Source organism: Sciurus carolinensis, chromosome 1, assembly GCF_902686445.1.
Source record: "Sciurus carolinensis chromosome 1, mSciCar1.2, whole genome shotgun sequence".
Lineage (NCBI taxonomy): Eukaryota > Metazoa > Chordata > Mammalia > Rodentia > Sciuridae > Sciurus > Sciurus carolinensis.
The window spans coordinates 93,459,180-93,526,215 of NC_062213.1; the positions used below are offsets into that span (position 1 = coordinate 93,459,180).

The 67,036-nt window shown below is 49.6% G+C and overlaps 6 protein-coding genes across 14 annotated transcripts in view; 5 read left to right on the forward strand and 1 right to left on the reverse strand.

Annotated features, from left to right (window-relative positions):
- Positions 1 to 267, forward strand: part of Hdgf (heparin binding growth factor) — a 9,793-nt gene extending 9,526 nt beyond the window's left edge. The window contains exon 6 of the mRNA XM_047523433.1: positions 1 to 267. This exon is cut by the window's left edge and continues 1,006 nt beyond it. The gene's annotated coding sequence lies outside the window, so the exon portion shown is untranslated.
- Positions 268 to 2,029: 1,762 nt separating this feature from the next.
- Mrpl24 (mitochondrial ribosomal protein L24) lies at positions 2,030 to 6,500 on the forward strand. Of its 3 annotated transcripts, none has more exons than XM_047548501.1 (7): positions 2,056 to 2,188; positions 2,561 to 2,607; positions 5,008 to 5,251; positions 5,335 to 5,430; positions 5,639 to 5,742; positions 6,027 to 6,157; positions 6,270 to 6,500. In XM_047548501.1, exons 3-7 carry the CDS (start codon positions 5,069 to 5,071, stop codon positions 6,404 to 6,406), a joined length of 651 nt encoding a protein of 216 aa, XP_047404457.1. In that variant the 5' UTR covers positions 2,056 to 2,188; positions 2,561 to 2,607; positions 5,008 to 5,068; the 3' UTR covers positions 6,407 to 6,500. The 3 variants fall into 3 exon arrangements, with proteins under 3 accessions (XP_047404449.1, XP_047404457.1, XP_047404467.1); XM_047548511.1 differs by having other exon boundaries at positions 2,078 to 2,188; positions 2,567 to 2,607; XM_047548493.1 differs by lacking the exon at positions 2,561 to 2,607 and having other exon boundaries at positions 2,030 to 2,188.
- Positions 6,501 to 7,098: 598 nt separating this feature from the next.
- Mettl25b (methyltransferase like 25B) lies at positions 7,099 to 16,201 on the reverse strand. 2 transcript variants are annotated; one of them, XM_047548445.1, is made up of 8 exons: positions 15,764 to 16,201; positions 12,744 to 12,868; positions 12,385 to 12,577; positions 11,820 to 11,882; positions 11,479 to 11,616; positions 9,719 to 10,209; positions 7,706 to 7,890; positions 7,099 to 7,427 (listed from the first exon to the last, which is right to left on the reverse strand). In XM_047548445.1, the coding sequence occupies exons 1-8, from the start codon at positions 15,872 to 15,874 to the stop codon at positions 7,306 to 7,308; spliced, it is 1,428 nt and encodes a 475-aa protein (XP_047404401.1). In that variant the 5' UTR covers positions 15,875 to 16,201; the 3' UTR covers positions 7,099 to 7,305. The 2 variants fall into 2 exon arrangements, with proteins under 2 accessions (XP_047404401.1, XP_047404396.1); XM_047548440.1 differs by having other exon boundaries at positions 9,719 to 10,203; positions 11,473 to 11,616; positions 15,764 to 16,198.
- A 48-nt stretch (positions 16,202 to 16,249) lies between these two features.
- Isg20l2 (interferon stimulated exonuclease gene 20 like 2) lies at positions 16,250 to 22,832 on the forward strand. 4 transcript variants are annotated; one of them, XM_047548462.1, is made up of 5 exons: positions 16,250 to 16,572; positions 16,959 to 17,057; positions 17,230 to 18,120; positions 20,691 to 20,891; positions 21,816 to 22,832. In XM_047548462.1, the coding sequence occupies exons 3-5, from the start codon at positions 17,386 to 17,388 to the stop codon at positions 21,927 to 21,929; spliced, it is 1,050 nt and encodes a 349-aa protein (XP_047404418.1). In that variant the 5' UTR covers positions 16,250 to 16,572; positions 16,959 to 17,057; positions 17,230 to 17,385; the 3' UTR covers positions 21,930 to 22,832. The 4 variants fall into 4 exon arrangements, with proteins under 4 accessions (XP_047404418.1, XP_047404407.1, XP_047404435.1 ...); XM_047548471.1 differs by lacking the exon at positions 16,250 to 16,572 and adding an exon at positions 16,699 to 16,716; XM_047548451.1 differs by lacking the exon at positions 16,959 to 17,057.
- A 9,767-nt stretch (positions 22,833 to 32,599) lies between these two features.
- On the forward strand, positions 32,600 to 38,674 carry Crabp2 (cellular retinoic acid binding protein 2). Of its 2 annotated transcripts, none has more exons than XM_047518401.1 (5): positions 32,600 to 32,854; positions 33,066 to 33,216; positions 37,256 to 37,434; positions 37,645 to 37,761; positions 38,216 to 38,674. In XM_047518401.1, the coding sequence occupies exons 2-5, from the start codon at positions 33,147 to 33,149 to the stop codon at positions 38,264 to 38,266; spliced, it is 417 nt and encodes a 138-aa protein (XP_047374357.1). In that variant the 5' UTR covers positions 32,600 to 32,854; positions 33,066 to 33,146; the 3' UTR covers positions 38,267 to 38,674. The 2 variants fall into 2 exon arrangements, with proteins under 2 accessions (XP_047374357.1, XP_047374363.1); XM_047518407.1 differs by lacking the exon at positions 32,600 to 32,854 and adding an exon at positions 32,860 to 32,879.
- Positions 38,675 to 55,987: 17,313 nt separating this feature from the next.
- On the forward strand, positions 55,988 to 65,249 carry Nes (nestin). Of its 2 annotated transcripts, XM_047522862.1 has the most exons (5): positions 55,988 to 56,883; positions 57,892 to 58,016; positions 60,127 to 60,200; positions 60,440 to 61,676; positions 61,743 to 65,249. In XM_047522862.1, exons 1-5 carry the CDS (start codon positions 56,101 to 56,103, stop codon positions 64,753 to 64,755), a joined length of 5,232 nt encoding a protein of 1,743 aa, XP_047378818.1. In that variant the 5' UTR covers positions 55,988 to 56,100; the 3' UTR covers positions 64,756 to 65,249. The 2 variants fall into 2 exon arrangements, with proteins under 2 accessions (XP_047378818.1, XP_047378811.1); XM_047522855.1 differs by having other exon boundaries at positions 60,440 to 65,249.
- Positions 65,250 to 67,036: the final 1,787 nt, after the last annotated feature.

Sequence of the window (67,036 nt, forward strand, 5' to 3'; positions counted from 1 at the left end):
TGTTCCTTCTGGTGTCATTTCCCATCCAGTTCCCCTGACTTGGTCCCCTCAGTGTTGCCACCAGATCGATTTGTAACCCACTGAGAGGACAGGGACATGCCCTTTCCCAGCCTCTTACTAGTGGTCTCTGCCTCTTTTCGTCTCGTCTCTTCTCTTTGCCCCCTCCCTTGGGCTCTCATGAAAAATTGCTGACGGTAGCTTTGGAAGTTTAGCTCTGAGAACCGTAGACAATTTCAGTTTTAGGAAAATAAAACCCGTTGATTACTACATTGGATATTGACTGATTTCTTTTGGGGTGTATTGGTTAACTGAAGAAGGGGAGTGGGAGAAGGGAATGCAGATGATTTACAAACCACCTTTAGGGGGTATCAGCCTCCTGTATTCCCCAGCCATTAGAAACTCAGAATTCTAAAAGCTGGGTGTGGTATACACCTGTAATTCCAACGACTTGGGAGGCAGAGGCAGGAGGATGCCAAGTTCGAGGCCATCCTCAGCAACTTAGTGAGACCCTGTCTCAAAAGAAAAAATAAGGGTTGGGGAGATAGCTCAGTCGGTAGAGTGCTTGCCTTGCAAGCACAAGGCCCTGGGTTCGATCCCCAGCACTGCAAAAAGAAAAAATAAGAAGTGTTGGGTGTAACTCAGTGGTAGAACACCCCACAGTTCAATCTCTAGTCCTCTCACGGCCAAAAAAAAAGAATCCTGTATTCCACATGAGGACAGTAGTACAATAAAACACATTATCCATTCTACCGCTTCTGCCCAGTCACCGACTCAGCTTTCCTGGTGAGCATCTATCTAGGAGGGTTTAAAATAAAATTGTACAATAAATGGGGCATAGGAATGTGGCAGTATCAGCCACAGCCAACATGGTCATGGAACTGGATGCTTTAGGCTGGTTGTAGAAACAACTTTGACCCCAAGGGCAGGCCAAAGATAGGTGAAGAGAACCTTTCTTCCTGCTAATGCTACTGTTACTGGTCTTGGGCTGCTTGCCACATGACAGGCCAGTTAAAAGACAAGGTGTTGAGGCAAGGAATGCTACTATTTGAGAAGCCATTTGACCAAGAAGATGGAGGGCTTTTGTGCAAAGTCCATCTTGCTGGGAGGCTGCTTTGGGGCAGTTTACATAAGACGAGTGATCAGACTGGTGGGCGCCTTCTCTTAGGTGGAGGGAGGTTTGTGGCCCAATGACGCACATTTGATCCTAATCACCTAGTCAGGAGATGCTTTCTCAGTTCTGCACATCCAAGAACAAAGATCACTATTTCCTCGGGCTATTCTCGTCACTGATTTGTTTGTTCACTGCAGCTGCTGACACACAATGGACAGGCTAGAGGGGGTAGCTGCCCCAAGGCCCTCTTGCTGATCACCAAACTCCTGGTAATGAAAGAAAATATTTCACCTGATTATTGTGGAAGACAAGGGTCAAATCCAGTTAAATAGGTTGAAATCTGGTCTGCATGCATAATTTCCTTAGGAATGCTTGCCATCCATAATGGTCATGTGATGATAAGGGAGGAGGTTGACAAGGTCGAATCCTCTCAGTACTTTCCAAACTATGTGGACCCCCTGGATTAAATCATCTTGAGTTTCCTTCCATATCTGACATTTTGTGTATAGATCATCTAGCAGTGGAAGGGCCCATGTCTCATCCCTTACTCCAAAAATTCTATGATAGTTTTGGGGTCTGCCCTAACCTTCAGAAGAGAAGGGTGGGGGCAGAAATGATTAGTCTCGCCAGGAAAAAAAAAAAAAAAGTTATGCTTTGAACAGGAAGCCACAACCACCTAGAAAATGGAGCCATCCTCTCGAGAAACTACAATTCCCAGCGGCTTCCACACTGAGCATGCGCAGGAATGTAACAGTCGCGTCATCCTATCACTCTTCGCCTTCAATTCCCGACATGCTTCATGGTGTTCTTACCCTCTTAATTTCCTATCCTCGGTCAAGCTTCCTGTTTCCGCCTTATTTTGCTGCGACGGACTACAGCTCCCCTCGTGTTGAGAGGCTAGATTCTTTATTGAGCTTCCGTTCTGCAATTAGACTACAATTCCCAAAAGTCCGTTAGGCGAGGACGAGCGGGGCCGAGGCCCCATGTGCAGAGGTGATCTGTGGAGGCTCGGCGGTGCAGTGGGAAGGGAGGTGACCGCCGTTTAGCCTAGACGTGTTACAGTTCATCGGGAGGCAGGTGCGGGAAGGGCTTTCCTTTTCCCTGGCTGTGGCATAGTCACCCCCGAGGTTTTTTTGCACTGAAAGCTTGGAGCGGGCGGGTGCTGAAGAGTGCTGGGGCCTGATAATTTCTAGGGTCCGGGTCCGCACTGGGGATGAGGCTGGCGGGGAAGTCGTGACCTGAGAGGCAATCAAACGGTCAGCCCCACGAGCTTGCACTGTGCATCTAGAGCACGCATTGAAAGCCCCTCTGCGGAAGGGGCACCAATTTCTACAGATTGTGGAGGGAACAGAAGGGAAAGGTCTAAGGGGCGTGCTAGGTGCTGTGCTGGGCCAGCTCCGGGGATCTCCCAGAGCCTCAGAACTAGAATGACCGGCTTAACCCATTAAGTTCCAGGTTTCCAGTTCTGCGAATATTTCAACGAAATTGACACAGAGGTATTAAAAATAGGTTGGAAATCACAATCTAGAGCTTATATGTTATTATGTCAATTAATATTATAATTGTTGTATATTCTTCCTGATATCATTATATGTTATATGATTTTATTATATGTTGCATGTAAGTTTCTATACGTTTCCCACGTCTGGAGCTATGGAACAAAATGAGTTAAAGAATTCGGTGCAGCCCTCCATGCAAGTGACTTGAGTTTTATGATTGACCCTGCTCCTGTTAAGCTGTATGAACTAGGGCAAACCATTCCAGCTCGCAGGGCTTTGATTTCCTTGTCTATAAAAGGGACATATGGTACTTGGACCTGACAGTCTCTTTCCCTGGGCAATGTGAAGACCAAGTATGAGGAATATTGAAATTCCCAGCATTAGGCTTGTCCCATAGTACTGCTTTGTCATCATTTATTGAGTCCGAATAGTAATACTTGGGCCCTTAATTCACCTGGCATTAATTTATAATAACATTGGGCCTTTTAAAAGATTTTCTTACTGAGATGTATGTACTTTGTGTGTGTGTGTTGCCGGGGATTGAACCCAGAGCTTCACACATGCTAGGCACGCACTCTACCACTGAGTTACACCCTCATACCAAGATATATAAAGAAAAAAACAACAAATATTTCACTCTTCATTTAAGCTAGTTGATTTTTTAAAAAATGCACACGGTTAGAAAATGTAAATGTTATGGAAAGAAACAAAGTGGAAATTAACAGCCCTCTCAAATAGTTCTTCCCCAAAACCAGTTCTTTAGTTTCTTTCTTTCCCATAAATATTTAAGCCCACAGCAGAATATATATTACATAATAAGTATACTTACATGTATTATATATGTGTAGTATAAAATGTATTACATATGTGTAATATGTATTATATATATTATATATATATGATTAATTTATCCAAAAGGGATACTAGTCACATTATCCTGCACCTTGCTTTGTTAAAATATTAAAAATAAATGACACCAAGAGCCTTGTAAATTTTTTATGGATGGTGAAACAGGCTCAGAAGTTTTTTTTGTCTAGGATCACAGCAAAAGAACAGACTCTGGAACCCAGATGACATTAAGGAGTCAAATGGTCTGACTCCCCAGTCCAGGGCTCTTTATGCCATTATAGTGCATTTTATTAATATTTGGAAGGTAGGTTCATCCTTATCTACAAGACAAGATTAATGTAACTTCTTTTTTTTTTTTTTTTTTGGGGTGCTGGGGATCGAACCCAGGGCCTTGTGCTTGCACTGCAAGCACTCTACCAACTGAGCTATCTCCCCAGCCCTAATGTAACTTCTTTATCACTTCTCCTTTGGTTTAAATCATGATACAGCAAAGCACCTAGCATGGTACATAGAAATAGCTAGTGGTCAGTAAACTGAGGAGTTTGACTGATTTTTTGCAGTACTGGGGATTAAACCCAGGACCTTATACAAGCTAAGTATGTACTCTACCACTGAACTACATCCCCAGCCCTTATTTTATTTTTTTCATTTTGGTATTGGGAATTGAACTCAGGGATCCTTTACCACTGAGCTACAACCTCAGCTCTTTCTACTTTTTTGAGAGAGGTTTCGCCAAGTTGCTTAGAGCTTACTGAATTGCTGAGGCTGTCCTTGAACTTGGGATCTTCCAGCCTCAGCTTCTGGAGTTGCTGGGATTATAGCATACACAACTGTACCTGGCTACTCCTTATTATTTTTGCCAGTTCTTTTACTAACCCACTAATTTAGTCCACCACCCAAACTTGGAAGGCTTATAACATACTTAATTGGGAAATTTGTGCCCCACCAACCTTAAAAGAGTCTAGACCCCACTAGCTTGCACAATATATCCAGAACGTTCAGTGGAAACCCCACGGTGGGTCTTTTTCCCTTAGAAAAGAAGTCATCTTGGGGAGTAGTTATTTCCAGTCTTGAGGATAGAGATGGAAGTGGGATAGGGACATTTTTGCTCCAATTTTTCTCTCTGCTACCTCTTTGTTCATTGTCTTATAACTGCCTGCCTTTGAACCTTATGCCAGTAGTTTATTCCATTACCTATTTTCTTCCTATCCTGTGTTCCATGTATTTTACTTAATAATTCTTTTGTGTACCTACTATGTGCCAAGATCTACTTGGATCTGCTGGATGTAGAAGTGGGGTAGATATCAGGGTCCTTGGCCTCAATGAATTTTTTATTTTTAACTTCAAAGTCAGATATGTGTGGGTTTGAATGATTTCCTCACACTTTAGCTTTGTGACCACTGGCAAGTTAATCTCTCTGTTCTTATTTGTAAAGTGAAGATAAGTATCATCTTATGAGAATTCAATGAGATGAGATATAATGAGCAATTTAGTGCTTTAAAGATGTTCCTTTCCTTGCTTCTCTGTCCTCTTTTATCCCCTTCCCAGAGTTAACAAAGAAAGTTTCTGAATCTTTCACTGGCAAGGGGATTTCTCACAGCTTCTAGCTATGCGTCTGTCTGTACTGCTGGCTTTGGCGTCCAAGGTCACTCTGCCCCCTCACTACCGCTATGGGATGAGCCGCCCAGGCTCCCTGGCAGACAAGAGGAAGAACCCCCCATGGACCAGGAGGCGCCCTGTGGTTGTGGAACCCATCTCTGATGAAGACTGGCATCTGTTCTGTGGGGACATGGTGAGCGCCTCAGACAGGGGAGAGAGTGATGGGGAAGCTCCTGGGCAAGGATCCCCCTCCCTGATCCTCATGCCTTCCCACAGGTGGAGATCCTAGAAGGCAAGGATGCTGGGAAGCAAGGCAGAGTGGTTCAAGTTATCCGGCAGCGAAATTGGGTAGTCCTAGAGGGACTGAACACAGTAAGTAGAGAGGATGAGGACACTCAGGAAGTCTGTCCCATCTGTCCCTCTTCATTAAGAGCAGCACAGGGTGAAGAGATTGGCTTGAGGGAATAGGTGTGAAACTGAACCTTTTACTTTTTAGTGTGGGCTAAATATGCTGAGCAGCAGTGGGTAAGTCCCTTTGACACTCCATGCTTCCTGACACAGCTACCCCTCTCTTGGACAGCATTTCCGCTACATTGGCAAGACGAAGGATTCTCGGGGAACCATGATCCCTAGTGAAGCCCCTTTGCTCCACCACCAGGTCAAACTTGTGGATCCTGTGGACAGGCAAGCACATGGTCTCTGGTTAGATAACTCCTTACCCTCAAGTCCATGAAGGTGTTGACCATAGCTAGGGATGGGTAGCCCATTTATCCAAAGGGAATGGTAGGTTGGATGCTCTAGATGTTAAGGGGTCCATCACCTAGCCACAGTTCCCTGTGGGTGACCCCAGTAGAGATAGAGAAACAGGGTGAAAGCCTTTGTGTTTTCAACCACTGACTCCACTTTTGGGTTAGAGTGTGGCCAGAGAACCTGGCTTCCAGGTCACACTCATTTTTTCTATTTACCAGGAAACCAACTGAAATTGAGTGGAGATTTACTGAGGCAGGAGAGCGGGTACGGGTCTCCACAAGATCAGGAAGAATTATCCCCAAACCTGAGTTTCCCAGAGCTGATGGCATTGTTCCTGAAACATGGATTGGTGAGACTGGGTGAGGGGCAAGGAGAGGATGGGGGCAGTAGGAATGAGAGTAAAGGATGTTTAGACAAGTTGGCAACCCCCACCCCCCATTTCCTTTCCTCTGACTCAACAGATGGCCCCAAAGACACATCAGTGGAAGATGCTCTAGAAAGAACTTACGTGCCTCGTCTAAAGACACTGGAGGAAGAGGTGATGGAGGCAATGGGGATCCAGGAGACCCGGAAACACAAGAAAGTCTATTGGTATTGAGTCTAGGGAAAGCAGCTTCTCCTGCTTTTATCTTAGCCTTGAAGGCCAAGGCACTATTCTCAGACACCAATAAAGTGCCATTAGTCTTCCGACATGCAGCTGCTGTCTGTGCTAGAGTGATACCCTAGCTCACAGGCCACATCCAGGGCCTCCAGGAAGGAGCCTCTGTCCTCCTTTTGGCATGGAACATGGCTAAAAGGTAGCCAACCTGAAGGAAGCCCTCCCAGAGGACAGGGCCTGCATACTCTGGAGTGGAAACCAAAAGAAGAGAAAGGTTTCAACAAAGATCTCTGAGCAACAAAAGCTGAGCAACAGAGGATGCTACCCAGGCCACCTGCTACGGAGGGCACGTATGTTCTTTATAAAAATAGAAAAGCTGAACACCATAGCACACACCTGTAATTTTAGTGACTTTGGAAGCTGCAGCAGGATGGTGGCAATTTTGAGGCCAGCTTGGCCAATTCAGTGAAATCCTGTCTTAAAATAAAAGGAAGGGTTGGGGAATGTAGCTCAGTGGCCAAGTGCCCGTGTTCAATCCCCAGTATCACCCCCCACCTCCAAAAGGATGGAAGTAAAATCTTCCAGGTTTTTTTATTGTTGTTTTTTTAAATGTTATCATTTACTTATTTTTTGCAGTGCCAGGGATAATTCCCAGGGCCTTCCACATACTAGGCAAGTGCTCTGCCACTGAACCACCTCCCAAGCCCAGTTTTTAATAAATTAAAAATAGAACTTCACACAACATTACATAACACATGGAGGGAGAGAGAATATGAAATAGAAATTGGTAGAGAGCTAGGATCCCAGGGAGGATGCAGGATGCTGGTGCTCTGGTGAGGAGATACACTCTGCCACACTGGCACCCTTGTGGTTACAGAAGTGGTCTTCCTTGTGGTATGTCAGCAGTCTTCAGTCTCCAGAGCAGAGAAAGCCTGACCCAGGGGCATCTTGGTGGCCACCAGAACCAGGTTTCTAGGAGAGAGTTCAGGACTGAAGATGGGCAGGATCTCAGCGTGGAAGCCTAGAAGAAAGGCAGGGCTAATCAAAAGTCTCAAGACATGTGCCAAATCCTTATCCATCCCCTTTTCCCTAAGGAGAAATAGACCCAAACAGACCCTGTTTTTAAATTCTCAGTGCTGGGATTCTTGCTTAAAATTTGTTCCAGGAAGGTACCACCGGAGGCTAATTTAGTAGGAATTTCCATTCTTTAACGACTCCACCCCACCCCACCCCACCCCACCAGTGATGACCCAGGAGCCTGGGACTAGAAGGACCAACCCCAGAACTCCAGCCCCTCACCCTGCTCCTGAAGGTAGAGCAGCCGGTCCAGCAGAATCAATGTCTCTACCAGTGGGGCCAGAAGGAGTGCCAGACTGAAGAAGGCTACCACGCGGTTCTCCTGGGCCTGGTGGGCCCGAAGTGCAGTCAGATTAAGCGGCAGTTGGGGATCCAGCCCGACTCGCTCTAACCCCCGCTGCACGTATCTGTGGAATCAGCCCAAAATGGCACTCAGTTTGGTTTTAGGAACCTTCACTTCCCACTTAAACTTTTCCTGTCCCTGATTTTTTTTTTCAGGGGGTGGGTATCAGGGATTGAACTCAGGGACACTTGATCACTGTGCCACATTTCCAGCCCTGTTTTATATTTTATTTAGAGACAGGGCCTCACTGAGTTGCTTAGGGCCTTGCTTTTTGCTAAGGCTGGCTTTGAACTCCCAATCCTCCTGCCTCAGTCTCCCAAGCAGCTGGGATTACAGGTGTGCACTACCATGCCTGACACCTGTCCCTAACATGCATTTTTAAATTGTATTTTTTTGGGGGGGGCGGACAGGGGCAGTGCTGGGGAGGACTGAACCCAGGGGTGCCTTACCACTGAGCTTCATCCCCAGCCCCTTTGTATTTTGAGACACGGTCTTGCTAACTTGTCCAGGCTGGCCTGGAACTTGTGATCCTCCTGTCTCAGCCTCTCAAGTTGCTAGGATTACAAGTGTGAGCTACCATATCCAGCCTTATCTATTTTTTTTTTTTTTTTTTTTTTTTTTTTTTTAAAGAGGTGAGTTCTTACTAAATTGCTCAGGCTGGCTCTAAACTCAGACTCGAGAGATCCTCCTGCCTTAGCCTCTTGAGTGGCTGGAACTAAAGACATTCACCATAGTGCCTGATCTAATAGGTGTAGATTTTTTGTTTTTCTTTATTTCTTTTTTTTGGTGGTACTAGGGATTGAACCCAGGGCCTCACACGTACTAGGCAGGTGCCCTACCACTGAGCTACATCCTCAGCCTTAATATATATTTTTAAATGTTTCTCTGGCTGTGAACTGATCTAATAGCAAATTGATCCAAAAACTTATTTTTTAGACAGTTTTGTCCAAATTAGCCATATTTTTAGCATTTGAAAAATAATGAAAGTTGGCCCCAGCTGTGCACACCTGTAATCTGGACACTCAAAAGACTGAGGCAGGAAGATCACAAGTTCAAAGCTAGCCTTGACAATTTAGTGAGATGCTGTCTCAAAATTTAAGTTTTTATTATTTTTCAAATTTTAAAAAAATTTAAAGGGCTGGAAATGTAGCACAGTGGCACTTGCCACTACCAGTGAGGCCCTGGATTCAATCACTTGTACCACCAAAAAAAAAAAAAAAATACAACTTTACATTTGACTGGAGTATAGCTTGGTGGTGTTTGCCTAGTAAAGCCCTGGGTTCAATTACCAGTGCTGCAAAACAAATTTTATGAACTAAGTGTGGTGGTGCATACCTATAATCCCAGCTCCTTGGGAGGCTGAGGCAGGAGGATCATGAGTTCAAAACCAGCCTCAGCAACTTATGGAGGCCATAAGCAACTTGGTGAGGCCCTGTCTCTAAATAAAAAATAAAAAGAGCTGGCTCAGTGGTTGAACACTCCTGGGTTCAATCTCCAGTACCAAAAAAAAAATTATTTTGTCTTTTTTTTCTTTTCCTTTCATTTTGGGTGGTAATGGGAATTGAAGCTAGAGGTGCTCTACCACTGAGCTACATACCCCACCCCTTTTGACTTTTCATTTTAAGACACAGTCTTGCTAAATTTTCCAGGCTGGCCTTGAATTTGTGATCCTCTTGCCTGAACCTCCTGAGGAGCCGGGGTTATAAGGGTGTGCCACTGCACCCAGCAAATGAACAACTTCTTTCAAAGAAATTTGGAGAAGTTGCCCCAGTCAGAAAACTGAACATCACTCCTCTGGGCAGAGATTTTCTTTGGATGTGCTGACAAATGGGGATCAGTTGGGAATCAGGTCTCTAGTTAGTGACCCCCCCAGCCCCCCACCGCAACCTCACTCTTCAATCTTGAGCTCATGGACCCTGGGGATCCCCTGCACCCCAGGCCGACGGAGCTCAGGCCGGGCATGTCGGATGACCATCTCCAGTGCTGCTCGGTAGCAGTGGGTTCGGAGGCCAGGGCCAGCTTTGTGTAGCCGCTCAGCATATTCCTCCAGGGCATGGCAGGCCCCCTCCCGGAGCCTGTAGGGCAGTTCATAGCCAGGCAGCCCAGCCACCCACTGACTCAGTGGGTAGCCTCCAGGATCGCTAAGCTTCATATAGCAGCAGCCCACTGAGGCCAGGGCCACCACCTGAGGGCAGCAGCAGAAGTGTCTCAGCAAGGCCACACTCAGATCCCCACAGGCATGGAGTCCTGTCAGCAGTAATCGGGCAGTGCCATGCTGTGAGTTGTCCAGTGGAAGCAGAAGCTCCTCACACAGGGCTGTGGGGTCCACCCACTGAACCACGTGGTAGGGACAGTAGCGAGGGCTGGTTTGGGCCACCTGTGGAGGCGAGACAGGACAAAGCCAGATGGAAACTTTCTTGTCCCCAGACCACTTCAGGCCACAGGAAGAGATGTGCCCCATTGTTACTTCCCTAGGAGGAATGTGGGAAACTGGACCACAGGAGAGGGCTGGACCATGAATCAAGAGACAGGATTATTAATTTTGTAAATCTTCATCTCAGACTCAGTTTTTCTTTTTTCTTCTTCTTCTTATTTGGCTGTGCTAACGATCAAACCCAGAGCCTTGTACATGCTAGATCAGGACTCTACTACTGAGATAGACCCTTAGCCTCCTCAGTTTTTGTTTTGCAATACTGGTGAGTGAACCGAGGGGCACCAGTGTAGACACTGAACTGCATCTCCAGCCCTTTCATTTATATTGAGACAGGGTCTAAGTTGCTCAGGCTGACCTTGAACTTTTGATACTCCTGCCTCAGGTTCCTGAATGTGCCACTGTACCCAGCTCTAACTGATAATAGGTTTAGTATCTGATAGGACTGGGGATGTAGCTCAGTGGTCGAGTGCTTGCCTGGCATAAACAAGACCCAGGTTTGATTCCCAGCACCACAAAAGTAGTAATAACTGACTGGCCACATCATAGGCTGTTGTGAGAAGAACATATTGGTGTGGAAAGTATTTTATTGTTTTGGGTACTAGGAACTGATTCCAGAGGTGCTTTACCACTGAGTTACAACCCTTGCTCTTTTTATTTTTTTTTGTTCTGGGGATTGAAACTAGGTGCTTTACTACTGAGCTACATTCTTAGCCCTTTTTATTTATTTTTTTAAATATACATATATATTTATATTTTAGTTGTAGCTGGGCACAAAACCTTTATTTTATTTATTTATTCTTATGTGGTGCTGAGGATCAAACCCAGTGCCTTGCACATGCTAGGCAAATGCTCTACCACTGAGCCAAAACCCAAGCCCCTTTTTTATTTTTTGAGACAATGTCTTGAAGTTGCTTAAATCCTCGCTAAGTTGCTGAGGTTTGCCCCTAACTTCCAACCCTACTGCCTCAGCCTCCCAAGTTGCTGAGGTTATAGGCATGTGCTATCACAACCAGTATGGAAAGCACTTTGTAATTATAAAGTGCCTTTGAGATGTGGGGAGGCTTTGGGGAAGGGAAAAAGAAAGCAGAAATAGGGACATTATCACCTCAAGCCTAGAAACTTAAAAGTGGGGATTCAATCTCCATGCCCAATTCTAGCCAAGTGAACTCGACTCTACTCCTGCAGTCCAGGCTGCAGTAAGGGGTAATCTACCTGTGGGTTCCTCTTCTCCTCTTTTTCTAGAGACTGAAGGAGTTCCTGGTCCAGGCGCTGGGCTCTCTCCACCAGTCTCTGATCCCCTTCAATGCTCTTCACCATCAGTCCCAGCCCCAGAGACATGAAGCGGGAGAGGTGGCCCTGAAGTCATGAAAGGGGGAGGACAGAGACAGCCCTGTTCAATGCCTTATCCACTGTTATCCTCAGTGGTCCGGACACCCATATTCCAGGCCCCACAGAAGGCTTAGATTCTGCCCTGCCTGGTGTACGGTTTCTCATCACCTAGGCTGAGGTCTGATTACCTGCCTTCTAGATGTTCTGTCCTCATGATTCATTTGTCTCACCTGGCCTGAACCCACGTCCACAACCTGGGTGCATCCTGTGAGATCACTCAGCTTCTTTACCAACTGAAAAAGGAGGAAACAAAGGTCTCCTGGCCATTGGCTCTTGACTCCCAGAGCAAACACCAGGGTAGAGTGTTTGGGTATGAGGGTAGAGGAGTCAAAGATAGAAATGGAAGGTGGATAGAGGGTGCCATGAAAGATATGAGATGGAAAACAGTAAAAGATGAGGGTCGTTCCCATCCCAGGTTTTGGCCATTTTGCTTGCCCTTCAGGTCAGTGACTCAATCTCCTCCACAGAACAAGAGCCCTGTGGTAAAGCCAAAAACAGACTGTGGAGTTGCAAAAACTGGGAATAAGAGTGATTCAGATATAGCCTGTCAACCAGTCCAGCAAAAGGATGGAGAAAAACCCCACCCAGCATGGAGATAAATATTATATCTGCTGAGGAAGGGAATTTTTAGGACTTCCAGTGCTGCATCTGAGATAAAGGGCACACACTTTTGTAACCCAGGGATTTATGAAGTACCTGGGTTCCCAAATACCATCTATATTATAGCCATCTCACCTCTCCCAGTCTTCGGATCTCATGCTGTTTCTTGGGCCTGACATGTTTCCGGAAGGGGGCTGTCAGTCGGGAGCTCTGGCTGGGGTTCTCCAGGAACTCTGAAGGGGTTTGAAAGCCAGGCGTCCGGGTAAAGGCCAGGGCATATGCTGTGGACTTCAGGGCCAGCAGGGTGAGTGGCCAAACCGACCTGTACCTGAGACAGTCCAGCCCAGGTCACCAGTGAATCACCCTATCACATTCCCAGGGCAGCAGTTTACAACCCAGGGACCCAGGAAGAGCTTTTGAGACTCTCTGAGCAATAGCCTGTTGCTGGACCCAGTGCCTTGGGTTCTCCAGCACAGGACCCCTTTAGCCCATACCTGACCACCTCCCCTTCCCCAGGCCTCCCCAGTAGCAGTGTGGCCAGCTGTGGTGGGTTCAATCCATCCAGTGCTTCCTGCCATGAGCAAGGGAGTGTGCCCCATAGGTTGTCTGTGAAAAATTCCTGCAGGAAAAGGGAAAAAGCAATCAGCAAGATAGTACACTGCTATCATTCCCATTCTCCCCTGCTCTCCTCTCCCCAGCAATAACCTGTTGTTGTATGTGCTGAACATTTGTGTATTTTTGCTCATTGATTTATTCACCATAAATTCTAGGGCTAAGTGGGGGTGCTGGCTCATACCTACAATCCCAGTAACTTGGGTGGCTGAGGCAGGAGAATCACAAGTTTGGGGCCAGCCTCAGCAGCTTAGTGAGACCCTGCCTCAAAATTAAAAAAAGGGCTGGGGATGTAGCTCAATGGTAGAGTACTATAATCACAAATCTCACCATTATGTACAACCATAATGCATCAATTTAAAAATGGAAAAACTAACATTTCATTTTAAAAGATGGTAGAGTACACTTGGGTTCAATCCCTAGTTACCACAAAATTAAGTAATTAATTCTGGGGCTTTGGGTCATGTACCAAGTTCCTAATCTAAGCTTAGAAAATACAATAGTAAAGCACAGACTGCTTCATATGGCCACTGGCTACAACCAGCAAATACCTCCTACTCTTTGGAATCAGCTCTTTCCTCAAGCCTGCTCCAGTCCCCCCAACTCCCAAGTGGTTGACATGGGCGCAGCAGCAAACACCTGTAATTCTAGCAATGTGGGAGGCGGAGGCAGAAGGATTGCAAGTTCAAGGCCAGCCTCAGCAACTTTGTGAGAACCTCAGCAACTTGGACTCTCTCAAAATAAAAAGTAAAAAGGACTGGGGGTGTAGCTTAGTGGCAAAGCACTCTCCAGTGCCAAAAGAAAAAAAACAAAACCTTTTTTAAAAAGGGAAAATTGACTCCATGATATAGTTTTTTTGTTGTCGTTGTTTTTCCTTTTTGATACTGGGGATTGAACCCAATGGTGCTACAATCTCAGGCCTCCCCACCTTTTATCTTGAGACAGGGTCTTGCTAAATTTCTTTAAGACCTCGCTAAGTTGCTGAGGCTGACCTTGAACTTGGAATCCTCCTGCCTCAGCCTCTCATGAGTATTATAGGTGTGGGCCACTTCTGGGCTTAAGGTAGATGCTATTTTAACACCCATTCTACGGATGTGGAAACTGATGTACAGCAATTAAAATTAGCCCAAATCAGAAAGCTAGTAAGTTGTGGGCTGGAGTTGTGGCTAAGTGGTAGAGCACTAGTCTGCCATGTGTGAGACCCTGGGTTTAATCCTCTGAACTATATATATATATATATATATATATATATATATATATATATACACACATAAATATAAAAAGATTTATTAACAACTAAAATATATATATGTGTGTGTATATATATACATATGTATATATAATATATATATATATATATATATTTTTTTTTTTTTTTTAAAGCTAGTAAATAGCAGAGTCAGGACTTAAAACCAATTTTACTCTTGAGTTCTTGATCTTAACCAGCCTGCTCTATTGCCTTTCTCTGGAGGAAAAACATTCCAGGCAGATCAATAACTGCAAACTGCAAAGGCCCAGATGCCTTTGTGGAACAGAAATCAGGCCAATTTGCAGTACAACAGAGTGAATGTAAGAAGAGAATGAAATCTGATGAGGATGAAGAGACAACAGGCCAGATCATATATGGCTTTTTTTTTTTTTTTGGTACCAGGGATTGAACCCAGGGGCACTAAACACTGAACCACATCCCCAGTCTTTTTTATATTTTACTTTGAGACAAGAGTCTCGCCAAGTTGCTCAAGACCTTGCTAAGTTGAACTCATGGTTCGCCTGCCTCAGCCTCCCAAGATGCTGAGATTACAGGTGTGCACCACTAACCCCAGCCATATATGACTTTATAGATAATAAAATTATTTCATCAAAGGACCTAGGAAGCAAGAAATGTCATGATACAATTTACATTTGAAAGGGAAATCTGGCTGCTTCAGTGAAGAGTTGGTTATAGAGGAGCAGAAGTAAATACAGAGAGATGTGAAGAAGTAGTTCAGGGGAGAGATGGTGGCTTTCAGGGTGATAGAAATGGATATGGAAAGAAGGAATTTAGAGTCTATTCTGAAGGTAGAGAACTTGAAGGATTAGATTGTGAATCAAGTAACTAGCTGAATAAAGGCTGGCTTTTGGATCTGGGGTCTCCTTAATTCAATGGATGCTAATGCTGTTTACATGTTATCTCATCTATTCTTCACAATGATCCTTCAGGTACAGATCCACTTTATGGTTGAAACTGGGGGTAAGAGTAAAAAAGAAGAGGAGGAGGAGGAGAAGAAAAGCCTAAGGTTAACATAGTAGAGGAGGGAAGATTCTAGTCCTAGTCTATCTGAAACCCAAGTTGAACTATCCATAAAACAAGGAATTTATTCAAAGCGTGAATGAATGAACCCATGTGTTCTTGGAACACCTCTTATATTTCTAGGAGAGTTCAACGCACCTGCGGCACTGCTCAAATGTCCATGTATTTTATTTTTATTTTTTTTGGCGGTGCTGGGGATCGAACTCAGGGACTTGTGCTTGCAGTGGAAGCACTCTACCGACTGAGCTATCTCCCCAGCCCTGTCCATGTATTTTATTGCCTTGGATTTTGAAAAGGTTAAAAAAAAACCTTAAGTATTAGAAAAAAGGGGGGAATCACTCCAGTTTTTTTTTAAATTTGTAAATGGACACAATACCTTTACTTTTTTAATTTTTATGTGCTGCTGAGGATGGGACCAGTGCCTCACACGTGCTAGGAAAGCGCTCCACCACAAAGCTACAACCCCAGCACTGAATCACTCAAATTTTAAGCTTTTCTTGTACAAAGACAAACTCATAGATCAAAAGCGAATTCTCCGAATTTTCTCCCTGTAGTGGGCACCTAGCCAACCACACGACCAGACGCACCCCGCCCACACCCCTGTGGCCTCACGATGATGTAGGCATCCAGGATGGAACGGTAGAGTGCCAGGACACGGGTGAGGTTCACAGCTAGCTGCCTCCTCTCCTCCTGAGAGAGGTCCCGGGCGGAGACACCCGGCATTCCAGGATACAGTCGGTGGCGCAGTGGGCGAGAACACGCAGTAAGGTGGGAACCAGGGTCAGAACCACGCTGGCCCAGGACCCGGGCTGGGTTCAGCTCCGAAGGCCGAACGGGAAGAGTTTCGAACTCGGTCTCGGACGCAGTTTTTCCAGGAAACCATACTGGAGTTGAAAATATGAGGTTCACCGCCCTACCGCCGACGTCACAAGTAAAGACGTCTCACTGCGCTGTGTCCGCGTCGGAGACTTGTAGGACAGGGTGACAGCACAGTGACGCCACAGACGCTTGCAGCCACCCTACGCTCACGAAGTGGGAGGGCGAAGCTCAAGGTCCCGCCCTTTCCCGTACAAGGCCCTCCCCTCCCGGAAGTGGGGCCTTGGGTTCCCGGCGCGCTGCAGTTCGGGCTTGTAGCGGCTTCTCCTTACCTTCGAGTTGTACCTCCACGGGGCTAGAGGGGCCGGGGAGCGAATCCCGCCCCCGCCCCCACCCACACCACCCCCGCCGCCACCGCCGCTGCCGCTCCTTACACACTCGGAATCATTGGCTTCGCTACCGGAAGCGGGGGCGCTGCGGGCGCGCGCGCGCCGTCCCCCAGCGCGCTCCAACCCGCGCGCCTGCCGTCCTGGGGCTCGTCGGCGCGCGCCGGTTTCCGCCTCCGGCTCGGGACGCTTCCGTTCCTAGTGTGGCCCATCTTGGAGGTAGGTATATGGGTTTGTGGGGACGATCCCCACCGGGAGGACAGTCAAAATGGGCTTACTGAGGTGGGCTCCCTCGATTGTTAATTCCCTGCCACTCAGCACCTCTGTCCTGTGGTGTCGAAGGTCTCTGCCTGGAGGACTCGGGTAAGATACGTGTGGAGATTACCTTCCCCCAAGTAGATCCGAGGGAAAAAGGTGCCTGAATTTGTGTGTCTGTTCGTGGGCCCAGGACTCAGATGCCGCCTGTGCCATACTCTTGTATCATACTCCTCGCTTGAGCATATTAGACATTGTTTTTCTAGTCGGATTACAGAACTCGCCTATTCTGGCTTCCCGGACCTCAAGCTTCGAACTCGATGGACTCTTTGGGTCCTTCTTTTCTTTAGTGCTGGGGATGGAACCCAGGCCTTCCGTCATGCTAAGCACTGCACTCTACCATTGAGTCCAGTCCTTCGTTTTCACAAATGAGAAGGAGACCTAAAAAGGTGAATGACATTCCTAAAACCGTGCGGTTGTGAGTTGTGGGGCTTCCTGGTCACACCAGTACTCCTTTCATCCTTTCATGTTACAGTTTCATTTCCCCTCTGATAAGTTGTTTTGATGTCTTCCCTCTCTTACATCTCACAGAGACTGGTCTTATCTCATTTCTTCCCCTAGGCCTATGGGTGCAGCTACCAGGATCGCTTTCTTCCCCAGGGTTTTCTGCAGCCCTTCTCATGTTGGACAATGTGATTCATCAGAGAGAGAGACCCTCCTCCTCTTCCTATCCATGAGCCACTCTTCCCAACTGCTCTCCCATCATCCACTGCCCTCATGTCTACCATACTCCTGAATCTGGATTTTGGGGGATCTCCACCCAAAAAGGCATTAGAAGGGAATGCCAAGCATCGAAAGTTTGTTAAGAAGCGCCGGCTCTTGGAACAGAAGGGCTTTCTCAATAAAAAGAAGCAGACCCCTAGCAAGGTGTCTAAGTTGCACTCAGAACCTCCAAAGAAAGGGGAAAATGTGAGAGTGGATGGCACTTGGAAGATTCCTCCCCTTTCAAGAAAGAAGACACCTGCACCCAGCACTGGGTCAGGATTGTCCCTGGATAAGAAAACTGCAGTGCCTTGGCTGACCCCTGCACCTTCAAAGAAGGTTAATTCTGTTGCAGCTAAAGTAGATTTGCTGGGGGAGTTCCAGAGTGCCCTTCCAAAGATTAAGAGCCACCCAACTCGCTCCCAGAAGAAGGCCCCCCAGAAGAAGAACCCTCCTCAGAACAATGCCACACAGAATTCCACCAGAAATCACTTAGAAAATAAGTGCTCTGGAGCATCCCAGAAATTGCCAGGGAAGATGGTGGCAATTGACTGTGAGATGGTGGGCACAGGACCCAAAGGGCATGTTAGTTCCTTGGCTCGATGTAGCATTGTCAACTATGATGGAGATGTGCTTTATGATGAGTACATCCTTCCCCCCTGCCACATTGTGGACTACCGAACCAAATGGAGCGGAATCTGCAAGAAGCACATGGTGAATGCTACACCCTTTAAGATTGCTCGGAGCCAGGTGAGAGGCATGGGTCTTGATGGTGACAACGAGGTGGGTGGGGAGAGTCAGACATTTTTTTCCCCATGGTACTGGGGGTATGAACCCAGGGGGTACTGTACTACTGATCTACATCCCCAACCCTTTTTGTGTTTTATTTTGAGACAAGTCCTTGTTGAATTGCCCAGTATGGCCTTGAACTTGTGATCCTCTTGGCTCAGCCTCCTTGAGTAGCCGGGATGACAGGTGTGTGCCACCACGCCTGGCTGTCCAAAATCTTCAGGAAACACTATTACTAGGAAAATGTTAAAGGACTGTGGAGGGAGAGAGAAAAGTATCAGATGGTTTAGAAAGCTCATATTGGTGTAAGGAGGGTGGGAAGTAATGTACGATTAGGTAGTAAAACAGATTTCACTATCAAGACCTATTTTAGTTATCCAGAGGGATTGACCTGGTGACTGGAGTATGCTTAGAGAAGTAACAGCTGGTGATGAAACTGAGCAGAGCAGCAGGCATGAGGGTCAGGAAAGAGTGCTATTGGGGAATGCCTTATAGAATTGGAGTCTAGATTGAGAGAAGAGAAGCATAGAGGGCTTCCCAAGCAAAAAGTAGCCTGGGAGCCGGGTGCAGTGACACATGCCTTTGATTCCAGTTAATTCTGGTGACTGAGGCAGAGGGATCCCAAGTTTGAGCCAGCCTGGGCAATAGTGGTAGAGCGTTTGCCTAGCATAAGTGAAGCCTTGGGTTCAATCCCGAGTATCACGAAAAGAAAAGAAAAAAAAAAGTAGCCTGGAACAGTGTGTAAAGTGTTGGTAGGGGAGGGCAGAAAGCCGTTAAAAGAGTCAAAGCTTAGGTGTATAAAAGAGACAGGTGGCCTGTGCTGAAAGGCATGAAAGACACACAGTCAGTACACAGGTGTTTTCATCTCACTCATTCAGCCAACTTATTCATTCTAGTGCTTTGATGGATTTTGAGAGCACAATAAGAAACAAAAAAGGAGACTGAGCTGGGAAAGGTGAAGGAAAAAAAAGAGTGAAAGATTCACTTGTGCTGGGCCCAGTGGCGCACGCCTGTGATCCCCGTGGCTTTTAGGCTGAGACAGGACAGTGAGTTCAGAGCCAGCCTCAGCAATGGCGAAGCGCTAAGTAACTCAGTGAGACCCTGTCTCTAAATAAAATACAAAATAGGGCTTGGGTTGTGGCTCAGTGGTTGAGTGCCCCTCGGTTCAATCCCTATCCCCCCCACCCTCCCTCACCGTCCCCGCCAAAAAACAAAACAGATTCAGCTGCTTGGGAGTCCACCAGAGGGTGCCCTTGGTCCATTTTGCAGTTTTAGGTTCCTGCTTTGTTACAATAATTCCTTAAATGCCAGAGGAGTTGTTGGAGGAGGTTCATCAGAGGTCAAGCAGCCGGTTATTAGACAAGACTTGGGAGAAGGAGTTGAAGGACATCCTCTTCACAGGGGCATAGCTGAGCAAAGGCTTTGGAGAGGGAGAAGATGGATCTTAGACAAAAAATTGTCTCAACTTTAATGAGGTCTAATGTTGAAGTATATATGAAATAAAGGTGGTAAACAGGAAGCTGCCAAGAGCACCAAATACTCAGTTAATTGGACTGCCTCTGGTTTTCATCATAAAGCACTTCCCTGGTGACCAGGCTGGGGTTACAAAACTAAGGTATGTTCGTTGAGTGTGGCTTCTTTGAGGGAATCTTCTTGGAAGGCCCCGCAGCACTGTTGCTTTTGTTCACAGTCTGTGTGGAACCCCATTTGGGAATGACCTTCAGAGCCCACAGCATATTCATTGATTGTTGGTAGTGTGTCTTCGTGCTTTAAGATCCTGAAATGGTGAGAAGTTATTTGATTCCAAGACTAGTGTAAGTAAGGTTTTCTCTGCAGCTGTAGTTTATGGTGGTTTTGTTTGTTTGTTTGAAGCCAAGGATGCTTTACCACTTAGCTACAATCCCCATCCCTTTTTATTTTTTTATTTTGAGACAGGGGTCTCACTAAGTTGCCTAGGCTGACCTGGAATTTGTGATCTTCCTGCTTCAGCCTCCTAAGTTGTTAGTATTATAGGGGTGCACCACTGTGCTTGGCAATTCTTAAATCTTTTATAGAGGTAGTTCTTTTTTTTTTTTAAGAGGTAGTTCTTTGAGAGTGATGGAAACCAGACTGTCTTCTCCCCAAAGCAACCATACTTATCTATTTGCCTTTACTCTGGGGGCTTCTGTGACCTCTCTGGAGCCCATCTTTGGTTTCATGGGTCTCATTCATGTGTATTTCAGGAGAAAGAAAATCTGTAGGAGAGAGCATTTAAGGATGGGGCAGATGGGCCATAGTAAAAAGAAACCAGAGGGAGTTGGGCACAGTGGTGCATGCCTGTAATCTTAGCAATTTGGGGAGGCTGAGGCAGGAGGATCCCAAGTTTGAGCCAACATGGGCAACTTAGCAAGACCCCATCTCAAAATAGAAAAGAAAAAGGTCTGGGGAATGTAACTAAGAAACCAGAGGAACCAGTGGTCATGTTGGACTTCCTGGGTATAGGACTCCAGCTGAGTCTTCTTTCTTCCCATCCCCTTTCACTCCTATTCCAGATCTTGAAGATAATCTTGGGAAAGATTGTGGTGGGGCATGCCATCCACAATGACTTCAAAGCCCTGCAGTACTTTCACCCCAAGTCCCTCACCCGAGACACCTCTCAAATACCCCTCCTCAACCGGAAAGCCAATTGCCCGGAGAATGCCACCATGTCTCTGAAGCGCCTCACCAAGCAGCTGCTACATCGGGACATACAGGTAGCCTCTCCCTTGGTGCCACCCCTTCACACATATCTTGGGTGCACTGCAGGCTGTGACCACAGAAGTGCTCAGGCTGCAGAGCTCCAAATGGCTTCTCTGATGGGGGGAGCTTTGGGGTAAGGGGCCCAGTAGTCTCTCCCATCTGTACATAGAGATAGTAATTCCTGTGGATAATAACTCCTACTTCATGGAATGTTCCAGATGGTACTTTGGAAAAGGAAAAAATGTTCAAAGTGGCTATAAAACCCTAAACAAAAGGAAGAAAGCAGGTAGTGGTCTAAAAGAATAAGGAGCTGGGTGTGATGGCACACAGTGTAATCCCATCTCCTGGGAGGCTGAGGGAGGAGGAACACAAGTTCAAGGCCAGCTTCTGCAATTAAGCAAGACCCTGTCTAATTAAAAAAAAAAAAAAAAGGGGAGTGCTGGAGGTGCTGCTCAGTGTGCTCAGTGGTAGACATCCCTGGGTTCAGTCCCCAGTACCAAAAAAACAAAAGAACATGAAGCTAAGGACTACTCAGATATTTTACATGCTCAGCATTCAGGGAGGGATGGTCACCCAGAAGGCGACTGTGGACATATGTCATATAGAGAGCAGTTAAGGAACTAGGGAAGGTAGAAGACCTATCTTTGGTCTGGTATGACTCCTCTATAGAACTTAGAGTAATATGGCATACACATGCTGCCATATTACTCTAAGTTCTATAGAAGGTAATGCCTTTGTAGAGGTAGACAGTAGCAAGAATTTCCTGGGAGTTGAATCCCTGAAATTAGATAAAGAGAAGGGACCCTCCAGAGTTGTGTCTTTGCAGCCCACTAACTGTAGAAGAAACGGCATGGAGTGGCAGGGCAAGGGGCAGAATCCACTAGGAAGTAAAGAAACTATTCTTGTGGCCTCATTCTCTTCTCTTTCTCCCTGTTTAGATCGGGAAAGGTGGACATTCCTCTGTGGAAGATGCCCAGGCCACCATGGAGCTGTACAAGTTGGTTGAAGTTGAGTGGGAACAACACCTGGCCCAAAATCCCCCAAAAAACTAGCAACTGTGGGGAGACAGAGGCAACATCCAGGAGAAACAGGGCCGCAGACCAACACCTGCCTCTTCTAGCTTCACATCTGCAGAAGCTAGACCTGTTGGGGAGAGACACTGTACCCCAGGCTTAATACCCATTGAAATTTCAACTCAGCTCTTGTGTCCTGTATCTGGTTAAGTGTCCCATGGAAGTGGGAAACCTTCATGTCAGATTCCAGCCCGAGACTGCTTACTTTAAATGGTGCTAACCACGGGTCCCAGGATTCTTTGTGCCAGTCAGACTTTTTGATTTCCAGGACAGGGCATACTGGGGAATGTAGTTTCCTACATTGCCTTATCACTAGGTAGCCATATGTCTCTTGTATTTTGGAGATGGGTTGGGGGATTGCCCAGGTTGGCCTCCAACTCCTGGGCTCAAGCAGTCCTCCTACTTCAGCTTCCTGAGTAACTGGGAGTGTAGACCTGTGCTACCATGCCCAGCATTTTTTATCCTCACATAATTAACAGCATCCCTTTTACTTTCAAAAGTATCCTAATTGGATACTGGAGTGTATGGTCACGTTACATATCCAAGACTCTGCTCTGGTTCAGAGTCTGCATCCAGCCTGCCAGGATATCACCTGCCAACTTCAAGAAGAGTCACTATTAGTGATGTTTTGTTCTTAAGGTTAGAAGGCAATGAGGTAAGAGTATAACTTAGAAATCAACTTTTCTGATTTAGGAAAAGGAGTCTCTTACCTAAAATAGTAGAGGATTTATTTAATTTAGGTTCTACTTGGAAGATTGAAAATGGATTTACGTGGTTTTAATGTTTTCAGTTTTTGTTTTGTTTTTTGTTTTTAGTCTTTTACCTTACTAAACCAAACCTCTAAAATTCAGATGATCTCTTTGATAAATTTTTACAATGGAAAACAAATGTGTGGTCATTTCATTTCTTTCCACTTTTCCAGTGCTGGGGATTAAACCCAGGGCCTTGTGCTTAAAAGACAAGCAAGCACTTTACCAACTGAGCTATATTCTCAGCCCTCTTTCCCCCATTTTTGTGGTGCTAGAAATTGAACTGTGCCTCACAGGTGCTGGGCAAACACTATACAAACTGAGCTACATCCCCAGCCTGGTGGGTTTTTTTGTTGTTTGTTTTTTACTTCACGTTACATGTCATTGTCATAGGTACTATGGCATTGTATAGTTCTTTGAGGGGTCCCAGGGTCTTTGTGGGTGACACTGAGGCCTTTGTCTGCTGGAAGTCATGGAGAAGTCTTGACCAAGCCTTAGTGTGTAACCCAAGTGATACACATGGTACCTTGTCCTCATCACTACCACAAATCAACCAGCACACCTAAAATGACACCTCACCCATGTGAACATCCTGACATGGAGGGTGCATGACCAGGAGAGAGGTAGTGAATGATTCAGTGGGCATGAGTGGGGGGGACGGAGTGGGGGAGGAAGGATGCTTGGTGACGCCAGCCTGGTCGCTGCTGGCAGCTCTTCCTGGTGATACACACCCTCATCTTGGGAAGGTGAGTCACGGGTCTGACCTCGTGTCCGGGATTACTGTCTGCATTCTGTCTTGAGAGAATGCAAGACTCCACATTAGACAACCAGGACTTGTGCCTTCTTGAGAAGCTGGTCTGATTCCAGGGGCCAGAGATACAGTCAGGACTCCCTGTAGAAGGGAACTTGCTGCAACCAAACTAGACCCAAGATAGTCTGGTTCTTGTGTCCTGCACTAACAGGATCCACTTGCACAGGCAGCAGTAGGATCTGAGCAAGTTGGTTCCCGTGAGGCCTAACATGTAATGTCCATAACTTCACAGAGGGATGCCAGGCACCATTTACACAGCTCTAAGTGGGAATGATCCAGGAAGGCCACACCAAAACCTAGAACACACATGGTGGTCAGCAAACTGGGAGTCTTAACATTAGTCTTCAAGATTCTTGTCAGCTGAAACAAAACTGGCTTTGTTTGTGTCATGGTAAAGTAGTAACCATCTTTTATGCCCCACCCACCACCCACCCCATGTGTAGAAAGGCATCTGGTTTCTTACGCGTACCCTGTTGGAAAGAGTTTAATCTACTTGTGCTCACCAAGAACCTGGGAGACCAGACACCTCATAGAATTTAATTGTTCATCCTCAGCAAACTCTGGTCAGAGTCCACTTTACCTTGTGAGGGCGCCTGGGAATCTACTATATTTTAGTCCCCTTCCTTTTCTGTCACTCTGCCCAGGGTCATGACTTCATCCAGGCCCTATTGTGGATTGCTGTCTGAATGTCAATCTGCAAGTCCTGTCTGCCTTATGCTGTCAGAGGACGGAATATTCAGGACAAATCCAAGCTCTCAGTAACAGCATGATTAATTTCCATAATATAATAAGGTTTTTTTTTTTTTTTTTCCAATACTGGGATTGAACCCAGCAGTGTTTTACAACTGACCTACATCCCCAGCACTTTATATTTTTTATTTTGGCACAGGGTCTTGCTAAGTTGCCAAGGTTGCCTCCAACTTGTGAACCTCTTGCCTCAGCTTGCTGAGTAGAATGACAGGCTGGGATGATAGGTGTGTGCACCACTTCTGGCCTATATGAGGTTTTCTAGTGCTCAAAGAGTCTTTGTTACAAATGAGAGTGGGAAAAGAGTGTGAGAGTCATATCACACATATTTGCTAAACTCCATTTAACAAATTGGTTCTCAAAAGGGTAAAGGGACAAGTGTTTGGGATGGCCTTACCCAATCCTCTACCTGAAGAACCTCTGATCTATCAGCAAAGGCTCCAAGGAGAAATCATTTGATCCAAGTTTAACAGATGATTAGAGCTGACAATGGGAAAGAGCAACGGTACTGTAATTAGGATCTTGCCTCAAGGCACATTAGTCCAAGTTCAAATTCAGAGACAAATGTGTGAATGCAGTGTGCCAGGTGTACATATGAATGCCTATATATAGTAGGTAGTACAATATCCTTTTATATTTCACAAAGCACTTAACTTACCCTATACTACAGTACAAGTCCACCAGCTAGGCATGGTGGCACACCTGGAATCCCAGTGGCTCAGGAGGCTGAGACAGGAGGATCTTGAGTTTAAACCCAGTCTCAGCAACTTAGCTATGCCCTAAGCAACTCAGTGAGACACAGTCTAAAGAAAGAAAGGGCTGGGGATGTGGCTCAGCTCAGTGGTTTGCCCCTGGGTTCAATCCCTGGTACGTGGTACAAAAACAAAGTCCACCAAACCACATAGCTTAACAGCAGGGTGTGTTGCACGAATACTGGTCTCCAAGTTTGATTTTGCCACTTAATAAGCTTGTTTTATGGAGGAGGTATGGTATTGTGGATTCAATTCAGGGGCACTTTGTCATTGAAACACATCTCCAGTCCTTTTTTAATTTTTTAGAATTTTATTTTATGGATAAAGAGTTAGCATGTTCTCTTTCATTGAGAAGCTATCCTGGTCCTTTTGGAAACAGGGCCTTGTTAAGCTACCCGGGAAAGCCTTGCACTTATAATCCTCCTGCTGGGATTACAGACCTGTGCCATTGCACCCAGCAGCTGCACTGGTTTTTGTGGTATTGCCCTTTTGCTCTTTCATCACTTAGCTGTGGGGACTTCCTGGTTTTCTCTCTCTCTTTTTCTTTACCTTCTAGTCTTATTCGGGGCACCATCAACTCTATGCTTTCTTCGAAAGGATGTATATATGGGCTGAAGCTTGGTGGTAGGGCACTTGCCTAGTATACACGAGGCTCTGAGTTCAATCCCTAGCACCACACACACATAAAGATTTATATAATACACAGAATTTTGAGAGGTGGGGGAGGGTGTTGGGAGAAAGAAGGTACTTTTAAGAATCTGGCATGGAAAGACAAGCACACCTTAATCCTCTTTAAAGCTCAACCAAATTCCATTCTGAAGTGTTTAAGAACAATGTTTTGGAATCCGACAGACCCAGGACAGCACATGGAAAGCTTTTGCACAGTGGAGGACACTGAATAAGTGCCACTCTCCCAGGCCAGTGCCTATGACCAACCCTGCCCTGACCTGTCAGAGCACCCAGCAGCTTTAGCAATGTACATCCTCTGGCACCCCTAGGCACAGCAGCTCCTCAAAAGCCAGGCCCTTCACTCTCTTCTACCCTGTGGAATCCTGCTTGGTCGCTTCTTTGGAAGGATTCCATGATTAGGATCCAAATCATAACCAAAGGAGGAAGAAGGCAAATGACTGCCTGTGCCCTGGGAGCTGGGGAGGGAGAGGGAGCCCACACCCAGGACCCACAGAAGCCAGAGGCAGATAATCCAGCCTGGCAGCTCTAGACACGGGCTGGGCTGGCAGAGTGGGTATTTCTTGGGAAGGTTTTCTGAAGGGTGAAAGGGTGGATCTGGGGGACAGAAATTGAGCTATGACTGGGGAAAGGGCTTGCTCTTGGACTAGGTTCATGTACGTGTGTACACACACACACACACACACATACACACAAACACACACACACACACAAACACACACACACACACTCCAAGGCAGGAGCTGCCTTCTCCCAGCTGGAATCAACTTCCTTGTGTTCCTGGGAACCTAGCATCTGGAGGGTCAGGGAGTATATGAGACTTAGCCCATGGGGACCACAAGTGCCCAAAAGCAACAAGAAAGTTGCCCCACTGAATGTCCTGTCCCCAGAATGGCTTTGTTTGTAGGCCAGTTAGTGTGGCTCTAAGGGAAGACTGACTAACAAATTTGTTAGATCATCTGGAAACCTGGCACTCACAGTCCCTGAGCTCTGGGATTTGGGAGGTGTGAGACCATGGCAGTGAGGCTGGCAGCTATGAAATCCAGGAATTGCTGGCTTCACTGAAACCTCAGGAATAAGTCCTGTGGATCCTCAAGTTCCAAAGTTCCGGAGTACACAGCTTGCTCCAGGTTGGTGGAGTCACAGGTGGTGGAGAATGGGGGTCTTGGGGGTCTTGGGGAATCAGTGCAGCGTGCTCCTAAGCCTGGCTAACTGAAATCCACAGGCCTCAGGCTCAGAGCCCTCTGGGAATCTGGGCCGCCTGGAGCCCTGGTGGATGGGATGGGGTAGGAGTACTGGGTAGGGGGAGCCAGGGATACTGTTCCATCTCTTTTCCTTTGACAGCTGACATTTTCCAGAGCTGGCACCGGCAGGGGAAAGGAAATCAGAGCTTCCCACCTCACACATCTTTTTCCCATTTTGTTTGAGCTGCCCAGAGAAAGCCATTAGGTCTAGGTCAGTCTGGGCCTCCCCTGCCTGCCCATCTCTCTAGCTTTGCTAGAAGGAGGGGTGGGTGGGGGTCAGGGGAAGGACAAGGCCCTAGCCTGGCTAAGAGGCCAGACCCTGAACTCTTGTATCCCTTCTTTTCCCTGCCTCTTAAAGATGGTAGGGTCTGGGCAGGGAATAGGAATCTGGGCCCCTGGGGTGCCCTCCCTTATTCTGCTTAAATCCTCTGTACTTCAGACTGCTTCTGGGGAGTCTTGCCCTCTGACCCTAAGATAAAGGCCTATGAGCAGCTAGGCCTGGGTCTGCTCTGCAGCAGGAAGGGCCTGGGGGTTAGGGATACTGCCCTTATTACCCAACTCCTGGGAATTCATTCTCCTTCCAGAAACCACCAGCCAGTCTGGTTGGGGAATAAGTTGCTGGGTCCCCTTGTCTGCAGAAAACTGCATTTGGAGACTTGAGAGAAGCAAGAAGTAGGAGCCCTAAGGAACCCTAGAGAAGAGTTCTACCCAAGCTGGCTGACCTCCCTCTAGAGGCTGACCTGTCACCCCTTCCTACCCTGTCCCCAGGGACAGTGACTCCAATATCCTTTTTCTGTTCCCCATCCAGAATTTCAAAATCCAGAGCTTGACCCCCACTTAGTCCTCTTCCCTGGAAGGACTTTGCCCATCTCCCTTCCTTCTGTCTCTTTGCTCTTTAATTCCAGAATCTGGGCCCTATGCCCACCAGCCTTCATCCCCTCCCCCATCTCTTCTTCCTCAATTCCACATCATCTCAGTGCTGCACGGGATGGGAGCGTCCCCAGATCCTCGATCTTTCTCCATTTCCCATCCTCAGAGGATGGAAGCATCTTGGGCAGAAATGGCAGCTGGGCTGCAGGCTGTGCATCTTTTTCATGGCTGGCTGCTTTTCCCAGGTGCCATGAAAACTCCAGTGTTCAGGCTGCCAAACTTGCCATGGTTCCAAACTTGACCCTCTTGCCCTGGGCTTCCAGGGGTTAAGGGGCAGAGGTTGGGAGTGGCAAAACGGGTCTGGCCCTAGAAACTGGATCTTAAAGTCAAGCAGAGTTTAACTGCAGGTCACACTCTCCATCCAGGGGACTGAGTCTCAGTCCAGACATGTCCTTACCCAGTGCATCCCCACCTCCTCCCTCTCTCTTCCCTAGGCTTAGCCAGCCCAGCCCAGCCCCGAGGAGAGCGTTGGCAGCTGGGGCTGGGAAAGAAGTACCAGAGCCAAGAACAACAGAGGCTCCGCCTGGGTGCTGCGCAGACCCTCTCCTGGTTGCACTGCAATCCCTCCTTAGTACAGTCAAGCTTTCTCCTCCCAGTCTATGATGCTGACCCTACTAAGCCACACTTGCGTCTCTTTGTCAAGTTCCAGGCTGGCCCTGAGGTCACCGGCATCCCCTGTCTTTGGGTTGAGCTTTCTCTTTCCTCGGGTCACTCATGATTTTCTGCCTTCACCCTCCCTAGTTCACAGGATCTGTCTTCTGTACCGAAATGTTTCTAGGAAATGAGTTGCCTCCTTTCTAGGTCTCTGACCCTGTCTTCCAGCTTACACTTCCTGTCACTAGAGACTTTTTTGGTCTAACTCCCATCCATTCTGCTTTGACGGCAGTTTCCTCTAGGGGAAAAATCATAGCCTGAATTCACATTTGAAAGAGCTGGGTTCCTGAACCCAAATGTGACACAGGGCATGGTGGCATATGCCTGTAATTCCAGTGACCTAAGGAGGCTGAGGCAGGAGGATCATGAGTTCAGACCCAGTCTCAGTAAAAGAGAGGGACTAAGCAACTCAATGAGACTCTGTCTGTAAATAAATACAAAATAGGGCTGGGGATGTGACTCAGTGGTCGAGTGCCCCTGAGTTCAATCCCTGGTACCAAAAATAAATAAATAAAAATAAAATTTTAAAAAAATTAAAAGGGGTATGGGCATGTGGATGCAGCTCAGTGATAGAGAGCCCCTGGATTCAATCGCCAGAATTAAAAGAGAGAGAGAGAGAGAAAGAAAGAGAGAGAGAGAGAGAAAGAGGGCAACACTCCCCTCTTACAAAGGGCCAGAGCAGACTGGGCAACAGAATGCTAGAGTCTGTGCTCAGGCTGAGTGGAAGCCTCAGGACTCAGGGGGCCAGGAGACAGCAACCATCTTGTCCCAGCGGCTCCCAGACTTCCCTATCTTCTGTAAAAGTTCTGCTTTCTTTGCTGGCCCTCTTGGCTGAGTGGCAAAACCCCAGGTGTCCAGCCCCACCTAAGTTTGATTTCTACCTGAGTCTCAGCCAGCAAACCCTCTGACCCAGCAGATGCAGTAACACTGCTGGGGTGAGGCTCTCTGCAAGTGCTGACTTTGGCCAGAGAATCTCCTCCGTCCTGGTTGGGGGTGTGGGTGGGGGCTTCATGACTCTCCCACTCTTCCCATCTGCAGTTCACCCTTCCCTTCCTAGTGCTGAGCTGGGTGGTCCCTCTCCTCCCACCCAGACTCAAGGGAGCGCTGGAGAGGGGTGGGGGCAGCTCCTTTTAGAAGCTATGTACCCCTCAATCTTATACACATCTACCCCTACACACACACTCCTCACCCTGTCCATTGCCATTCCTGCTGGTCGGTGCAAAACTGGCAAAACTTTCTTCCTAGCCACATTACAATGGAACAAAGCTCCAGAATGTCCCTTTCCTAACCCTCTCAAGCTTGTTCTGTTTCCTCGCCACTCCACTCCCATCCTGCCTCTGCTACCCCAGCTTTTCTCATCAACTTTGTACCCTTCCCCCAACTTGAGTTTCCAAATTCCTGGGGGAGCCCCAACAGGGGTATGATCAAGGCTCCTAGAAAGGGGGAAGGGTCGCCTGGGGCAGATCTGCAGCAGATTTGGTCTTAATTAAAAGGCCAGCGACACTGGGAAATTCCTTCTCCTTATTGATCCCAGCGGGAAATTAAAACCAGTTGCTTGTGACTGAGTGGCTGATGCTGGTCACCATTCCTCCCCATCGCCTGGTTCCAAGCCCCTGCCCCTTGCCCCTGGACTCACCCATCCATCTCTGTTAGCTTCCTCTCCCAGTCCCCCCACCTCTTTCATCACCCATTCCTCAATATCCCCCAATCCCCTTCCCCAGCATCTGCCCTAAATACCTTCCCATGCCTCCTGCTCCCCTGGGGGTGACAGGGCTGCTAGAGGCTGAGACCTCCAACTAGTCAGCACCCTGCGCTGGACCTTCTACCCTCCTCCCTCAGTCAGGGTTGGGGTGCTGGGGCTGGAGCTCAAGCCCAGAGCTGCCAAACCGCAAACACTCACATCTGGAAAGAATTCCCCTCCCAGCCCGACTTCTCTTTGTCTCACTTCTGTCTCTTTGGAAATCCTGGCCAGTTGGCTGGTTGCGGGGAGAGGGGAAGTGAAGGGAGGGGAGTGGGCCCAGGCCTCCCTGCCCCCACCTCAGAGCCCCTCCTCTGACTCCAGCCTCCCCAGTATTCTCAGCCAAGCCATCATGTCTGTGCTCCCCTGTGCTAGAGTGAAGGGACCAGAGGATATACCTGCAAGGGTTAGCCATCCTTGGGGTGAGGTTTTGGTTGTTTGTCTTTGCCATACTGGAGATGGAACCTATGGACCCCAGCATGCTAGGCAAGGGCTCTACCACTGAACTACATCCCCAGCCCTGGGGTGAGGTTTCAACATCCTCAGTCACAAGGCTTGCTGCCCGTGCGCAGAAGGCTAGACTCTTCCAGCTGGGGACTTAAGGTGGCTATAGTGGTCGGGAGTGCAGTGGAGATGAACAGAATGACCTTGGGAGAGACGGAGAGGAGTGAGGGGAAAGGAGGGGCAGCAGGAGTCTGGTTTCGCCATGTTCCCTCCTCCACTCTGTCCTCATCCCTTTGGCTAGGAGCCTGATTTCACTGTCAGAACCTAATCCCCCTCCCTCCCTTTACCTACAGCGACGCTGAGCAGGGAGGATGGGGGAGGAACTCGGTTCTGCCTGCAACCCCAGCCCTAAGCCCTCCCCAAGGCCCCCTTCCTTCCACCACCTCTGCTTTGTCTGTCTTTTCAGAAGCCCAGACACCACCTCACCCCTGAATCAGCTCTCCCAAACAGAACCGGGACCCCTAAAACCAGGCTGAAGAGACCCCTCCTTCAAATCTGCGGGTTGATTGGCTACTGCGGGGGCGGGGGGGCCCGCCAGCTAGAAGTCCTTTCCGCACTGAAACCTCCATCCCTCCCACTGCAGGCAGCCCGGTTGCCTTAGTTTTCAACACACCTTATAGTGACAGAGATCCTTCTATCCCAGAGGCCTGATCCCCAGAACATTGAAAGACCAAACTAAATCTTTCAGCCCCTCTCCTCTGGTTCCATTTCTCCCATCTCCTCCCCAGCCCCCGCCAAAGCCCCCTGGTCCCTAAGACTGTTCCTGGGTCCTATGGGTAAGGACTGCGAGTTCTGACAGCCTTCCTGCTCCACCCTTGGCCACGCTGGCAAGGAGGGGCCAGTCAGGGACCTAGGGCTGTGACCGTTTGTGGGGTTTTTCGTCCCGCCTTAGAGCTGGAGAGCAAGTCCTGGAAAAGTGGGGTGTGTGGGGAGCGGGGTGCAAGCAGTCGGGCAACGAGCGCCGCAGGGCCCTTGGGCGATGGAGGAGGGGAAGGTTCTTCCCGCTCTGGGGACTGCACCGGGTCCCGCTCAGCTCCTCTGCGGTTTCCGGTCTCGGGTCTCGCTGCCAGTCTCCGAGGCTCCGCGTCTGATCTGCAGTTCTGTTTCTCTGTCTTGCGGCGCTCTCCAGGGGTCTCGCCCACTACCACGAGGGTCTCCGCGGGAAGCTGTGCCCCACACCCCACCTTTGATCTCCCACTTCAAAGTCGTTCACCAAGGGGCCGCCTCTCCTTCCGCCAGTTTTACAGCTCAGAATGGTGACACCTGAGACCCTACTCCGCCCCCTTCCTGGGCACCCAGGTTTTTTCTCCAACATAGGTGGCAGCGCGATTCTCCCGGGCTCTGCGCCTCTGTCTGGGTCCCCCCTTCCCTGCCCCCCACCGAGACCCTCTCCGGGCAGGGGCAGCGCAACCACACAGAAAGAGCCTTAATAAAGAGCTCGTGTCAAGTGATTGGTTGTGACCTCTGCCCTCCCCAGCCCGAGCCCGGGCTCCTGCCTTAACCCTTGGATGTCCGCCCAGTGCACTAGGAGAGAACCTCCTTTTGCCCACTTCTGGGGTCCCCAATCACTACCCCAAACCAAAGCCGAATCTCGGGGTGGGGAGACCGTGCAACCCCCTCCGAGCCCCTTCGAGTCGTTCCAGCAGGGGGCGCCGTTGCCTCGCACAGATGCCTGACCACGGAACCCCAGGGTTGTACTGATCCCCCAGGGCTCCCCACCTCCTCTTGGAGTGCGAAACTATCCCAAATGAATCAGTTCAGGGTCCATTGGAGGCAGAGTTCGGTTGCCCATTTCCTTCCCCAGCTCCAGCTCGAAAACTGGGGTTTACTATCTGGTGGGGTCGACGTATGTCAGGCGCGAAGGAGTTCAGTGCACTAAGTCAAGCTGGGGACCGGTACGGAACAGGCGAGACTTGACCCTACGGATTGTTCTGCAGGACGTGAGATTCGAGCTTCTGGAGACCCCTCCTCTCGCCCGAGATCGCCAATTCAAGTGCTCGCCTTTCATTCGCCTCTCCATCCACCTACTGGCGGAGGAGGCTATCTGAGCCCCCAGAGAACTCACCCACCGTACTAGAAAAAGATTGGGTGTGTGTTGGGGGTGCGAAACAAGGTTGGCAGAGGGGGCGCAGGGCCCCCCAGGTGGGGTGGGAGGGCGGAGCGGGGGGCGGGGCCACCTAATTCCTGGGCAGGGGCGGGCCTCACGCAGGGTATAAAAGCTGCCCGCGCGGGAGCCCAGGCCAGCTTTGGGGTTGCCCTCGGACGTGTCTTGGTTATAGAGTTTTACCATCCTTCAAAGGCGGCGGCGACGTCTATTTCGATTAAAAAAGACTCAGCGTCCTGTGCTCTACTCGAGGGGATCACCATCCACACCACCACCATGCCCAACTTCTCTGGCAACTGGAAGATCATCCGATCGGAAAACTTCGAGGATTTGCTCAAAGCCCTGGGTAAGGAGTTTTTGAGCGCCCGGGAGAGGCCCGGGGGACGCTGGGGTCCTCTGAGGTGGAGAGGTAAGGACGGGAAAGAAAAGGAGGCCGGAGTCAGGGCTTTGAGAGCCTTGGCGTCTGCATCCCAAGAAAAAAAGGGGCAAGCCCGTCGCCTGGGTCCCGGGGCGCTGGGCCCGGACACCTAAATCCTGCTTTCTCCGGGAGGCGCCCACCCGTGCCAGCTCCAGCGGTGACTCAGCCTGTGAATCAAGTAGAAACCAGAAACACGAGGTTGGTCTCGAGAGGCGGTTAGCTAGCCCGGCTCCTTGACCCATTCATTGACCAGCACTCCTGGCTCTCGAAAGTTTAGAAACTGCCGGCTTGGAGCATGGAGAATCCTGCATCCAGGGAGAGAGCCTGGGTCCTTACCCAGACGAGCCCCTCCGAGACATTCCAGCTTTTCCCCACGGCCCCGCCAGTAACCCAATCCTCGGGGCAGGTTCGCTACCCTCTGTGCGGGGCTCAGCCCACCAGGTGATCCACCGCCCCAGCGCTTCCCATCCCCCTCCTTCCCCCTTTTGCTCTCAACACCCCCCCCCCCATCTGTGAGACAAATATTTTCCTACAGCAAGCAGTCCAGAGTCCTAAAATCGCTCTGGATAATTATCACTTTCTTGGATTTCAACAAATGGCTTCGTGTGAAACCCCAATCTCCCATTTCTGAAAATCCGGTTCCCGCCTCCCTGGCTTACCAGAGACCAACTGCAGCCCAGGCGGGTGTGGTGGTCAAAGGTGGGGAAAGCTGAAGCACCCAAAGGGATCTTCCAATTTTCCAGGTCATCTTCTGCATATCCTCTGGGTTGGGACTGGGCCAGAGGGTCTGGGGAAGGGGAGAGAGTCAGAACTTGACTCCTCCTGGAGAGCTACATCTGGGAAGAGATGGAACTTAATTAAGGGCCCCAGAAAGTGGGAAGAGAGCCAGAAGCTCTGGAGCCTAAGGGTAAGAATGCCTTTCATTTCTGGACTGAATAGAGACCCTGGTTGGGTGGGTTGGGGAAGAGGGCATTCTGTGAAGAGCTGGGGTCTGTGGGAGTGAGTCTAGACCTCAAGATTGCCATGAGGAGAGCAGGGATTTCTATCTCTTCTTACTGTCAGTTCTTCCTGCTATCTAACTCTAACTGCAATATTCTTTTTTTCAGTGCTAGGAATTGAACCCAGGAAGGCTCTACCAGAGTTTCATCTCAGCCCATTTTGAATTAATTAATTTATATATATATACACTTTTTTTTTTTTTTTTTTTTTTTTTAATTTTGAGGCAGGGTCTAAGTTGCCCAGACTGGCCGTGAACTTTCGATCTTCCTGCCTCAGCCTCCCAAATTGCTGGGAGGCATGTGCCACCTTGCCCAGCTTAACCACAATACTTCTTATATTCACATCAATCTTCCTGTTCTACCCTTGATAAGATTAAAGACCAAAGCATAGGAGTTTTCCCTTTGGAAAACTTAAATGCCACTCCCTCCTGTCTGCTTTGGATTCTGGCCCCTCTCCCTAGTGGATGAGGTGGTGGCTGGGCACACTCCTAGACCCCACTGGGAGAGTAAGATTCAAAGCCCAATCCCGAAGGCCATATAGCACATCTTGTAGAGTGCCAGGCTCTCATGCTGGCAGCCCGGGTTCCAGTCCCCAGCACTCTGGGTTTCTGGAAATAACAAACAAACGAAACCAAAGCCCAATCCTGCTGTCTCTTCAATCTGTTTGTTCTCCCCACAGGGTCTCTTAAAGCCACGTGCTCTCCTCAGACCTCCTTAGGGGGCAGATTGAAAACAGACCCGTTAGACAAACATTGTCCTGAGTCAGCCAAGGTCGGCTGGGCCAGGCCCAGCTCCATAGGCACCAGGGGCTGGCTGAAGTGCTGCTTCCTCTGAACCCAGCCTTGCCTCTGCAGGCTTCTATGTCCCTTTTCCATTTACTGGTGAGGAATGCTCAGGTATTTGGGGGATATTTGTCCAGACTATCCAGTATGCTGGTCAAGACCTGCATTGCCAATTTGGTTACTCTAGCAGTAAAGATGGATGTTAGATATCAGGGTGAACTTCCTAGATAGCAAAGTGACTTCTTTGTCTAAGAAGATGGGATGGGGTGTGTCTGCTCTACAAAGTCAATTGGACCTGGAAATGTACCAAAAGTGTGGCTCTGGGGATCCTGAGGCACTTCCTTCCTCTCCCTCTGTTTGGAATAGGATGAGTCTGCTTTGATGCTGGGAGAAAGCGAAGTTGCTTCTCTAGGAGCCCAGATCTGGAGGAGGGCCAGGGAGTTGGCCCTCTTGTTCCCTACTGCATCCTTAAAGGATTCTTCTCCACCTGGTCAGGTGCAGTGGGATGTAAGGCTTAGACCTGGACCTGCCCTGTCCAGAGGTGCTCCTAGCCTGCTTGTCTTCTTGTTGAAGGGGTGCTTTCTCCTGTCTCCCCATCCCTCTTCATAACTGGGGAGCAGAGAGAAAAGGTCCAACCTGGGAAAGGATATGGGGGCACAAAGATACTCTGAATCTATAGGGGTTGAGGAAGAAGCCCTGATCCCAAGGGGGCATGGGGGATCCTGGGGCAGGGGACACATCAGGATAGAGGTCCCTTTTTTCTTTACTCAGGCAAGCTTTCCTGAGGGCTAAGGGGCATGGGGACCTTCCAGGAGGGCCAATGAACAGAGAGGGAGTCTAATGCAGGGAACGTTGAGCCCAAGATCTGGCTTTTTTTGGAAGGAGACTTTCTTTTATTAGAAAAAAATAATACATAACAGTAATGATAGTTATCGCTTCCTGAAAAAGATTTTTTTTTTTTTGGTGGTACTCAGGATTGAACCCAGGGGTACTCTACCATCTACTACTGAGCTACATCCCCAGTCCTTTTTATTTTTGAGAGACAGGGTCCAGCTGATTTACCCAGGTTGGCTGTGAACTTGCAATCCTCCTGCCTCATCCTCCTGAGTAACGAATTGCAGGCATATGCCACTGCACTTGTCTTCATTTCCTGAAAACTTAAAGTGTGCCTGACACTATTTAAACTAGAACCTATACATGCTTTTTTTTTCTTTTTTCTTTTTTTCTTTCTTTTTTTTTTTTTGGTACCAGGGATTGAACCCAGAGGTGTTTAACCACTGAACCACATCTCCACCCTTTTTGTGTTTTATTTTGAAGCAGGGTCTCATTGAGTTGCTTAGCACTGAGTTGCTGAGGCTGGCTCTGAACTTGTGATCCTCCTGCCTCAGTCTCCTGAACTGCTGGAATTATAGGCATGCTCCACTGCACCTGGCTACACATGTATCATTCTACTTGATAAATTTGATGAAGATTGTTTTCCAATTTACAGTTAGAGAATCTAAAGTTCAGAGAGGTTAAACCAAGGATCACCCAGCCTAAAAGGGGACTGAGTCAGGAGAAAATCACAGCCTAATGAATCTTACTCCAGAGCCTCTGGCTTCCCAAGCTGTTAGTAGGCCATTCTATAGAGAGAGATAGCTCCTCCATCTCTTCCTGTGCTGAGAATCCCTGCTCCTCATTTTTTGTGGGGAGGAAGGGCAGAGATTGGGCAAAAAAAGACCTACCTAGCTCCAGCTAGGGTGGGTAGTTAGGGCAGCAAGGGAAGTGGCCCCTACTTCCAGGGTCTGCCCTGCACTTGGGCATGGTAGGGAAAGGGGCAAGGGATACCCAGTGACTCTGAGGAGCCCACCCCAACAGAAGGTGTTAAGCCAAGGTGAATGAAAGGCCAGAGTGAGGTAAACAGAGCCTGTAGCAGGATGTTTGCTGGGTGGGAGCATAGAGTAAGCTGTCCCTGAAGATTCTGGGGTGAAGAGCTGGGAAGTCCCATTTAGTCCTGCATACTCAGCAAGGTGTGGTCACAGCTAGGAGCAGGACTGGGGCAGGGCACTACCTCTCTGCCCCTCCTCCCTAAACTTATCCTCTTTCACCACCAGCATCTCCTGTAAGTTACCTCCCCCACAGTAAGTCACAGGTCTCTATTCCAGCCGTCTCAGGGGGTGACTGTTGCTCCCTTCCCTCACCCTGCAGGGGTGAACGTGATGCTGAGGAAGATCGCAGTGGCTGCAGCATCCAAGCCGGCAGTGGAGATCAAACAGGAAGGAGACACTTTCTACATCAAAACCTCGACCACTGTGCGCACCACGGAGATCAACTTCAAGATCGGGGAGGAGTTTGAGGAGCAGACTGTGGATGGGAGACCCTGTAAGGTGAGTGCCAGGAAGGGCGCCTCCAGGCCATGGCGTCTTTCACCCTGCTTCTCAACATGGCACTGCCTAAGATTTCCCAGACTCTCCTCTCTGTTCCCCATGGAGAACTTCTAAGAAACAGTGGGGGCAGGAAAGGGGTCTGTCCCTTATTCCTCTCACTGCATGGCGCCTGCCACAGGTCCAACTCACTTGCTCACCTATTCCTTGCAGAGCCTGGTAAAATGGGAGAGTGAGAACAAAATGGTCTGTGAGCAGAGACTTCTCAAGGGAGAGGGCCCCAAGACCTCCTGGACCAGAGAACTGACCAATGACGGAGAGCTGATCCTGGTAAGTCCCACCTCCTCCCAACTAATAGAAACCCCAATGTCACCTTTAGAGACTCTTTGGGAAGCCCTAGGAAGAAAGTTCAAGGATAACCATGGTTGGTTGCCCTGCCCTCCAAATGGGGCTTCTTGGATGGGACTAAGCTGCCTCTATCTCATACAGTGTACATTAGAAATGGTGGTTCTTGCCCGTTGTGGCGATGCACACCTGTAACCCTAGCGGCTCCAGAGAGGCTGAGAGGCAAGAGGATTGTAGGTTCAAAGCCAGCCTCAGCAATTCAGCAAGCAACTCAGTGAGACTCTGGTTCTAAATAAAATGTAAAAAAAGGGCTGGGGATGTGACTCAGTGGTTAAGCACCCCTGGGTTCAACCTCTGGTACCAAAAAAAGAAAGAAATGGTGTTCCTTTTGTGCAGAACAAAAGAGTCCCCAGACTAATGACTATTTCTGTTCTTTCAGACCATGACAGCAGATGATGTGGTGTGCACCAGGGTCTACATCCGAGAGTGAGTGGCTGTGGGTTCGAGAGTCACCCAGATCCACCATCCCCCACGCTGCCCCCTGCTTCACGGCCCCATGGGCCACCACCTTCCCTCCATGCTCTCCTAGGCTAGCTTTCCCCTTACTCTGGTCACTTCTGAGGGTGGCTGGGATGCCTCTTGCAGGGTCTTGCTTTTTTGACCCCTCGACTCCTCCCCTATGCCAACAGAGGGATGGATTGCAAGAGTCCCAGTCACCCCTTCCGGCCTCACTGCCCCTTCCCCAGATCTGCAGTCCTAGTCCCAAACCAGTCCCCAGCAGTTTCTTTTCCCATGAGGGGACCTGAGGGTCTGAGTGAGAAAGACGGACTCTCTGGTTTCCACTCCTTCCTGTAGCCAATGTGCTTTAGAATATTTATTTGTTAATTTTATTAAAAAGTTAAAAAAAAATGTGTCTCTGGCTTATCTGGCAGGGGTGGATAAGTCTCCCGGAACTCCTTTTCTGAAATGTGAATGGACTCATGTTTCAGTAGCTCAGGTTCGTTCGGGTTAGACAGTGGGAGGGACAGGACAGTCCTCTCATTCCCATGAGCTGAGTCTACCTTGTCACCTACACTTCCTCTCCTCCAGCCACCTTGGTCTCAAATGCAGGCATCCTAGGGCCCACGCCTCCTCCTGATCCCCCAGCAGGAGCATGAGGCTCTGAAGAGCCCCCGCTTCTCATGTTTTCCATGGTGGTGACACAGTTCCTTCTCCAGTTGTCCCTTCTCTCCTCCAGTCTCAAGCCATGGGCCTGGCTTTGGTCTCCCACATGGTTCCAGAGAAGCTCATGCACACCCACAAGCTGGCCCTGCTCCTGCTAGGTCTCTCGGCAAGAGGTTGTCGCCCTACCACTCAGCTGCCGCCTTCTTCTTCTTCCCTCCTCCTCCTCCTCCTCCTCCTTCTTCTTCTTTCTTCTTCTTTTCTTCTTCTTCTTAATATATTTTTAGCTGTAGGTGGACATAATACCTTTATTTGATTTTTATGTGCTGCTGAGGATGGAACCCAGTGCTTCATGCGTTCTAGGAGAGCGCTCTACCACTGAGCCATTCCCCAGCCCCTCAACCCTCTTCTGAGACAAGCCCATCTCTACCACTGTGCTTCCCTGCCTCAAAATCTCCCGCATGTAAACCAGGTGCAGTGGCACACACTTGTAATCCCAGCTACCAGGGAGGATGAAGCAGGAGGATCACCAATTTAAGGCTAGCCTGGACAACTGAGCCAGACCCTGTCTCCAAATATCACTCGGTGATAGAGTGCCCTTGGGTTCGACACTCCAGTACTGAAAAAAAAAAAAAAAAAAAAAAATCAAATTAAACAAATAAAAATTTTAAAAAGGCAGTTTAGCTGGGCATGGTGGCATAAACTTTGTAGTCCCAGCTACTCTGGTTTTTTGTTTTTGTTTTTGTTTTGGTGCAGGGATTAAACCCAGGACCATCTAACCACTGAAGCACATTCTCCAACCCATTTTTATTTAGAGACAGGGTCTCACCGAGTTGCTTAGAGCCTCACTAAGTTGCTGAGGTTGACTTTGAACCTGCAATCCGCCTGCCTCAGCTTTCTGAGCTGCTGGGATTACAGGTGTGTACCACTATGCCCAGCTCCAACTACTCTGGAGGCAGGAGGTTAACTTGAGTCCAGGAGTTTGGGGACAGCCTAGGCAATAAAGCAAGACCTGTCTTTAAAAATAAAAAAAATTAAAAAAAAATAAAGACCAGGCATGGGGTTGCACACCTGTCATCCCAGCAACTCGGGAGGCTGAGGTTGGCCTCGGCAATTTAGTGAGAACCTGTTCCAAAATAAAAAGGGCTGGAGATGTGGCTCAGTGGTTAAGTGGTTAAGCACCCCTGGGTTCAATTCCAAACAAACAATAAGGGGTTGTAGTTTAGCTCCATGTTAGAGCACACGACCCTGGGTTCCTTCCCCAGCACCCCCAAGTAAATAATAATGAAATAACATCAGTAAGAAAAATCCACCTCTTTACATACAGAATAAAGTCCAATCTGGTGTTAGAGGCCTTCAAAATGTGGCCTCCGCTTCTTCCTGCATTCATTCCTTTGAGAAAGTCCTCTGCCCTCTCCACCCATTGGCATTCAGTGCTTCTCCAAAGCTTAGCTCCCTGCAGAGCCCTGAGCGGCCTCTCCCTCAGCCAGTGCTGACAGTCGGTGGTCACGCTTCATGGCCTCTGTGTCAGTGAATGAGTCTCCTCTCCTGCAACACCAGGGTGCCCTGGGGCTAGGGCGTCGTGCTTCTGCCCTTGAAAGGTCACACTGCAGAGGGTAGAGGACCAGGGCCAGAGAGTGGGGACCCAGCTCCCAGAGCTCTTGGGGAGGTGAATCCCCTTTCTTATTATTGGGATTCTTATTATTGGGCTCTTTCATTTGTCCATCCAGTTTTTTGTTTCCTGAAAGCTTACTAGAAGCCAGGCAACCTGCTAGGTCCTAGAAACACAAAATTGAACAAAATGCAGGCTCTCTGGTCTCGGGGGGGCGGGGGGGGGGTTAGGGAAAAACATAGGCCTTTAGAAGGGAAAAACGAAAGATCCGATAGTAAGTGCACAGATGCATACATGATTGAACAAGTGGCCAGTGTTTTGAGGAAAAAGGGGTGGTGGTGGGGAGAGAAGATAACAGAGCAGACTGGGGGTGAGCAGCGATGCCAACAGAGGAGGTGTTTGAAGGTTTCAGGGAATAAAGAGCAGAGGGAGCCACAGGGTACAGGCCCAGAGGCAGAAAAGCACTGGGTTCCAACCAATAAATTTTTTTTTTGCTGGGATACCAGGAATTGAACTCAGGGGCACTGAACCACTGAGCCACATCCCCAGCCCTGTTTTGTATTTTATTTAGAGACAGGGTCTCACTGAGTTGCTTAGGGCCTCAATAAATTGCTGAGGCTGACTTTGAATTAGCCATCCTCCTGCCTCAGCCTCCTGAGCTGCTGGGATTACAGGTGTGCACCACCACGCCCAGCAAATGTTTCTTATTTTATTCCAAGTGTAATGAGAAGCCATCAAAAGATTTTTTAAAAGCAGAGGATGCAAAGTGCCATAACGTGTGCCTCTAATTCCAGTCACTGGGTAGGCTGAGGCAGGAGGATCACAAATTGAACCCAGCCTCAAGTTTTTTTTGAGACCCTGTCTCAAAAAAAAAAAAAAAAAAGCCATGGGGATGGTGCTCACCTGAAATCCCAGTGGTTTGGGAGGCTGAGGCAGGAGGATGGCAAGTTCAAAGTCAGACTCAGCAACTTAATGAGGCCTAAGAAACTCAGTGAGACTCTGTCTCTTTAAAATACAAAATAGGGTTGGGGATGTGGCTCGGTGATCCAGCCCCTGAGTTCAATCCCTGATACCAAAGGAAAAAAAAAAAAAGAGGGGAGGCTAGGTGTATAGCTCAGGGGTAGAGGGCCCCTGGGTTCAATCCCCAGTGCCCCACTAAATGGCCTTGGGGCTTCTGGCTTTGCTCGCTGAGCTCTCAGCATCTTTTGCATGCCAGTTTTTGTGTTTGAATCTAGAACTCAACTCCTCAGCCTGAGCCCTCCCTCCCCTGCTCTCTGCGCATCATTTCCTTCCACCTTACTTATCCCTGACTCCCCATCTGACCCACCTGGACCCCATGGACCCCAGCCTACCCTTCCCACCTTAACATGCCCCCACCCCAATTCCCTGCAGCCCCAGGTCAAAGGGTCAGTAACTCTGTCATTTGTCCAAAGCATCAGCTCTTATTTCTCTGCCTACTTTGTCTCTTTCTGGAACATAGTTGTTAAGAAAGGCAGAGAGAAGAGGTCTCTTTTTTCCCCAGGCGGTTCCTGCCTTTACCTGGGCTCTGCTTCTCTAGTGTTTTCCTGCAGCCAGCCTGGGATGACAAGGAAGTTTCAAGCATGGCCTGGGAGATTGGATCAGGGAGGGGCCACCTTGCCCTTCTGGCCCGGCCTGGCTCAACCGTGAGAAAGTCTCTTCAGCTTCCCCACCCACCTGGAAGGCCCTCTTGGGTTCCTCTTCCGTTACCTAAGTCTTCCTTAGTCTGCACAGCATCTGGGAGAAAATGCCAGAACCCCATCAACCACCTGCACCCCAGAAAACTGCAAGATCTCTGCATGGAGAACCTTTTCCCCTTCTCCTTCTCCTTCCTTCTCCTTTTTTTTTTTTTTTTTTTTTTTTTGGCACTGGGAATTGAATCCAGGGGAACTTAACCACTGAGCCACATCCCCAGTCCTTTTTTTATATTTTATTTAGAGACAGGGTTTTGCTAAGTTGCTGAGGCTGACTTGGAACTCGGATCCTCCTGCCTCAGCCTCCCAAGCCACTGGGATAGCAGGCATGTGCCACCACGCCCGGCCCCCTTCTCTTCTTTGACGTCCAAAGTTCCCAGAGCCCAATCATAGGAGATGCTAAAAAATCCTGGGCCTGACCACTGGCCCTATTCTTATAAGGTCTGCAGCTTGGGAGGCCCAGAAGTGGAGGCAGAGACAAGGGAAGGCCTCCTGTGGAAAGGCAGACTTTCCCCCAGGGCGGGGAGGCTGACCCGGCTTGACCTGTACAGCAGGAATACTGTTAGGCTGAAGGAGTCTACACTAATATCTTGGGGAAACTGAGGCAGAGACAAATCCTCCCACCACCTCAAGAGACACGAGCTGGGGGAAAGATCCATTGATGTCAAAACCAAGAGATTCCTGACATAGCTGAGACAAGAGAGGACCAAGGCCTGGGGGAGCACAGCACTCCATGGGTCCCTGAGGTCCCTAGCACCAGAGAGCAACTCCATGCCAATACGTGGCCCAGAGAGCTATCTTAGGGGCCTACAAGTGAGGGAAGGGGAGTCAGAGATAGGGAGGTCCTCTAGAGACAGAGTCAAGGGAAAATGAGAAACACAGAGAGAGACAGACAGACAGACAGACACACACACAGAATGAGAGACAGAATGAGAAAAATTGAGAATGCTAGGTGTGGTGGCACATACCAGCAATCCCAGCAACTTGGGAGGCTGAGGCAGGAGGATCTCAAGATTGAGGCCAGCCTCAGTAACTTAGGCCCTGTCTCAAAATCAACAGGGCTGGGATGCAGCTCAGTGGTTAAGCACCCCTGGGTTCAATCCCCAGAACAGAGAGAGAGAGAGAGAGAGAGAGAGAGAGAGAGAGAGAGAGAGAGAATATTAAAAAACAAGAGAGAAACCTGGGCAGGGAGAGGGGAAGGGGACAGGGAGGGTGATACAAGAGACAAGAGACCCCCTGGGAGATCCAGGCCCCTGAGGACTGAGATGCTTAGGAGGAGGGGGAGAGAGGAAAGAAAAGGCCCTAGAGGTGGGAGTTAGAGCAGAGCGGGGCGTGCCTGCCAGGCCCTCTGACCCCAGGTCCCTTACAAAGAGCTGCCTAAGCACTGTAGGCCGCACAAGATGGATGGGACCGGGACGCCAGGCCCTTTGTGGCGGGGGGATGAAAGGGAGCTGGCTTTGGAGAGTCCTCCAGAGTCCCCTACCCCTAGTTGACTCCCCTGCCCCTCCCCACGGTGACCTCGGGAACCCTCTGTTGGTGAGAGGAGGGGGGGGAGGGGGCTGGAGGAGCTGAGTCCAACCAGGTATTTCTCCTGGCTGGGCCGCTCTACCTGAGTGAGACCAGGGCCCGGTGGAGGGGCACTGGGAGACCTGGGCTGGGGGATCCTCCAAGTGAATATAGAGCCAGTCAGTCAGTCATGGGCAAAAAAGGGTCCCACGCAAGGCTGAAGGAGGTCTCGGCAGAGGGGGTTGAGAATGTTCTAGTAACTGACTGGGGTCTCCTGCCAGGTCTTCCCACCTTCCCTTTGGACTTGACACTGTCCTCCTGACCCTGTGGCTTCCTCTTGCCCTGTCCCCCTTGGCTATGCCAGTCGAGAAACCAGTTCTGTTCCTGCCCTGGATAAGGATCTCTGGGCTGGGTTCTTCCCAGGCAGCGGCAGAAACCTGGCCAGGGCGGGCACTCCACCCCCGGCCCAAGCAGCCAAGGTCCCCCACCTCCTGCCAGTCCCTCACTGTCCAGTGCCATTTTCCTGGACACTACTGTCTAGTCTTGCTTCAGGGTAAGGCCTGTGGCTCTTTCAAGAAGGGTGTGCCTAAGGAGTCCGTTCCCCTCTTCTCTAGCTCTATCTCCTTGGAAGTGCTTCCTAGGTCTACCTTCCTCCTCCTTGAACCCACTCCATCCCCCCTCAAAGGGAAGTCCTCCTCAGAATAGCCTCCTATGGTGTCCCTCCCTTGGGTGTCCCAGAAGCCCTCTCCTACCCCTCCTAACCCGATTCCGTCTCCCGTCAGCCTTGGCCGGAGTCACCTCTGCCCCTCACCCCTTCTCCCACCGCTCTCATCAAGGGCTCCAATCGCTGGGCCTTGCCCAGTTCCTGGCACCAAAGGGGGTCGGGTGAGGTAAGGTTGACCCCACTTAACCCCAGATGTGTGATCATTCATTTCTGGTGACATTCTTGCTCTTTCTCATCCATTGGAGTGTCAGCCCCACACTCTTTCAGGGGAAGGGACTTTAAAAGGTCATCTCCTCCATCGAATGCTTGCCTGACCTCTGTCCTTGCCCTGCACCCAGAAACCTCAGGCTACTGCTCCTTGTCCTGTTTCAGCCCTGCCACGGGGTCAGTCAACCTCTCCCAACTTCCCCCAGGGATCTGGCAACTCACAGGGAGACAGAGGGCAGTTCCAGGAGTGACCTTCTGGAATAGTCTGAACCCAGTTCCCACCCCGCCTCTTGAGGTGAGTGGGTGTGTCAGGCCAGGCTGAGACTCACGCTGGTGACTCAATCTAGATGCAGCCCAACAGCCACACAGTGAGCCCTCCCTCCCTCCCTGCCACCAGGGTGGAATCTTAGGGGAGGAAGGGTCAGCCCCTACTTTGTGTGGACCAGAAAGAGCCATGGGTAGCTTGGGGCAGAGGTCACCTAGGTGTCAGGGAAAGCCTTGGTCACATAGGAGGGACTGTACCAACAGGTGTAGGATAGACCCCTCCACATCCTCTTTCTGTCCAGCAAGGGGAGAGTTCTTAAGGAGGGGGTGTAGAAAGAAATATCAGTCTTTCCCACAGTCTGATTCTCAACTCTCAGCAAGAGTGGGCAAGCCCCTGGCTCTGTGAGGCCTGGACCCTTTAGGTTCAGACAGGTTAGAGACTGAAGTTTCAGGAGGATCCTAGAGGCACTCTGGTCTGGACTCAGTCTGTAGCTCTTGGGGAGCAAGTGCCACCCCTCCATAGCTCAGTTTGGGGCAGAAAGGACCCAGAAGATTCATCAGAGGTCCAACTCAGTTCCCCAAACCATATCAGCCCACCTGGGAACATGCCTGATTATATAAGAAGCCCCCAAAGCTTGGCAAGGTGGCTCAGTAACTCTGGAGGCCGAGGCAGGAGGATTATAAATTTGAGGCCAGCCTCAATAACTTAGAGAGACTATGTCTTAAAATAAATAATAAAAAGGGCTGGAGATACAGTTCAGAGGTAGAGCACCCCTGGTTTCAATCCTCAGTACCAAAAAAAGGGGAGTCCCAAGAGAAGCCAGGCTGCCCCATATTGGGTCACACATGGACACAGATATCATTACAGTTTGCAAGGTTCTGATGTCCACTTGGGGTACCTGGTCCGTGGCAGGTTGGATGCATTTATTCCCCTTTACAGACCTTTACTGAAGCCGGGTGCAGTGGAGCAGGCCTGTAATCCCAGTGGCTCCGGAGGCTAAGGCAGGAGGATCAAGAGTTCAAAGCCAGCCTCAGCAACTTAGTGAGACTTTCTTTTTTGGGAGGCCGGGAGAGTACTGAGAAATGAACTCAGGAGCATTGGACCACTGAGCCATATTTTGCATTGGACCCCAGCCCTATTTTGTATTTTATTTAGAGACAGGGTCTCACTGAGTTGCTTAGCCCCTCGCCATTGCTGAGGCTGGCTTTGAACTCAAGCTCCTCCTGCCTCAGCCTCCGGAGCTGCTGGGATTACAAGTTTGCGACACTGCGCCTGACTGAGACCCTATTTAAATAAAATATAAAAAGGGGGTGGGGATATTGTTCGGTGGTTAAGCACCTTGGGTTCAATCTCTGGTACCAAAAACAAAACCAAAACAGAGCCAAACAAAAACTTTACCAAGCCCCAACTGGAAGTCAGGCTCCATACTGAGCAAGACCAATGACTCTGACTCAGCCTCCTCCAGCCTCCCCAGGGTAGTGTACTGAGGAAATGTTTTCTGAGCAACTACTAAGCTCCAAGCAAGTGGGGTCTCACTCCTTCCTCTTGGTTGCTGAGCCGGGAGGACCCTCCAGGGCAAGCCCCATAGGACCAGGGACTCCCCCATAGCCCTCTCTTGCCACCACCAGGCTCTGCCATGCACAGAGGTCAGGCAAACGTCATCTAATGTTTGCCTGACCTCTGGGTCAGCCCTTTCCTCACAGTTAGGAATGGAGGGTAAATCTTTCAGTGAAATTTTCCTGCAATTGTCCTTCTGTCACCAAACCCCCTAACTCAGAAATCAGCCAACTGTCTGTAGAAACACAGTGGCAAAAATATGAGGTCACGTCCAACACCCTGTCAAGGCCCAGGACTTGCCAAAGAGAGAGTTCACCTCCACAGTCCTGTTTGGCTCACTCCTTCCCAAAATTTGCTTCTATTCCTCTGGGAAGTCCTTCCTAAAGGCTAACTTGTGTGCCTCCTGCTGTAATTTCAGCTCCTCATGGGGATAAAACCCAGAGGACAGGCTCTTTTCCTCCAGGGGCTCAGGGACTTGGAAGTGTGAGGGGTAATGCTGCCATTTAGGTACAGAAAATTTTCTACCTCCTTCACTGTCTTCTCTTCCCTCATTCTTTCCCTTTCCTTACTCTCTCCTTAGTCCCCGACTCAACTCACAATTCCTGGCTGGAAGCCAGCATTGTTCCTGTCTGGTTCTCCATTCACACCCTCCTTTCCTCCCTGCCCCCTCCAGCCAGCCCATGGGGCACCAGCCTGCCCAGTCCCTGGCATGCAGCAGCCACAGCTGGGGGCAGGGCAGGATATGGGACCTTTCTTGCTCTATCCTCTGATTAGCATCCTTCTGCCCTTCTAGTCCCCAGTGATGGCCCCCACCGTGGCCTAGAAGGCTGAGGAGCTTGGGTTACTCAGGGCCCCCAGTTATTTTTAATGCTATCGCTCAGGAGATAAATATACCTCCCTTTCCCACCAGCTGCCCTGGATAGACCAAAGCCCCTCCAGATTTCCTCCTTCTCCTGCCATTCACTGAGTCTCCTCAGATTGACCCACCCTTCATGCATTCTCCTCATATTCTCTCCTAGTCAGTCCCCCTGAGCACGAACGTCCCAGCCTGAAGACAGCTGGACCCCGGTCCCATAAATAGGATGAGAGGGAGAGCCTCTGTGTTTTTGCGCCATCTCGTGGCGTCTTGAGGAATTACACCTAGCAGAGGTGCTGGAAAGGGCTTGGCCCTCTCATGCTCCAAAACTGGACAGGACTTCAGAGTGCCCTTGGAAGGACATGTGGACAACACTCACTCCTGAAGCCTGGTCTGCTTCCTGGGCTCCAGCCTCAGCCCTGAGGCCCCTCTCCTGCTTGACTTGGGGAGTGGCTGGTGGTCAAGCCCGCAGCCTCTTCCTCCTCATTATCCCCACTCCTTTCTGTTACGTCTCACAAAGCAGGCCAATCCTTCCTTAAATTAACTCCAGTTCTCTTGCTTTGGCTTATAGAACCCTCTGGACAGCTGTCCAGAGACGAATAAGGAGGACTGTGGGCTGGGCATAGTGACTCAAACCTGAAATCCCAGGTCTTGGGAGGCTGAGGCAGGAGGATTGCAAGTTCGAGGCCAGCCTGGGTAATTAATTTAGCAAAACCCTGTCTCAAAATAACAAAATAAAAAGAGTTGGAGATGTAGCTCGTGGGTTCAATCTCCAATGCCTTGAAAGGAAGGAAGGAGGGAGGGAGGGAAGACCCTGGGCTTACTGCTCTTTTCTAGAGCCCTTGGGTTTTTCTAGAGTCCTAAGGTCCTCTAGAACACATTCCAAAGCAATCTCCCAAGAAAGATCTGTTCTGGACCTGAGTTCTTCCAATAACAGGATCCTCATCCCTCTCACCAATACAGAAACAAGTATTGTGCCAGGTTCCTTGTCTGGGCTGAAACCTGTCTTGTAGCTCTGACCTCTCAGGGCTAGTTCAGCCTTCTGGACACATGAAAAAAGTCTGAGCCTTTTAACCTAAGAGTCATTCAAATGCTTAAGATGACCACACCCTATATAGTTATTTATTTTGAAATTTAATGTCCTCTATCATGATTATATTACAACTGGGTGTGATGGCATCCACCTATAATCCCAGCGATTTAGGAGGCTGAGGCAGGAGAATCACAAGTTTGAAACCAGCCTCACAATTTTGCGAGGCCCCAAGCAACTTAGCAAGAACTTGTTTCTATTTCCTGGAATACTTTGAGAAGTATTGGAATGAGTTCTTCTTCGAAGTTCTTGTAAAACTCGACTAAGAATCCATCTGGTCCTGGGCTTTTCTTGGTTTGTAGGCTTTTGATGGTTTCTTCTATTTCATTGCTTGATATTGATCTGTTTAAATTGTGTATGTCCTCCTGCTTCATTTTGGGAGGAGCATATGTCTCTAGAAATTTGTCGATGTAAGACCCTGTTTAAATATAAAGAATAACAAAAGCTCTGGGGGTATAGCTTAGTGGTAGAGTGAACCTAGGTTCAATCCCCAGTACCAAAGAACCCAATCAATAAATGGGCTAAGGAACTGGGCAGACACTTCACAGAAGATATATAGGTGATCAACAAATATTTGAAAAAGCACTCATCATCTCTAGTAATTACAGAAATGCAAATTAAAGCCACCCTAAGATTTCATCTAACTCCAATTAGAATGGCTATTATCAAGAACACAAGCAATAAGTGTTGGTGTGGATGTGGGGAAAAAGGCACACTCATACATTGCTGGTGGAGTTGCAAATTGGTGCAGCCACTCTGGAAAGCAGTATGGAGATTCCTCAGAAAGCTTGGAATGGAACTACCATTTGACTCAGCTGTCCCATTCCTCAGTTTATACCCAAAGGACTTAAAATCAGCATACTACAGTGATGCAGCCCCATCAATGTTCATAGCTGCTCAATTCACGATAGCTAGATTGTGGAACCAACGCAGATGCCCTTCAATTGATGAATGGATAAAGAAACTGTGATATATATATATATACAATGGAATATTACTCAGTCATAAAGAAGAATAAAATTATGGCATTTACTGGTAAATGGATGAAGTTGGAAAATATCATACTAAGTGAAACAGGCCAAGCCCAAAAAACCAAAGGCCAAATGTTTTCTCTGATAAGTGGATGACGGTATATAATGAGGGGGGTGGTGGGGGAAGAGAAGAATGAAGGCACTTTGGATGATGTAGAGGAAAATGGGGTGGGAGGGGGAGGAGGATGGAAAGATAGTAGAATGAAACAGTATTACCCTATGTATATGTATGATTACATGAATGGTGTGAATCTACATTGTGTACAACAATAGAAATGAAAAGTTGTACCCCATTTGTGTACTATGAATCAAAATGCAGTCTGTAAAAAAAAAAAATAATAAAAAATGTAAAAAAAAAAAAAAAGGGCTGGGGATGTGGCTCAGTGGTTAAACATCCCTGGGTTCAATTCCTGATACCAAAAAAAAAGGAAAGAAAATGAAAAAAATTTTTTACTACATATGTAAGTATCTCTAAATAACGTTATTTTGTTTTTCAGACTTTGAGATTTTTATAAATGCTATCTATTATGTATATTGATTGCAGTTTGATTTTCTGACTCAATGTTCATGAGAGTCAATGTCTTGATGTATGTATGGATTGTTATATTGAATGAATATGCCTCACAATCTTGAAAAAAATTAAAATCTCATAGCATTAAGATGATAAGAACAGGGGCTGGGGAGATAGCTCAGTTGGTAGAGTGCTTGCCTTGTAAGCACAAGGCCCTGGATTCGCTCCCCAGCACCCCAAAAAAAAAAAAAAGATGATTACCTAGCTTATGGGAGAATTAACTAGTATGACCTCTTCTTCTTCTTCTTCTTCTTATTATTTGTGGTGCTGTGGATTGAATCCAGAAATGTTCTACGACTGAGCCACATCCCCAGACCTTATTATTTTTGAGACAGGGTCTTGCTGAGTGGCTTGGAGCCTTGCTTAGTTGCTGAGGCTGGCCTTGAATTTTCGATCCTTCTGCCTTGGGCTGCTGAGTCACTGGTATCGCAGGGGCACGCCACCATGTTCAGCTTTATTTTTTATTTTGAGACTGAGTCTCCCAAAATTGCTGAGGCTTGTGACTCTCCTGTCTCAGCCTCCCCAGTCTCTGGAATTTCAGGTGTGACACCACCCCAGCTCTAAGCTTTTTTTGAGGTAATAGCGGCCTCTGGTGGCCATGCACTATGGTCAACCTCTGCAGGGTGGAAAGGTGTGGGACAAGGAATTGGGGAGCGGAGTGCTTCTCTCCAAGTTGCCTGTCAAAGCCACAGGGCCAGGAAGTTAGGGTTGGAAGGGAACAACTCTGGTCCGGTACACCCACCCTCTCTTCCTGTAACTTTGTCCATGACCATCTTGCCCACGGTCGCCCTTTATCCACTCTAATCTTATATTTTATTTATTTTTTTGGTACTAGGGATTGAACCCAGAGGGGCGCTTAACCACTGAGCCACACCCCTAGCCATTTTTTATATTTTATTTAGAGACAGGGTCTCACTGATTTGCTTAGGGCCTCACTAAGTTGCTGAGGCTGGCTTTGAACTTGTGATCCTCCTGCTTCAGCCTCCTGAGCTGCTGGGATTACAGGCAGGCACCACTGCGCCTGGCTCCTCTCATTTTTATCCACTCTAACTGTGCATTGTCCTTGGAACTCCAAGTCCAGGCTGAGCCCCAGCCCTGCACATCTGGCAGGGCTGCACATCTTCCCCAAGCCACTATCACTTCCGTCTCAGGGCTAAGGCACAAACATGGCAGCCACATCTGGAACTATATATCCTAAACATTCTCACATTCCTTCCCTCCTTTCCTCTCCTGGATTCACCAGGGTACTGTCCCTAAAGAAAAGGGGTCAGTAAAAGACCATATCCCTAAATGCCCCTTTTCTGGTATCAGAAACCTAGCCAAGTTAAGGAAGCAATGACTACAAGCCTCGACTGGAAAGTCCAGATATGTACTGGGTATTTTTTTTTTAATTTATTTATTTTTGTACCAGGGATTGAACCCAGGGGCACTTAACCACTGAGCCACATCCCGGCCCTTTTTATGTTGTATTTAGAGACAGGGTCTCGCTGTGTTGCTTAGTGCCTCTCTAAGTTGCTAAGGCTGGTTTTGAACCTGTGATCCTCCTGCCTCAATCTCCTGAGCCACGGTGCAGGGCCCACAATAATCTTTCTTCCTTTTTTGGGGGGTGAGTGGAGGGTGGCAGGGATTGAACTCAGGAACATTCGACCACTGAGCCACATCCCCTGCCCTATTTTGTATTTTATTTAGAGACAGGGTCTCACTGAGTTGCTTAGGGCCTCACTAAGTTACTGAGGCTGGCTTTGAACTCACGATCCTCCTGCCTCAGCCTCCCGAGCTGCTGAGATCACAGGTGCGCACCACCACACAATGATCTTTCTAAGATGCCATTCTGACCAGGTTATCCTTTGATCAGGCTCAAACTCTTCCTTGGCTCCTTACTCAAGAACAGAGGTTCACAATCTTCCCTTCACCACAGCTGAGCCTCCTTGGTTGCTCCTCTACTTGCACAATACTCTATGGTGCCCATGTTGTCCTGCAACATACCCGTGGACTCCTTAGGGATGGGGCTCCATATTAGTCATCTTTGATTACTTTTCAACATCAACTGGGTGCCTACTGTGCACCTGGCATCCAATAGGTGCCCAATAAATATTATATAAGGAATAAGTTCAGAGGCGTGAGTTGATGAGTCCAAGATTCTACAGTGAGACAGGTCTCTTGGTTCGATGCTTCTCTCACCCACTATGGCGTTCCTCAGCCTCTACCCCGAGAATGGAGAAGGGGAGTCCATTCTTCCTGCTGTAGACAGGAAGGAAAGGAGTAGGCAGGAAGGCTAGTCCCCCATTCTTCCAGCTGGGAAAGGAGGAAATGGAGATAGAAGGACATTCCTGCCTCCTGGCATCAGCTCCTGCCTGTGTGGCTGGACAGAAGCAGAGTGAGGAAGGCAGCATCCAGCAGGGCTCAGCCTCTCCGGTGGGATCAGAAGAGGGCTCGCCCGCTCCCACGTCCCCGGATTACTTGGTAGAGAGCCTCCGGAAGTTGGGGCTCTCCCTAGCATGGATCTCCACCCCATTCCTTTACCTCTACCCATGTCTTTTCTTCTTATCAAAAGACAGTGACTGGTGGGCGAGGTAGTGCACTCCTGTAATCCCAGTGGCTAGGGAGGCTGAGGCAGGAGAATCTCAAGTTCAAAGTCAGACTCAGCAATTTAGCCAGGCCCTGAGCAATTTAGCGAGAACTGATCTCTAAACAAAATTTAAAATAAAGTGGTGGGGGGGCGGGCTGGGGATGTGGCTCTGTGATTAAGCGCCCCTGGGTTCAATCCCTGGTATCAAAGAGAGAGAGAGAGAGAGAGAGAGAGAGAGAGAATGACTTATGCTGATCTTATTTCTTTGTCATACATGTCCCGCCAGAGCTTCTAGCTGGGGAGAAGAGAGATAAAGGAAGGAGAGAACAGAGTCATTTCCTGGCCCTGATCCTGGGCCCAGCCCTGCATTATGAGGCAGAGAGTGAAACGAAAATGAAACAAACTTTGTTTTGTTTTTGTTTTGCAGTACTACCTCTGAGTACTACCTCTGAGTACTTAGTACTTGTTCTACCTCTGAGCTACATCCCCAGCCCTTTTTTATTTTTATTTTGAGGCAGGGTCTCACTGGACTTGAACTTGTAATCCTCCTGCCTCAGTCTCCTAGATTGCTGGGAATGGCTTTCATCCTGATGATTCTCAAAGCAGGACCATCCCCTTTAGGTACAAAGAGTTCCCCATACCTGGTCTTATTTGATGCCTAGGACAAACTTATGGGGGTGATGGGTTCTAATCTCTTTTTTTCCCCCACCTCTCTGTAACTTTTATTTATTTATTTAATTTAAATTTTTATTTTTACAGACTGCATTTTGATTCATTGTACACAAATGGGGTACAACTTTTCATCTCTATGGTTGTACACAATATAGATTCACACCATTCATGTAATCATACATATACATAGGGTCATACTGTCTGTTTCATTCTACTATCTTTCCTTTCCCCACCCCCTCCAGCCCCATTTTCCTCTACACTATCCAAAGTGCCTTCATTCTTTTCTTCCCCCCGCCATCCATCATCATTATGTATCGTTATCCACTTATCAGAGAAAACATTCAGCCTTTGGTTTTTGGGCTTGACCTATTTCACTTAGCATGATATTTTCCAACTCCATCCATTTACCAGCAGATGCCATAATTTTATTCTTCCTTATGGCTGAGTAATATTCCATTGTGTATATATACCACAGTTTCTTTATCCATTTATCAATTGAAGGGCATCTAGGTTGGTTCCACAATCTAGCTATTGTGAATTGAGCAGCTATGAACATTGATGTGGCTGTGTCACTGTAGTATGCTGATTTTAAGTCCTTTGGATATAAACTGAGGAGTGAGATAGTTGAGTCAAATGGTGAGTCAAGGGCTGGGGAGATAGCTCAGTTGGTAGAGTGCTTGCCTCACAAGCACAAGGCCCTGGGTTCAATCCCCAGCACTGCCAAAAAAAAAGACAAATGGTGGTTCCAAGTTTTCTGAGGAGTCTCCATACTGCTTTCCAGAGTGGCTGTACCACTTTGCAACTCCACCAGCAATGTACAAGTGTGCCTTTTTCCCCACATCCACGCCAACAATTATTATTGCTTGTGTTCTTGAGGATAGTCATTCTAATTGGAGTAAGATGAAATCTTAGGGTGGTTTTAATTTGCATTTCTCTAATTACTAGGGATGACGAGCACTTTTTCATATATTTCTTGATCACCTGTATATCTTCTTCTGTGATGTGTCTGCCCAGTTTCTAATTTCTTTTATTAAATAGGTAAGCAGGCTCACTTTGAGAAGTTATGTGATTAGTCTAAGGCTATTCAGCTAAAAAGTGCAAAAGTTATGTGATTTGTCCAAGGCTATTTAGCTAGATAGTGCACTGCTCTTTGGATGAGGCACAGAACCAAACCCTCATCCCCACATTGCCTCAATGTGTGTTTCCAGGGCTGTTGCTGAGTTCTTGCAATCTCTTTGACACTGACACAGAGTAGATGCTCAATGAAAACTTGTAGAAATCCCTCCTCCAAAGATCCCCTGTGTCCCATTATCCCTGAACTTCCTGCCCTAGTCCTTTCCATACCCCAAGCCTGGAACAGTAGCACAGTCTGTAATTCCAGCAACTCAGGAGGCTGAGGCAGGAGAGTCACAGGTTTGAGGTCAGCTTGGGTAACTTAGAAAGATCCTCTCTCAAAAAATAAAAAGGGCCGGGAATGTAGCTCAGTGGTAGGGAGCCCCTGGGTTCAATCCCCACTAAAGCACAATAAATAAATACCCAATCCTTTGAGTCACTTACCACCAACACAGGGACTGCCTTCCTCCAGAGGGTCTTTCCAACTACTTTTAGTGAGTTCTCTGCTCCTGAACTATAGAATCTTCAAAAGGACGTTTCAAAGATTAAGTCAGATAGTACAAGCAAAATCTTATTTTGGTTTGGGGCATCACAAAGGCCCAATAAATTTGGGCTGCTCACCATGAGGGAAAACAGCTGCTGCTTCTTTGGCTTCCTCTTCTGGATCAGATTTTTTTTACACTGCTAGAGGGCGCTCTCTGCCCCCAAATTCCTGACACTGAACAGGCACCGGCTCCTAAGAGTTGGTGAACTTCCTAAAGCGTATCTGTGAATGTCAGTGATTATATGCAAAAGTTTCAGGAAGAATGGAGGTGAAAACGGGAACAGTGATCTTGAGCCTATGATGTCCCTTCACTTGGTCTAGTTTCCTGATGAAGATGGAGGCAATAGGGTCATTGTGTGCGCACCCACACACGTGTTGTGTCTCTCATTCTACAATACTTCTTCCTGTTTTCTAGACAGTGTCTCTCCAGCTATCTGCAATGCTGCTTTCCTCCAGAATACGCAATTTACAAAAAACACATGGTCACATCCGTCTTTTCTTTTCTTTAAAAAGAGTTTTTAGATGTTGATAGACCTTTATTTTATTCGTTTATTTATATGTAGTGCAAGAGTTGAACCCAGTGCCTCACATATGCCAGGCAAGTGCTCTACCACTGAGCCACAACTCCAGCCCCCCATATCCATTTTCTCAGCAGTCCATGGCGATGAGGAAACTGAGCCTTGGAGGCCTACAGGTGATGTGGGTGCTGAGTAACAGACTTGTGCCCCTTCCGCCGCCTCAGTTCTATGCATCATCTGCTTTTGAGGGGGGTCTGAACTTTGCTCACAGCCTCCTCCCTAAGAAAGCCGCCTCCATAGGATGGGATTTCCCAGGACATGGCTTCTCCTTTAGCTCCATTGTCCAGCACCCTGGGGACACACAAAAAAAGCTGCGCGCTTAGGCTGAGCTCGAAAGGGTTAAACCTGGGTCCCGCCCCTTTCCCGCCTGGCTGGCGGGAGTATGAATAGCCTCGCTCCCTCTCCCGGACTCTCAGTTGCTCGGGCTGCTCCCGCCCCGCCCCGCCCCGCCTTGTCATTGTCCCCCTAAGTTTCTTTCTTCCTAAAAGCTCTGAGAGCCGCTCCCTTCTCCCTTGTGCCCCGCGTCCGTCCACCTAAAGTGGTTCGGGCTAGCAGGATGGAGGGCTGCATGGGGGAGGAATCTTTTCAGATGTGGGAGCTCAACCGACGCCTGGAGGCCTACCTGGCCCGGGTCAAGGCGCTAGAGGAGCAGAATGAGCTGCTTAGCGCAGAGCTTGGGGGTCTCCGGGCACAATCCGGGGATACCTCCTGGCGGGCCCGAGCCGAAGACGAGTTGGCTGCCCTGCGGGCCCTCGTCGACCAACGCTGGCGGGAGAAGCACGCGGCCGAGGTGGAGCGCGACAACCTGGCAGAAGAGCTGGAGGGCGTGGCGGGCCGATGCCAGCAGCTTCGGCTGGCACGGGAGCGGACCGCCGAGGAGGCAGCCCGCAGCCGGCGAGCGGTCGAGGCTGAAAAATGCGCCCGGGGCTGGCTGAGCACCCAGGCAGCGGAGTTGGAGCGCGAGCTAGAGGCTCTGCGCGCGGCGCACGACGAGGAACGCGCCAGCCTGAACGCTCAGGCTGCCTGTGCCCCCCGGGTCCCCGCTCGGCCCCGCGGGCCCTCGGCACCGGCCCCCGAGGTGGAGGAGCTGGCCAGGCGGCTGGGTGAGGCGTGGCGCGGGGCAGTGCGCGGCTACCAGGAGCGCGTGGCGCACCTGGAGACATCCCTGGGCCAGGCCCGTGAGCGGCTGGGCAGAGCTGTGCAGGGTGCTCGGGAGGGTCGCCTGGAGCTGCAGCAGCTCCAGACAGAGCGCAGCGGCCTCCAGGAGCGCAGGGAAGCGTTGGAACAGAGGTTGGAGGGCCGCTGGCAGGAAAGACTGCGGGCGACTGAAAAGTTCCAGGTGAGGAGGTTGTGAAGCCTGGTCCCTTCTGGGGAAGGGAGTTGGGCAGGGGTGGCCTTCGATTCAGGCAAGAGACACGACTCAGAAAACCCATATGGGGAGCCAGGGGCCCTAGACTTTCAGAGCCCGTCTAGGGTGGAATGGAAAGGATGGGGATTTAGAGGCCTCTCAAAGGGCGTGCTTCTGAAAGGCAGGCAGGCCCAAGACTCGCTGCAGCTGGGGGGTTGTCACCCTGCACCCTTCCCTAGGCTGCTGTCACTCAGAATGGACTGAGCACTTTCTTCCTCAGCTCCGGGTCTCTGGCCTGGCCTCTCAGAATCTCCAAGTCTCTACCACCTTTCCTCCCCTTGAGGAGGACCAGGGGCCCCAGACCCTCTCCTATGTCATGGCTTCCCGGCTCCTTGAAGCACATTCCAGAGTCCTGGGACAGCTGCTTCCCCTTGCACAGCACAGATGTGACCAACAGCTGAGAAAACAGCCTCTTGCCTGGGCCAGACAGAGGTCTCACTATGGCGACCTCCCCACTCCTCCTCTAAGAAGATAAAGATTCCAGAACATGTGGGAAGTTGAAGGGGCGGGGCCTGGTGTGATGAGCAGGAGACAGTGATGGGACCAGGGCTGTTTGGCTTCCAGGCTTGCAGGCTCCAGGCCTCTTGATTAATCGTTTTTCCTTCTGCTTCCACTTTCCCCCTCTCTGTAACCCATCTCCTCTCCTCCCTCACCTCCCCTTTCCTGTGGGAGCTGAATTCTCAACAACATGTGCTACCATTTAATCAGCATCCTCAGGAGGAGCCAGGCATGGGAGAGGGCTGAGAGCGGCCCCATGGGCTTGTTTGGGGGACCCAGTAGGGGTTCCCTGGACAAGGAGGGATGGGGAGAAAGAGAGTCAGGGATCTGCTCTACAGAGAAGTCAGGGAATAGAAGACACTGCCATAGCAGCAGAAGGATCAGGGTAATTGGCAGGAGGGACCCAGCCGCCACACTGACTGCCTCTGGCTTGCTCTGCAGCTGGCTGTGGAGGCCCTGGAGCAGGAGAAGCAGGGCCTCCAGAGCCAGATCGCCCAGGTCCTGGAGGGTCGACAGCAGCTGGCACACCTCAAGATGTCCCTCAGCCTGGAGGTGGCCACATACAGGTAAGGAATGTCCCCATCTCTCCCAGGCACACATATGTATGCACACATGCCAGGCAGGCACTCCTTGGCTGGAAGAGTCCAGAGATACAGGTGGTGGCAGCTCTGCTCCTGCTGGGTTCTGTGACTCTAAACTGGTCATCTCCACACAAGGATATGTCCCACCTGAGCCCGCCTGCTCTCCCTTGGGTTCAGGACCAGAGGTGTTGCCTATGCCCAGGAAATCCTGGAAGGAGGGGTGAGGGTGCCAAGTGAGGCGACCTCAGCAGAGGGGCTGGATATTTGTGGGGCATCTGCCTCTAGGCCCTTCCCCCAAGGGACTGGAGCCCATCATCTGTGTGTGTGTGGTGGGGGATTGCACAGGGAGAATGTGTTCTTGGGCAGCCTCAGAAAGGAGAACTTGCAGATGGGCCTGGTGGCACACACCTGTAATCCCAGTGGCTGTGGCCGGGGCGGGGAGGCAGGAGGATCTCAAGTTCAAAGCCAGCCTCAGCAATATAACAAGGCCCTAAGCAAAGGGCTGGGGATGTGGCTCAGTGGTTCAGAGCCCCCGGGTACAATCCCTGGTTCCAAAAGAAGAAAGAAAGAAATCCTTGCCTCTTGTCTGTGTGGGTTGTCATACTGACTCGTCACCTGACCTGGATCACAGCCTTAACTATGGGTAAGAGCTGGACTGAGTGACATCTGTCCAAGGACCCTTTTAGCCTGAAGATCACGGGGTCCAGCTCCTCTCTAACCCAAGTGCATCACCCCTCCCCAGCTCACTGACGGCCTCTCTGTTGCTTGGGAAAGGCTGAGCAAAGCGACTGCTCCTCACCAACGGTGAGGCCTTAGGCAGAGCCCACATCTTCTGAGAAACTCCCTGCTGGCTGAGGATCCAGTGATAGCCACAGGGTGGGGGTTCCAGGGTGAGCTTTTAGGATAGAGTCCCCCCACCCCCCAGAGTCCACTGGCAAAAAGGGCAAGGGGCCCTGAGACAGGTCCAGGAGGGGAAGGAAGTCAGGGCCCAGAGTAAGAAAGTCAGTGAATATCCAGAGAGGATGTGGCAGAGAGGGACTCGACATCCGCAGAGGACGGAGCATGGAGGGCATGATGCTGCTTTGGGAAGGACAGAGGTGAGGCTATCATGAATACCAACCGGGTCCCAAGGTCATGGAGAAGAGGAGAGTGAATGTTCAGAATAACTTGTTTGAACCGGGAGCAGTGGCACATGCCTATAATCCCAGTGATTTGAGAGGCCGAGGCAGGAGGATTGTGAGTTCAAAACCAGCCTCAGCAACTTAGCGAGACCCTGTCTCTAAACAAAATATAAAAAAGGGCTGAGGAGATGGCTCAGTGGTTAAGCACCCCTGTGTTCAATCCCTGGTACCAAATAATAATCACTTGTCTGATTGATTGGTCCTCCTTCCCCCAGTCACCCCAGTGGGGCACTGAGGCAGAAGCATGGAAACAATGACCTCCATGCCCTGAAGGGTCTTGAGATCCCAAGATGAGGGCCTTGACCCCCCTCAAACTGCTGAGAGGAAGGGTCTGGGCTCCCCTGAGGAATGTAACCGCTGGTTTTTGAGGCATGAAAAGGATTTGGAGAGAAGGAGCTGAATTCATTTGCTTTTGTCTGTGGCCAGCTCTAGGGGGCCCCCAGGGGAGGAGGAGGGAGCCCATCCCCTGGGAACAGACTGAGAATTCCCACTTCCCCTGTGAAGCCCCCCTTCTCAGACCCTCCAGATGGTGACTTGGACAAAGGCAGGAATTAGCATGAGAATCGGCCCCCCACCCTGAGGATGAGGTCATGAGCTAGGCTGGGAGGAGTGGGAGGGGGAGAGACTGGCTGAGCTAAGCTGAGTGTCCTGATGGCACTGCGTCTGACTGTGTGGGAATCAACTTGTGTATCTTTGAGGTCTCTGAGTGTCCCAAGTATGTGTGTGACTCTGTGTGACCAAGTGTGTGATGTCCGTGACTGTGGTTTCAACCCCATGTGTGGCTTTTATGTGATAGTGGTCAAAGCCTGCAGTGCCAGGGACTTGCAAGCTCAGCCCTGAGCATTCCCAAGCTCGCCTGCTGCCTGCGTCCTGGGGACAGAAGGTTGACCCAGCTTTTCCTCCCTCCTCCTCAGGACCCTCCTGGAGGCTGAGAACTCCCGGCTGCAGACACCTGGTGGCAGTTCCAAAGTTTCCCTCAGCTTCCAGGGTAAGAGAAGAGGCCAGCTTCCCCTTGAAGCCCTAGCTTCTTTACTTTTCTTACCCACGCAGACTTTTCTTAGAGGCAGCACCCTAAGCCTGAACTCCTTGGCCCCCAAAAACTCTGGATATACTCTTAGCCTAGGCAGTCAGGACCCCTGTGCACTCTTGCCAGAAGTGACCGCTGCTCTGTGGCTCCCCAAACGACCAGTACATACTGACACTGTTTCTTCCTCCTCTACCTTCCAGACCCCAAGCTGGAGCTGCATTTCCCTGGGACCCCAGAGGGCCGGCGTCTGGGACCTCTGCTCCCTGTTCTTAGCCCAACTCCCCTCCCCTCCCCTTTGCCTAATACTCTTGAGACCCCTGTACCAGCCTTTCTGAAGAGCCAGGAATTCCTCCAGGCCCGTACCCCCACCTTAGCCAGCACCCCCATCCCACCCACACCTCAGGCTTCCTGTCCTGCTATGAATGTAGCGGCCAGAGCCCAAGATGCTCCTATCTCCCAGCTCCAGCCACAGGGTGGGAGCCAACAGGCTCCAGAGACTGTGTGGGCTGAAGCCAAGGTGGCTGTCCCTGCCAGCATCCTCCCAGGACCAGAGGAACCTGGGGGCAAGCAGCGAGAGGCCAGTACTAGCTCATCCACTGAACATCAGCCCTCTTTGGCCCCACCCCTTGGTCTTGATCCCAGTTTAGAGGCTAAAGATGGAGAACCTAGTGCATCTATAGTATCCAGCATATTCCAGGAAGAAAGTGAAGGGCAAATATGGGGGCTAGTAGAGAAAGAAACAGCTGTAGAGGTTGAAGTGGTGAGAAACTTGCCGCAGAAAACATGTCAAGAAGGAGACCTGGACATGAAAGAAATTCAGAACTCTCAGGATCCTGTGGACAAAGAAACCCCGAAGGCTCTGGGAGTTGATATTCAAGAGTCACAAATGTCCTTGGAAAACCAGAACCATGAGACACTAGAAAAGGAAGATCAAGAATCACTGAGATCTTTAGAAGAAGAGAACTTAGAAACACTAAAAAGTCTAGAAAACAAAAATCAAGAGCTATTGAAATCTTTAGAAAAAAAAGACATGGAGTTAGAGAGATCTCTAGAAAAGGAGGCTCCTGAACTACCCAGGCCTATAGGAAAAGAGGACTCTCAAACATTGCAATCCTTAGAAAAGGAGAACCAAGAACTAAGGATGTCTTTTGAAGGTAATCTAGAGACAGTTTCATTTGCAGGAAAAGAAAATCAAGAATCAGTGAAGTCTCCAGAAGAGGAAAAATTAGAATCATCAAGAGCTCTCAAAAAGGAGAACCAAAAGCCTCTGATATCTGAAGAAGCAGAGGACCAGGAATCATGGAGAGCTCCACCGAAAGAGAATCAGAAGTTCCTGAGGGCTCTTGAAGATGAGAACCAGGAGACTTGTAGAACTTTAGAAAAAGAGAATCAGGAGCCATCAAAGTCTCTAGAGGAAGAGGATCAGAAGATTGTGAGGCCTCTAGAAAAAGAAAACCAGGAGCCACTAAGGTCTCTAGAAGAAGAGGATCAGAAGATTGTGAGGCCTCTAGAAAAAGAAACTCATGAGTCCCTGGGGTCTCTAAAAGAAGGGAATCAGAAGATTGTGAGACCTCTAGAAAAAGAGAATCAGGAGCCACTGGGATCTCTAGAAGAAGACCAGAAGATTGTGAGGCCTCTAGAGAAAGAGAATCAGGAATCACTGAGACCTCTAGAAGAAGAGGGCCAGAAGATTGTGATACCTCTTGAAAAAGAGAATCAGGAGCCACTGGGGTCTCTAGAAGAAGAGGACCAGAAGATTGTGAAGCCTCTAGAGAAAGAGAATCAGGAACCACTGAGGCCTCTAGAAGAAGAGGGCCAGAAGATTGTGATACCTCTTGAAAAAGAAATTCAGCAGCCCCAAAGGTCTTTAGAAGAGGACCAGAAGATTATAAAGCCTTCAGAAAAAAAAGAGAATCAGGAGTGTTCCTCTAACGAAGAGGACCAAGAGAAAGAGACTCAACAGCCACCAACAACTCTAGGGGAAGAACAGATGACTTTGAGATCTCTAGAAAAGGTGAATCCAGAGTCACTAAAGTCTTTTGGAAAAGACCAAGAGACAGTTAGTTCTCTTGAAAAAGAGAATCAAGTGTTATCTACGTCATTGAAAGAAGAAAGTGTAGAGGCGGTGAGATCTTTGGAAACAGAGACTCTAGAACCAATTGAGTCTTCAGGAGAAAAGAACCTGGAAATATTGAAATCTCTAAAAACTCAAGAGCCACTATGGTCTCTAGAAGAAATTAATAAGGAGACAATGAAACCTCTAGAAAAGGAAATTCAAGAACCACTGGTATCTGTTGTAGAGAAACAAGAGACACTGAGACCCCTAGAAAAGGAGAATCAAGAACCACTAAGATCTCTGGGTGAGTGGAACCTAGAGAATTTGAGATTTCCAAAAGAGGCAGAGAAGGAAAGTCAAAGGGATCCTGAAGAGGAAGAGAGATTGGAGAAGGAAGAGAATCAAGAGTCACTGAAGTTTCTGGGAGAGGAAGGGCAAGAGCTACCTTGGTCCACAAATCAGCAGAGGTGGGAGGATATAGCTGTGGGGGACCAAGGGCTGAGTCAGGAAACCCACCCTAAGAGGGTTGGAGTGGGAAGTGAGGATGAGGCAGAGCTGGACTTGAGGGACCAGGATGGGAAGGAGGAGGCTGTACAGCATGGAGTGCCACAGCCAAATATCACAGGGGATGCCTGGAACCCAGGGAACCCTGGGCCCAAAGAGCAGAAGGTCCCAGCTGAGGGAGCTAGTGGGAAGGGAGCCACTGAGGACCTCCAGGACCCTGCAGGGCAACCAGAGCAGGTGGGAGCCCTAGGTCTTAGAGCTTCCCAAGGAATGCCAGAGGTGACAGAGCCCCAGTGGGAAGATGAGGATGAGGCCTCAGAGGGTGACCAAGCCTTCCTGGAGGTCACCTTGGGACCAGAGACAGCCAGAGGTGAGTCTGCTGTAGGAGCCAAGCTGGGACTGGAGCAGGAGGTGATAGGACCAGAGGACCCGGGACACCAGGCTAGAGAGGAGGCCAAGAAGCCACCCCTGGGGGAAGAATGTTTGGAGGCAAAGAGAACAGAAGTCTTAGAGGCACCTGGAAAGGACCTAGAGGAGGCAGATGTCCTGGAGGCAGCACTCTCCAAACTGTCTGGGCCAAACAGAGCCTCCCTAGAACCTCCCAAGGACTGGGAGGAGTCAGAGCCTGAGGTCCCCTGGGGAGCAGAGAAGGTGTCCCCTGTTGAGACCTCAGGAAGTGGGACCCCTCAGCCCCAGACTCAGGGCTCAAAGGAAACTGAGGATGCTCAACCAGTGCTGGGACCCCCCAGCCCCAGGCCCTCTGAACCCTGGTTGCCCACCCCAATCCTGGAAGATGCCCCTGGGCCTCAGTCCCAGGCCAAGGGGAGCCTGGAGGCTGACTGGGGTCTGGAAGGTACCGCTGAAGCCCTGAGAAAGGTGGAGGGTGAGCAGGAGGATTTAGGTCCTGGGGACATCTCTGAAGGCCCCCAGGAGGAAGGAGAGGAAAGCAGAGAAGAGAGTGAGGCAGATGAGTTAGGGGAAACCCTTCCTGACTCCACTCCCCTGGGCCTCTACCTCCAATCCCCTGCCTCCCCCAAGTGGGACGAGGTAGGAGAACAGAGGCCCTCCCCGCAAGGGGAAGCCAGGAAGGAAGAATGGGATCCTACTGCCCTGGTCTCCAAGGGCCTTGGGGTCCAACCCTCAGAAGAGGAGGAGGAGGAGGAGGAGGAGCGTGGCCATGACTCTGACCTGTCAGAGGAATTTGAGGATCTGGTGACGGAGGCGACCCTTCTTCCAAGAGACTCTAGGGAGGTGGCAGAACCTCTGGGCCAAGTGCCCCCGATGCTGAAGCCTGAAGTCTGGGATGGGGATGGGGAGTCTGATGGGTTTGCAGATGAGGAAGAGAGTGGGGAGGAGGGAGAGGAAGAAGAGGAAGAAGAAGAGGAGGGGAGGGAGCCGGGGGCTCGTCGGTGGGGACCAGGGGCCTCTGTTAGCAGCCTCCAGGCCCTGAGTAGTTCTCAGAGAGGGGACCTCCTGGAGCCTGAGACCGTGGGTGTCAGTGTCCCCTGGGATGATGGCTTGAGGGCCTCTGTGACTGCCCTGGAAACTGAGTCCCAGGACAGTGCTGAGCCTTCGGGCTCAGAGGAAGAGTCAGATTCTGTTCCTTTGGAGAGGGAGGACCAAGTCTCTGGCCCTTTAGAGACTCCCAGAGGGGTAGAAGACATGGACCCAGGGGCAGGGGATACTCTCAGTGTCAATGGTCGGGACCCCAACTTGGAGGAGGAGCCAGAACATGTGAATGGAAGGGTGATGAATGGGCTGGAGCAGTCCCAGGGTATGGGGCAGGGGATAGAGGGGGCCCCTGACAGTGACAGAGGAATCTCCTTACAGGAAGAAGAGGGGGGTGCCCTGAAGACCCCGTGGGCAGGGGGTCCCCTTCACCTGGGCCCTGGCCAGTTCCTGAAGTTCGCCCCAAGGGAAGGAGAGGGAGACTCCTGGTCCTCAGGGGAAGACTAGAAGCTGTGGCACTAAGGACTTGGTAGTGGGTGGTTGGCCCCAAGCTCCCTCCCTGCTCAGAGGCAGCACCCTTAACCTACTATCTCTAGGTCTGTGGATTCTGAGGGATTAGATGCCTGACTGGCTAAGGTGAAATGGGGCGTGTCAGAGGAGCCTGTCTCCAAAAATGAAGGCTTGGGGAATAGGCACCTCAGATCCTGCCAAGGGGTCATCCCGCATGCACCATCTCTAAGGCTTAAGTCCTCTGAAGCTCTCTATAGCAGGCCCTTTTTCCTCTGCATCCCATCAACTGAAGAAGGCCAGGACCCAGAGCTATCTCCCAAGGGAGGGGCTGCTTGCCAGCCCTGTCCCACCTTGCAGCAGCAGCCTTGCTGTCATGGGAGGTCTGGCCTGTGGCTAATGGACATGAAGAGTGTGCCTGTGTCCTGCCCCCTCCTGCGGGCCGTACTGTGACCCTGTCTGACTCATCCCCGCTTGAATAAAATCATGCCTTCATCTGCAAAGTCTGTACTCTTCCTTCCCACACTCAGGGGGGTTTTCTGGGCTGGCAGAAGAGCAGAAATAGTGGCAAGACGGGGGGAAGAAGCAGGAGAAGCTAGTGTTGGGGAGGGGCTGCCCCCTGGGAGGCCTCTGAGCGGAGCCCGGGCGACAGACAAATAGACTGGGGCTGCTCACAGTAGTACTGGAAGGCCAGTCAGTTGACCTCAGTGTCTGCAGGAGCCAGGCCGTCATCATCTCTGCCTCCAGCACTGATTACAATGATTAGGACTTGGGCCACCCCCACCTTTGAATGTCCTCCCCATCAGTTCCTCAGTGCCGCCAGCATAATAAGCCCCCTTGTCCCCAAACCCAAACAGTTGTCTGGCCTGTGATAACTGACTGAGTCAGATTCAGGGGAGGGAGGAGGGAACTCTGCTCTGCTTTAATCTGGCTGTGTGGCCTCAGGTCAGTGTTTAAACGCTCTGCACCTCAGATTCAGCCATGCAGGAGGGAAGTTGCACCCTGTGACTCCTTGACTTTGGTGGCCTCTTGGGGCAGGGAGAACAGGAGAGAGGCTCGGGGAAGCCTCTTAGATTTTTTTGGGGGGGTGGGTATTAGGGATTGAATCCAGGGGCGCTTAACCACTGAGCCACATCCCCAGCCCTATTTTGTATTTTATTTAGAGACAGGGTCTTGCTGAGTTGCTCAGTGCCTTACTAAGTTGCTGAGGCTGGCTTTGAACTCGAATCCTCCTGCCTCAGCTTCCTAAGCTGCGGGGATTACAGGTATGTGCCACAATGCCTGGCTTTAGATCTTCAGTAGGTCTTTCCTCCCAAGCTGAAGCAGGAGATGGGAAAGAAGGGAAAGTGGGGAGAAGAGGGGAACAGACCAAAGCCATCAAGGGTAAGAGCTAGAGAGTGGGCCAGTTGCATTTGGTTAATAGTGGGCAAGATCCAGAGTCAACCAAGCCTCTGCTTCTCCCCCAGACCCCCACTTCCCAGTTCTTTGGGTTCTGGCACGGGCCAGGGAGGGACTGCAGTTCCTGGATTAGGCGGAGCCTGAAGGCCTTGAAGTCAGGATACCTAAATAGAACCAGTTCTGTGTTCAGTTCTGTGGGGAAGGAAGATTAGGCGACACCTCTAAATATCCCGGGTGGGGGTGGGACAGGGTGGAACATCCCAGTGTTCCACACTTGGAGATGATCCTGAGTCTGGGATCAGGTTCTTTCTCTCCTTCAGCCCAGTGCTGAGAATTGGGGAAAGAGAGGAGGAAGTCCCAGCCCCACTGGCCCTGACTCCTGTCCTCTGGCCAAGTGGGGGCAACCAGGAGGTCTCTTGGGCACCAGGCCCCATTTCACACACACTTTCCCCTGCCCTGGAGGTTCTGGATTCTGTCTCCCACCCCACCCTCCTGGCAGCGCAAGCCTCCGCTCTCTCCTTCCTGTACCCACTGCTAACAAGGCCCTATCTGATCCCACCAGGCTGCCAGCGCATTGGCAGGCAGGCAAGTAAGGCCCATCCCTGCCCCTCTAATGGGACAGAGGCGCCCTGTACTTGATCTTGCCAGGCCCTTGGGCATCCCTGCTTGGGTGAGTGCCAAGGACAAAGGCCGAGCCAAGCAGTCCTTCCTCGTGCCTGGGAGCCCATCTTGCCCACCTCTTTAAGTAACATGGTCCCCTGCAGAGTTACCCAAACTTTCCATTGCTGCTAATAATCTCAAACAGGGTTAGGGGTGTAAGTTAGATAGAAGGGAGGACTTTCCTAAAGGGGATCTGTAGTGGTCTCTTTGGAAGTTATAGTCT

Bases quoted from the DNA above. Each gene is read 5' to 3' on its own strand.
- Mrpl24 (XM_047548493.1), top strand. From the start codon at position 5,069: ATGCGTCTGTCTGTACTGCTGGCTTTGGCGTCCAAGGTCACTCTGCCC. The intron at 5,252-5,334 runs GTGAGCGCCTCA...GCCTTCCCACAG, and splicing joins ATCTGTTCTGTGGGGACATG to GTGGAGATCCTAGAAGGCAA. The intron at 6,158-6,269 runs GTGAGACTGGGT...CTGACTCAACAG, and splicing joins TGTTCCTGAAACATGGATTG to ATGGCCCCAAAGACACATCA.
- Mettl25b (XM_047548445.1), bottom strand. From the start codon at position 15,874: ATGCCGGGTGTCTCCGCCCGGGACCTCTCTCAGGAGGAGAGGAGGCAG. The intron at 11,617-11,819 runs GTGAGACAAATG...TCATGACTTCAG, and splicing joins TGGACGTGGGTTCAGGCCAG to GGCCACCTCTCCCGCTTCAT. The intron at 7,428-7,705 runs GTGAGGGGCTGG...CCTTTCTTCTAG, and splicing joins GCTCTACCTTCAGGAGCAGG to GCTTCCACGCTGAGATCCTG.
- Isg20l2 (XM_047548462.1), top strand. From the start codon at position 17,386: ATGTCTACCATACTCCTGAATCTGGATTTTGGGGGATCTCCACCCAAA. The intron at 18,121-20,690 runs GTGAGAGGCATG...CTCCTATTCCAG, and splicing joins TTAAGATTGCTCGGAGCCAG to ATCTTGAAGATAATCTTGGG. The intron at 20,892-21,815 runs GTAGCCTCTCCC...CTCCCTGTTTAG, and splicing joins TGCTACATCGGGACATACAG to ATCGGGAAAGGTGGACATTC.
- Crabp2 (XM_047518401.1), top strand. From the start codon at position 33,147: ATGCCCAACTTCTCTGGCAACTGGAAGATCATCCGATCGGAAAACTTC. The intron at 37,435-37,644 runs GTGAGTGCCAGG...TATTCCTTGCAG, and splicing joins TGGATGGGAGACCCTGTAAG to AGCCTGGTAAAATGGGAGAG. The intron at 37,762-38,215 runs GTAAGTCCCACC...CTGTTCTTTCAG, and splicing joins ATGACGGAGAGCTGATCCTG to ACCATGACAGCAGATGATGT.
- Nes (XM_047522855.1), top strand. From the start codon at position 56,101: ATGGAGGGCTGCATGGGGGAGGAATCTTTTCAGATGTGGGAGCTCAAC. The intron at 56,884-57,891 runs GTGAGGAGGTTG...CTTGCTCTGCAG, and splicing joins GGGCGACTGAAAAGTTCCAG to CTGGCTGTGGAGGCCCTGGA. The intron at 58,017-60,126 runs GTAAGGAATGTC...CCTCCTCCTCAG, and splicing joins CTGGAGGTGGCCACATACAG to GACCCTCCTGGAGGCTGAGA.